This window comes from Anomaloglossus baeobatrachus, chromosome 5 (assembly GCF_048569485.1).
Source record: "Anomaloglossus baeobatrachus isolate aAnoBae1 chromosome 5, aAnoBae1.hap1, whole genome shotgun sequence".
Classification (NCBI taxonomy): domain Eukaryota; kingdom Metazoa; phylum Chordata; class Amphibia; order Anura; family Aromobatidae; genus Anomaloglossus; species Anomaloglossus baeobatrachus.
The window spans coordinates 541,139,515-541,211,603 of record NC_134357.1 but is presented as its reverse complement, the minus strand read 5'-3'; the positions used below and the strand labels follow the sequence as shown (position 1 = coordinate 541,211,603).

At 43.8% G+C, this 72,089-nt stretch overlaps 2 protein-coding genes across 2 annotated transcripts in view; both read left to right on the top strand.

The window, feature by feature from the left end:
* The window catches only part of LOC142312943 (uncharacterized), a 275,262-nt gene extending 266,133 nt beyond the window's left edge, over positions 1-9,129 (top strand). The window contains 1 exon segment of the mRNA XM_075351931.1: positions 5,916-9,129. Coding sequence (XP_075208046.1) covers positions 5,916-7,168 — 1,253 coding nt within the window. The 3' untranslated portion in view covers positions 7,169-9,129.
* Positions 9,130-19,773: 10,644 nt separating this feature from the next.
* LOC142312942 (uncharacterized) lies at positions 19,774-70,450 on the top strand. The gene is made up of 19 exons (XM_075351930.1): positions 19,774-19,830; positions 27,845-27,994; positions 28,124-28,303; positions 28,386-28,509; positions 28,593-28,690; positions 28,864-28,954; positions 29,596-30,770; positions 52,959-53,078; positions 53,208-53,387; positions 53,470-53,593; positions 53,679-53,776; positions 53,973-54,063; positions 55,727-55,884; positions 56,443-56,592; positions 56,722-56,901; positions 56,983-57,100; positions 57,177-57,274; positions 57,456-57,546; positions 67,184-70,450. The coding sequence occupies exons 1-19, from the start codon at positions 19,774-19,776 to the stop codon at positions 68,857-68,859; spliced, it is 4,959 nt and encodes a 1,652-aa protein (XP_075208045.1). The 3' UTR covers positions 68,860-70,450.
* The last annotated feature ends 1,639 nt before the right edge of the window (positions 70,451-72,089 follow it).

The following is a 72,089-nucleotide window of genomic DNA, read 5'->3' as shown; positions in this document are numbered from 1 at the left end:
TGTACTAGACGCCGTGTCGCTGGATCATGGCCACATAGCCTAACAGTGAGAATATTGTTGCTACAGCAACATTTTTGTGAAGTACCTGTGGATTCAAAATGCTTACTATACTCCTGAATAAAATCCTTGAGGGGTCCAGTTTCCAAAATGGGGTCACTTGTGGGGGGTTTCTAATGTATAGGTACCCAAGAGGCCCTGCTAATGTGACATGGTGCGTGCAATATTTTTGAACTTTTCCAAAATTCAAATGCTGCTCCTTCCATTCCAAGCCCACCCATTTATCCAAACAGAGGTTTTTGGCCACATATGGGGTATCCCTGCGCTCGCAAGAAATTGGATAACAACCTGTGGGGTCCACGTTTTGTTCTTGCCTCTTGAAAAAGTGAGAAATGTGATGCTAAAGAAACATTTTTGTGAAAAAAATGAAAATTTTCAATATGGCAACCTAAGCTTATCAAATTCTGTGAAGTATTCGTGGATTCAAAATGCTCAATATACACCTAGATAAAAGCCTTGAGGTGTCTTGTTTCCAGAATGGGGTCACTTGTGGGGGACCTCCACTGTTTAGGCACTTTAGGGGCTTTCCAAATGCGACATAGCGTCCACTAATTATTCCAGCCAAATGTTCAGTCAAATGGCACTTTTTCCCTTTCGAGTCCCTGCTGTGCACCCAAACAGTTGATTTCCACCACACATAAGGTATCAGCATACTCAGGAGAAATTGCACAATAAATTTTATGCTGCTTTTTTTCCTTTTACTCTTGTTAAAAAAAAAGCTATGTGGTTGAAGTAACAATTTTGTGGTAAAAATGTATTTTTTTTATTTTCAAAGCTCAACATTATAAACTTCTGTGAAGCACCTGGGGGTTCAGGGTACTCACCAAACATCTAGATAAATTCCTTGAGGGGTCTATTTTCCAGAATGGGGTCACTTGTGGGGGACCTCCACTGCTTAGGCACCTCAGGGGCTCTCCTAATGCAACATGGTGTCCGCTATTGATTCCAGCCAATTTTGCAGTCAAATTGCACTCCTTCCCTTCCAAGACCTGCCGTGTGCCCAAACAGTTGATTTCCACCACATATAAGATATCACCAAACTCAGGAGAAATTGCACAATAAATAACATGGTGATTTTTTTTACTGTTACCCTTGTGAAAAAAAAGCTACCTGGTTGAAGTAACAATTTTGTGGTTAAATTTTATTTTTTTATTTTCATGGCTCAATGTTATAAACTTCTGTGAAGCACCTGGGGGTTCAGGGTACTCACCAAACATCTAGATAAATTCCTTGAGAGGCCTAGTTTTCAATATTTTCAATATGACAACGTAACGTTATCAAAATCTGTGAAGTGCCTGTGGGTCCAAAATGCTCACTATACCCCTAGATAGAAGCCTTAAGGGGTCTAGTTTCCAAAATGGGGTCACTTGAGGGGGGTTCCTGCTGTTTAGGTACCTTAGGGGATCTGTAAATGCAACATGGTGCCCGCAATCTGTTTCAGCCAACTTTGCTTTCCAAAATTCAAATATTGCTCCTTTCATTCCAAGCTCTCCCATTTACCCAAACAAAGTTTTCTGACCACATGTGGGGTATCGGCGCGCTCATAAGAAAGTGGGTAACAAAGTGTGAGGTCCAATTTTTGGTGTTACCTCTTGAAAAAGTAAGAAAATTAGTGCTAAAGCAACATTTTTAGGTAAAATGTCAATTTTTATTTTTTTTCATTCCACATTACTTTAGTTCCTGTGAAGCACCTGAAGGGTTAATAAACTTCTTGAATGTGGTTTTGAGTACCTTGAGGGGTGCAGGTTTTAGAATGGGGTCACTTTTGGGTATTTTCTGTCACCTAGGCCTCTCAATGTCACTTAAAATGGGATGTGGTCCCTAAAAAATGGTTTTGTAAATTTTGTTGAAAAAATGGGAAATTGCTGATGAACTTTGAACCCTTCTAACTTCCTAACCCCAAAAAATTTTGTTTCAAAAATTGCGCTGATCTAAAGTAGACAAGTGGGAAATGTTATTTATTAACTATTTTGTGTGACATAACTCTTTGGTTTATGGGCATAAAAATTAAAAGTTTGAAAATTGCAAAATTTTTAATTTTTTTTGTCAAATTTCAGATTTTTTCACAAATAAAATAAAAAAATATCATCCTAAATTTACCTCTAACATGAAGCCCAATATGTCATGAAAAAACACTCTCAGAATCACCGGGATCCATTGAAGCGGTCCAGAGTTATAACCTTATAAAGTGACACTGGTCAAAATTGCAAAAAATGGCCTGGGCATTAAGTACAAAACTGGCTTCGTCCTTAAGGGGTTAAATATTGTATTTGTTCCCGTTTGTTTTTTTTACTTTAAAACAAGATATGTGCAGTGTGCATAGGGATTTGTTCATAGTTTTTTTTATAGTCTGGCCTTCCAACGGTCTGGGGGACAATGAACTGGCCCCCTGTGAAAAAAGTTTGGGGACCCCTGCTTTAGGTTATATACGAAAATCCTGGTCATTGGTCCCCTTTAAGGATTATGGAGGCCACTTCACTCTTAGGAACCTTGAGTACTGCAGAAATTATTTTGTAACATTGGCTAGATCTGCGCCTTGCCACAATTCTGTTTCTGAGCTTTTTGTGCAGTTCCTTTTGACCTCAGGATTCTCATTTGATTTCACATGCACTGTGAGCTGTGAAGTCTTAGGGCGCTTTCACACTTGCGTTCAGTGCAATCCGCCGTTATGGAAAATAGTGCAGTCAGTTAACGCACTGAGCTATTCTCCATGCACTTGTATTGACGACGCACTGTAACGCAAGTGTCCACGTTGCATCCGCTAGACGACGCTAAGTCGTTATTTTGACGCAGCGTCGGGCGGAGGGAACGCTGCATGTAGCGTTTTTTTGGGTCGTTAAAATAACGCACATTGACGGATTCCGTTAGAATCCGTCAAGGTGTCTAATGATTGTCTAAGGGGGTGGATTCCGCCGCAATGCACTAAGCAGCGGAATCCGCTGACGGATTCTGTCACGTTCTACTGCGCATGCTCAGCATGTCCAGCAGAACGATCTAAATCATTTAAACTCACTCCTGGTCTCTCTCTCCTCTCTCATACTCACTGATCACCGGCGCCATGCTGCACAGCTGTCACACTGTTCTGGCGGCTTCTCCTGCTTTTGAAAATGCCGGCCACTCATTCCATCTCGTATTCCCTGCTTCCCCCGCCCACCGGCGCCTATGATTGGTTGCAGTCAGACATGCCCCCACGCTGAGTGACAGCTGTCTCACTGCAACCAATCACAGACACTGGTGGGCGGGTCTATGTAGTGCAGTAAAATAAATAAATAATTTAAAAAAAGCCGGCGTGCGGTCCCCCCAATTTTGATACCTGCCAAGATAAAGCCACACGGCTGAAGGCTGGTATTCTCAGGATGGGGAGCCCCACATTATGGGGAGCCCCCCAGCTTAAAAATATCAGCCAGCAGCCGCCCGGAATTGCTGCATCCATGAGATGCAACAGTCCCAGGACTCTAACCGGCTCATCCCGAATTGCCCTGGGGAAGTGGCAATCGGGGTAATAAGGAGTTAAAGGCAGCCCACAGCTGCCACTAAGCTGTAGGTTAATCCTGGCAGGCGTCTATGAGACACATTCCATGATTAATCTGTAGTGAAGGTAAATAAACACATACACCCGAAAAAATCCTTTATTTGGAATAAAAGACAAAAAAACACCCTCTTTCACCACTTTATTAAAACCCCCAAATACCCCTCTAGGTCCGACATGATTCACAGAGGTCCCACAACGCTTTCAGCTCTGCTACATGAAGCTGACAGGAGCGGCAGTAGAACACCGCCGCTCTCTGTGAGCTCCATGCAGCAACTGAAGTGAATCACGCTGTCAGCGGAGACGTCACTGAGGTAGTGCTGGTAGTGCCTGCGTGTGTGCGGTGATGATGGGTGCAGTAGGGCCGGGGTGTGTGTGGTGATGATGGATGCAGTAGTGCCGGGGTGTGTGCGGTGATCATGGGGGCAGTAGTGCTTGCGTGTGTGCAGTGATGATGCGAGCGGTAGTGCCGGTGTGTGCAGTGATAATGATGGGATGATGGGGACGGTAGTGCTGGTGTGTGCAGTGATGATGATGGGGGCGGTAGTGCCGGTGTGTGCAGTGATGATGGAGGCGGCAGTGCCTGCGTGTGCGGTGGTGTTGGGTGCAGTAGTGCTGGGGTGTGTGTGGTGATGATGGGTGCGGTAGTGCCTGCGTGTGTGTGGTGATGATGGGTGCAGTGGTGCCGGGGTGTGTGCGGTGATGTTGGGACGGTAGTGCCTACGTGTGTGCAGTGATGATGGGTGCAATAGTGCCGGGGTGTGTGCGGTGATGATGGGTGCAGTAGTGCCGGGGTGCGTGCGGTGATGATGGGTGCGGTAGTGCCTGCGTGTATGCAGTAATGATGCGAGCGGTAGTGCCGGTGTGTGGAGTGATGATGATGGGGGCGGTAGTGCCGGAGTGTGCAGTGATGATGATGAGGGCGGTAGTGCCAGTGTGTGCGGTGATGATGGGGGCGGTAGTGCCGGTGTGTGCGGTGATGATGGGGGCAGTAGTGTCGGTGTGTGTCTCTCTCGGCTAAAGAAAACTTAACGCAGGAATCCGTTGCCTTTATTATCACACTATTTGTAAGGCATCAGTCACACAACGCATTGTGACGGATGCCGCACAACTCAAGTGTGAAAGCGCCCTTATACAGACAGGTGTGTGCCTTTCTAAATATCAAGCCCTATCAGTTTAATTAAACACAGCTGGACTCTAATGCAGGAGTAGAACTACTGTATCTCAAGGAGGATCACAAGGAAATGGACAACATGTGACTTATATATGAGTGTCTGAGCAAAGGGGCTGAATACTTATGGCCATGTGATATTTCAGTTTTTCTTGTTTAATAAATTTGCAAAAATTTCTACATTTCTGGGGTTTTTTTCTGACAAGGAGTGCAGAGTGTACATTGATGAGAAAAAAATTGAACTTTTTTGCATTTACCAAATGGCTGCAATGAAACAAAGCGTGAAAAATGTAAAGGGGTCTGAATGCTTTCCGTACCCACTGTATTTGCTAAAGGTGCTCAGAAGAAACAGGGAGATTTGACTATAGCACAGTGAATTTTGCTGAATTAGTTTATGGAAGTCATGTTGCTTTTCACGAGCCGTTGAGCTACTACAGTAGTAATGAGAAAACTCTACTTTTCCATGTACAGATAATGGACCTGAGTGGAGACTTTTTTTGATGGATAAGCAGAAGTTATTGGTACAATGTTATACTACAGAACATTATTTTGTGGTTTATTATTCCAGTATTTGGTATGCAGAATGAACAAAGTTCAACATTACGCTCTACTGGTTTGTGCTCAGAGGGCACAGTACTTTTTTTGTTCAGCACAAAAAAGCTGCTTTTTTGTGCTTCTTTTCATGCTTTTTTTCATTCTTTCATGCTTTATTTCAATCTTTTTTTTCATGCTTTTTTTTCTTGCTTCTTTTCATGGTTTCATGCTTCTTTTCATGCTTTTTTCATGCTTCTTCTTATGTATTGAGTTAGGGAAAAAAAAGCAGGAAAAAAAGCAGAAACAATTGACATGTCGCTTCTTTTTTTCAGCAACAAAAAAAGCAAGGAAAAAAGAAGTACTGTGGGCACAGCACGTCACAATTCTCATAGATTTTGCTGGGATGCATTTTCCTTGCTTTTTATTGGTTAAAAAAAAGCAAGGAAAAAAAGCATAAAAATGTCCTGTGGGCACAAGGCCTAGATTGTGAACTATTATCTTGGCAAAAGAAAATATTTTTTTTCATAACATGCAATATTTATATGGTATATATAGAAATGCAAAAAATATATATAATTTTCAAGGATATTTTGTTGAAATATAAAATTGGTTTTATTCTTGCAGATGACTTTACCATGAAATTAGAGGGACACCTGACATCTTTAATTTTTAATTCAGATAAGCTTGAGATCTCACAGGATACAATTGAAGTGAATGACCTTATTCCAGATATGCCATCATCCCTTCACAGCAAAGATCTATCATCTGATCTTTTGAAAGTGGTCCTATCTTCTGATTCATCACAGTCTATTAAGAAAAATGAAACTGACAAAAGGAGTGTTAAAAATGAAACTGTTCTTACAACAAAAAAGCTATTTTCAGGTTCAGAATATGGAAAAGGATTATGTTGTTCCAGGTGTGGGAAATATTTTAACCAGAAATCAAAGCTTGCTAGGCATGAGATTATTCACACAGAGAAGAAGCCATATTCATGTTCAGAATGTGGGAAAGGTTTTGTAGATAAATCACATCTAGTTAGACATCAGAGAATTCACACAGGGGAGAAACCATATTCATGCTTAGAATGTGGGAAAAGTTTTGCAGATAAAACATATCTTACTATACATCACAGAAGTCACACAGGGGAGAAGCCATATTCATGTCCAGAATGTGGGAAATGTTTTTCGGATAAATCACATATTCTTAGACATCAGAGAATTCACACTGGGGAGAAGCCATACTCATGTTCACAATGTGGTAAATGTTTTACTAATAGATCACATCTTGTTAAACACCAGAAATTTCACACAGGGGAGAAGCCTTTTTCATGTTCAGAATGTGGAAAATGTTTTAAAGAAAAATCAATTCTTATTATACATCACAGAATTCACACAGGCGAGAAGCCCTATTCATGTTCAGAATGTGGGAAATATTTTAACCACAAATCATCTCTTGTAGTTCACAATAGAATTCATACTGGAGAGAAGCCTTTTTCATGTTCAGAATGTGGAAAATGTTGCACAGATAAATCAAATCTTATGAAACACAAAAAACTTCACATAGGGGAAAAGCCCTTATTATATTCTGAAAGTAGAACATTTTTAGTAGACAGCACAGATTTCATGGAACACCAGAGAATTCCCACATGGGAGAAGCCATTTTCGTGTTTAGAATATGGGAATTGTTGGGCAGATAAATCAAGTCTTGTGACACATTAGGCAATTCACACATGGAAGAAACTTTTTTCATGCCCAGGATGTGGGAAATATTTTCTACATAAATCACATTTTGTTGGAAAACAGAATTCACCCATGGGAGAAGTTTTTTTCATGTTCAGAATGTGGGAAATGTTTTACCTGAATATTGCCCTTTCTTAGAAATCAAAACTGCCACATGGGTGCCATTTTCCTACATAGAAATATATACTGGAAAATCATATTTTGTTGACCATCCTAAAAAACCTCACACGGAAGAAACCATATATTTTATTGTCAAATTGTATAAGAAAACCTCTAACAGAGACAATAGTATAAGTAAATGAGAAAGGGAAAATAATTTAGATCTTATACTAGGATTAAAAATATATGTACTTACAAGTTTTTTCAATCTCTTAACGCCTTGCTGCGCTTTAGTCCTGTGTTCAAATACTACCAAGGACAACACCTGCAAGGAGTTTATATGTTCTCCTTGTGTTTGCGTGGGTTTCCTCTGGGTTCTCCAGTTTCCTCTAACACTCCAAAGACATACAGATAGGGAATTTAGATTGTGAGTCCCAATGGGGACAGAGTTGCTGATGCATGTAAAGCGCTGTGGAATATGTTGGCACTATATAAAAATAAAGATTATTATTATTATAGGGGTTGAGATGAGAGGACCTGTTGAAGTTCGGTTCAGCTGAACCTCAATGTAATTCACTGTTTGGGCAGCTCAGCCTTAAACAGAGTACATTCGGGGAAGCGAAGGCAGGATTTTTTCATTATTATTTATTTTTTATTTTGTGCACACTACATCTGATAACGCTGTTTTTATCCCCAGTGCGATTCATTCAAACACTTCAAGCAGATGCACTGGTACCAGCACCGGGCGTACCAGAGCACATCAACTTGTCCCACAAATAACAAGCCATTATATGTCTCTTTTGTCAGAAAAAAAAAAAAAAGCTCTCAGAATATGGCAATGCAAAAAAAACCCCAATTTTTTAAAAAAAGAAACTGTTTCAGTGCACAAAGTAGAAAATCATAAAAAGCAGATATAAATTTGGCATTGCTGTAATCGTACGGACCCAAAGAACAAAAAATCTGAATAAAAAGCGGTCAAAAATGTTATGTATTCCAAAGTGGTAAAAATAGAAACTTCAACAAATCGCACAAAGAAGCCCCCACTCAGTTCTGTCATCATACAACAGAAAAATAGTGGGTTTATATGTTAGCCTGGGTTCTGTTTGTATACTGTCCACAATGTCCACAGCAACGGCTTTCATAAACCAATCCTGCAAAAACTGAGCTTCAAAATCCAAATGCTTGCTCTGAGCTCCACAATGCCTAAAGCAAAGTTTGTAAACACATTTATGGCAATGGTGAATAGGTAAGAACCTACTTAAATTATGGGGTGCGATTCTTGTTATGCATGTATAGACCTATTGCTCTACTACATATGTACATATAGACACACACGGTTCTGCTACATGCATATTTACACACACACACACATACACACACTATACATTACTACTAGTGATGGGCAAATAGTAACTATTTGGGTTCGGATTATACAAAACGAATCCAAAAGTACTATTCCGGTATTAGGCATAAGTAACAAACCTAATGCAAATCAATGAGGAACTAGAGCATTTTTCTTATCATGACAAATAGTGGAATAGTACTCCAGATTTGGTAAGCATTGTCCAAACATGAATAGTTATTATTCACCCATCACTAATTACCACATCTTGGCACCTGAATGGAGGCTGCATGAGCTGAGTAGTTGAAGTACCTTCCATACAATTAACTTAAGGATCTTTCAGGTCATGTGATCAGTCACATGACCTGAGTGGTCCTTGAATTAATCAAGTGGGGAAGGTCCTTCAGTTTTCAGCTCATGGAACCTCCGTTCAGATCCCAGTAAGCTTCCTCTCCTACACCAATCACATATAATAATAATAATAATAATATAATAAAGTTTTATTTAATAATAATAAAGTTTTATTTCTATAGCGCCAACATATTCCGCAGCACTTTACAATTCAGAGGGGACATGTGCAGACAATTTGAGACAATACAAAATAACAAAATTAAGATACCAGGAAGAGTGAGGGCCCTGCTCGTAAGCTTACAGTCTATGAGGAAATAGGGGAGGCACAAAAGGTGAATGGGGGGGGGGGAAATCTTGTCATATATGGTCCAGCCATCGATTTAATAGGTTATTCAAAACCAGCTGCATGAACCCGTCATCTGACAGTATTTATACAGGTACAGGGGACAAAAATTGGAAGTAAATTGTTTGTTATGAAGGGCAGAAAAGGACTACATTAGATCAGGGAAGTGAGGTGATAGGCTAGTCTAAAGAAATGCGTTTTTAGGGCACCTTTTTAAAGGTGTGGATGTTGGGAATTAATCGGATTGCTCTTGGTAGTGTGTTCCAGAGCATTGGTGCAGCTCGTGAGAAATCTTGAAGACAGGAGTGGGAGGTTCGAATTGTTGAGGATGTCAGTCTTAGGTCATTAGCACAGCGGAGGGCATGAGTGGGGTGATAGACAGAGAAGAGGGAGGAGATGGAGTGTGGTGCGGAACCGTGAAGAGCTTTGTGAGTGAGAGTAATAAGTTTATGTTGGATTCTGTAGCGAATGGGCAACCAGTGCAATGACTAGCAAAGAGCAGAGGCATCAGTGAAGCGGTTGCAGAGGAAAATGATCCTGGCTGCGGCATTCAGGATGGATTGGAGAGGGGAGAGTTTAGTAACAGGGAGACTAATTAGTAAAGAATTACAATTTTCCAGGCGAGAATGAATGAGAGCGACAGTAAGAGTTTTTGCAGAGTCAACTGTAAGAAAAGGTCGAATTCTAGAGATGTTTTTGAGGTGGAATTGACAAGAATGAGCAAGTGAACGAATGTGGGGAGTGAAGGAGAGATCGGAGTCAAATATAACCCCAAGACAGTGGGCGTGCTGCTGGGGCGTAATGGTAGAGCCACACACAGAAATGGTAATATTGGCTTTCGGAAGGTTAGGAGAGGGAGGAAACAGAAGAAGTTCAGTACATAGATTAGTTTGTGGCAGGAGAAAGAGCAGATCTCTCTGTAATGGGGTAGGGGCGCAGTGTCAGCATTCTCCTCCATCACAAGAAGCTGCCTCTGGACTATAAGAAGACAACTTTTTAGCAAACGTTTTTCTTGTTAAAAACGGCGTCTTCCAGACCAAAAAATATGGTTTTATATATATATATATATATATATATATATATATATATATATATATATACAGTGCCTACAAGTAGTATTCAACACCCTGCAGATTTAGCAGGTTTGATAGGATGCAAATAAGTTAGAGCCTGCAAACTTCAAACAAGAGCAGGATTTATTAACAGATGCATATGTCAGGACCGGGAGGACTGGTAGACCCAGGAGGTGGATCCTCTGGACCGAGCACCCCACCGGGGGGCAGGGCGCACGGCAGCCGGAGCACTGGCGTGGCCGGGACGGGAGCCGTGTCCCACAGGGGACGGGAAGACCAAAGTCACTGGTACAGGTGCCAGGTACCAAAGACAAACAGTAGTCCAGGTAATGGGACACGGCACAAGAGGACCTGAGCACCTAGCTCATAAGACTAAGCTTCAAGACACGTTGATCAGGCGCCGCCCACATGGAAAGGCCAGTCTTATATACCCAGCACAGCCTCATGTCATTTCCTGCTGCAGGTGTGCTGGGCCTATAAGACCAGGAGAGTGGGCGCGGCCTGGTCCTATACAGATCCATGTGGCTAAGACTCAGAGTCAGACTCATAAGACCAGGAGCAGGACACAGGAGAGCGGGAGCGGCAGCCATGACCGGTGGACACGTGGACTGGATCAGTGGTTAAGGAGCAGTGCAATGACGGTGAGGCCGGATCAGTGGGTAAGGAGCGGTGCTGAGGCATCGGGAGCGTGACAGTACCCCCCCCTCTATGCCCCCCCTCCGTGCACAGTACCCCAGGGGCACCCCGGATCGAGTCACCGGACCAGGAACCAAGGCAAAGGCGGGGAAGGACCGCTGACCCCGTGCCGCCTTCTTGGCCGCACGACGCTTAGCCGTCGATCTACCAGTAGTGGCAACGGGGGCAACGGGAAGCAGAGGACAGACAGAAGTAGGACCAGGGTCGTGGACGACCGGATCGGGCGTCTCGGACCGGGTACAGGACAGTGTCTCGTCCTCAGTAGCCGGTGGCATCAAAGTCTCAATTGTCAGGGACGGTGGAACGACGCTGGAGTGCGTCGTCTCTTCTGGTTCCGGTGGCACCACAAGCACAAGTGACAGGAGTTGTGGTACGGCACTGGACTGCGTTGTCACCTCTTCCTCTTCCTGCGGCATAACAGGTTCAGGTGACAGGGGCCGAGGAACGGGCTGTAGGCAGTGGTCATGACACAAGGGCCCCCAGCGAGTAATAGCGCCAGAGCGCCAACTAATGGCAGGGTCATGGAGTTGAAGCCAGGGCAGATCCAGCAGGAGCTCAGGAGCCATTCTTGGGATGACATAGAAGGCAATGGTCTCAGTATGCAAAGTGCCAACCTGAAGTCTCACGGGTTCAGTGGTATACCGGACAGGTTCGTATAGTGGTTTACCATCCACAGAAGCGAACCAGAGGGGCTTGGCAAGCGGGATCACAGGTACCTGGTATCGGTTCACTGCAGACTGGTGTATGAAATTACCCGCTGCCCCAGAATCAATGTGGGCCTCTGCTGTGAACCTGATCTTCTCCGTCGTCACCTGGACAGTCTGCGTAACTGGAACGGAGGGGATTCCGGTGCTAAGGGTGGCGGTTCCCACCATCCCTTGGACCCGGGGTCTACCTGGTCTCTCAGGGCATGAGCGGAGCAGATGTGAACCGCTTCCACAATAGAAACACAGGCCCTGGGCGAGTCGCTCTGCACGGCGTTGCTCAGCTTGGCTCAGTCGGTCAATTTGCATTGGTTCGGGAGTTGAATCACAGGAAGGCAATGGCGGGGGAACGGTAGACCTCTGCAGGACAAAGGCGTGACGGACTGGTTGCTTCTCCCGGGATACTTCCTTGGTCCGTTCCTGAAAACGGAGATCAATCCGGGTGGCTAGGGATATCAAAGCGTCCAACGTACGGGGAACATCACGACCGGCTAATTCGTCCTTAATGCGGCCCGACAGGCCCTCCCAAAAGGCTGCCATCAATGCCTCGTTGTTCCAGCCTAGCTCGGAGGCAAGCGTGCGGAACTGGATGGCGTACTGGCCCACCGTCAGGGTTCCTTGGCGTAGCCGGAGGAGCGAGGAGGTAACCACGGTGTTGCGTCCCGGTTCATCAAAGGTATCACAGAAGGCCTGCAGGAATTCCAGGAGGTCGGTGGTCACTGGGTCCTCATTCTCCCACAAAGGATTCATCCAGGCCAATGCTTCGCCTTCCAGATGGGACATTAGAAAGGCCACCTTAGCTTGGTCTGAAACAAACAAATGGGGAAGCAACTTGAAATGCAGGGAGCACTGGTTCAAGAAGCCTCTGCAGGTCTTGGGATCCCCCGCATAGCGAGGCGGAGCAGCGAGGCGGAGTTGCGAAGCCGAGGGGACAACAGGTTCGGACTTAGACGCTGTCTGCTGCGTCGACGGAGACGAGGCGGCGGTCTGTAATGTGTACAACCGGTGGTCCACAGACGTCAGGAACTTCAATATGCGGTGTAAAGTGTCACGCTGTTGCACCAGTTCCTGGCGTAGTTCAGCCAGCTCAGACGCTTGTGCTCCGGCGGAATCCATGGCCTGATCAATCTGTCAGGACGGGGAGGACTGGTAGACCCAGGAGGTGGATCCTCTGGACCGAGCACCCCACCGGGGGGCAGGGCACACGGCAGCCGGAGCACTGGCGTGGCCGGGACGGGAGCCGCGTCCCACAGGGGACGGGAAGACCAAAGTCACTGGTACAGGTGCCAGGTAGCAAAGACAAACAGTAGTCCAGGTAATGGGACACGGCACAAGAGGACCTGAGCACCTAGCTCATAAGACTAAGCTTCAAGACACGTTGATCAGGCGCCGCCCACATGGAAAGGCCAGTCTTATATACCCAGCACAGCCTCATGTCATTTCCTGCTGCAGGTGTGCTGGGCCTATAAGACCAGGAGAGTGGGCGCGGCCTGGTCCTATACAGATCCATGTGGCTAAGACTCAGAGTCAGACTCATAAGACCAGGAGCAGGACACAGGAGAGCACGAGCGGGAGCGGCAGCCATGACCGGTGGACACGTGGACTGGATCAGTGGTTAAGGAGCAGTGCAATGACGGTGAGGCCGGATCAGTGGGTAAGGAGCGGTGCTGAGGCATCGGGAGCGTGACAGCATAAATCTTACAAACCAACAAGTTATGTTGCTCAGTTAAATTTTAATAAATTTTCAACATAAAAGTGTGGGTCAATTATTATTCAACCCCTAGGTTTAATATTTTGTGGAATAACCCTTGTTTGTAATAATAGCTAATAATCGTCTTTTATAAGACCTAATCAGGCCGGCACAGGTCTCTGGAGTTATCTTGGACCACTCCTCCATGCAGATCTTCTCCAAGTTATCTAGGTTCTTTGGGTGTCTCATGTGGACTTTAATCTTGAGCTCCTTCCACAAGTTTTCAATTGGGTTAAGGTCAGGAGACTGACTAGCCCACTGCAACACCTTGATTTTTTCCCTCTTGAACCAGGCCTTGGTTTTCTTGGCTGTGTGCTTTGGGTCATTGTCTTGTTGGAAGATGAAATGACGACCCATCTTAAGATCCTTGATGGAGGAGCGGAGGTTCTTGGCCAAAATCTCCAGGTAGGCCGTGCTATCCATCTTCCCAAGGATGCGGACCAGATGGCCAGGCCCCTTGGCTGAGAAACAGCCCCACAGCATGATGCTGCCACCACCATGCTTGACTGTAGGGATGGTATTCTTGGGGTCGTATGCAGTGCCATCCAGTCTCCAAACGTCACGTGTGTGGTTGGCACCAAAGATCTCGATCTTGGTCTCATCAGACCAGAGAACCTTGAACCAGTCTGTCTCAGAGTCCTCCAAGTGATCATGAGCAAACTGTAGACGAGCCTTGACATGACGCTTTGAAAGTAAAGGTACCTTACGGGCTCGTCTGGAACGGAGACCATTGCGGTGGAGTACGTTACTTATGGTATTGACTGAAACCAATGTCCCCACTGCCATGAGATCTTCCCGGAGCTCCTTCCTTGTTGTCCTTGGGTTAGCCTTGACTCTTCGGACAAGCCTGGCCTCGGCACGGGAGGAAACTTTCAAAGGCTGTTCAGGCCGTGGAAGGCTAACAGTAGTTCCATAAGCCTTCCACTTCCGGATGATGCTCCCAACAGTGGAGACAGGTAGGCCCAACTCCTTGGAAAGGGTTTTGTACCCCTTGCCAGCCTTGTGACCCTCCATGATCTTGTCTCTGATGGCCTTGGAATGCTCCTTTGTCTTTCCCATGTTGACCATGTATGAGTGCTGTTCACAAGTTTGGGGAGGGTCTTAATTAGTCAGAAAAGGCTGGAAAAAGAGATAATTAATCCAAACATGTGAAGCTCATTGTTCTTTGTGCCTGAAATACCTCTTAATACTTTAGGGGAACCAAACAGAATTCTGGTGGTTTGAGGGGTTGAATAATAAATGACCCTCTGAATAAACTTTTCACAATTTAAAAAAAAAAAAAAAAAAGAAATAGTATTTTTTTTTTGCTGCAGTGCATTTCACACTTCCAGGCTGATCTACAGTCCAAATGTCACAATGACAAGTTAATTCCGAATGTGTAAACCTGCTAAATCTGCAGGGGGTTGAATACTACTTGTAGGCACTGTATATATATATATAATATATATATATAAATATATATATATATATATATATATATATATATATATATATATAATGGATTTGTGCAGAAATGCATGCCATTAGGAGAGCAAGTATTGAGTTGCAATATCCAAATACCTCTGTATTTAACCCTAGAACGCGCAAGCATAACAATCTACCATAGAAAACAAATGACCTAGCAGGCCTGCGAGGCCCCAGGTATGCGTTCTAGGGTTAAGCCAGTCACCACCCTATTTGGGTTTATTAACCTTTTCAATTCACCTCCCCCCCAAAACAAAATAAAAAATGGAAGCTGCAAATGCTTGGTAGTGCCCTATATATGTACAGTTTTCTGTAATATTTCAATATATATAAGCTATATGTTTAGCAATTCTTGATTTTAATTTTTCGTATTATCAAACAATATATTTAAGTCTGCAACATGTCCATTCCGCAATATAAACTATGTGTGGTGTCACAGTTTATAAAGGTTCGAATTCTGTTAATGACTCAACTGTTGTGTAGAAAGTATTTTTGTTCACAAATTGACAGACTTTGCCCTTCCTGCCACCACACTTGAAAAAGCCATGTAGTGTTAAGCAGGTGTTGTTAGATTTGGTAACATTTCAGAAGTCACCACCATTTTTGAAACATATTTAATGCTACATTTCAGTATTTTTTGGGGTGAGTGATCTATCCTGATCAAAAATAGGTAAATATTTTAAAATAACTTTTGTTATAATTTTGTTAAACTGTGTGCTGTAACCTGTGGAAAAAATTGTATTTATTACCCTTATTACTATTTCTCTTATTGTTGCTATTTATTTTTTTTAAAGGGTTATTCGTCAGTGTTTTTGTTTTTTAGCTCAGCATTTTGTAATAAAGATTTATTATAATCCCTATTGTAAAAGTCTGTTCTTGATAATTGTGCTTTGTTCATTGAACAGATGGTCATTAGTAGAGATGAGTGAACCTTTCAAAGTTTGGTTTGCAAGCCTTACCGAACAAACGCTAAGTTCGCCGAACCTTTTAAAAACTCATTAGATTCAATGGGAGGCCAAACCTAAGGCAGAGAATACACCTTAGGGCTCCAACACACATCCGTTAAAACCACGCACGTGTGATACGGGCCGTTTTTCGGGTCCGTTTTCCGTTTTTTAGATCCGTTTTTATGGTATGTGTGGCCTGCGTGTGTATCCCGTATGCTAGCCGTATGTGCGTGTGGAATGTCCGTGTGTGCGTGAGTGAAATAACTGACATGTGTGTGTGTTGTCCGTGTGAAATGTACGTGTGTGATGCAAAATGTCGTTACTACATGTCGGAAGACAGAGTAGCGGGATGAGAATGAACTCGGGTGAACTTCACCCAACTTCATTGTCATGCCGCGGCTCTGTCTGTGCCGTGTACTGATTAGCGGTCACCTGTGAAGGATTCACCGGTGACCGCTAATCCCCCGAGTGACTGGAGTGTCCCCCCCCTCTCTCATACTCACCGATCCCCGATCACCGGCGCTGCACGGCGTTCACACTGCTCCGGCGGCTTTTTCTAATTTGAAAAAGCCGGCCGCCCATTAAACAATCTCGTATTCCCTGCTTTCCCCGCCCACCGGCGCCTATGACTGGTTACAGTGAGACACGCCCCCACGCTGAGTGACAGGTGTCACACTGCACCCAATCACAGCAGCCGGTGGGCGTGTCTATACTGTGCAGTAAAATAAATAAATAAATAATTAAAAAAAACGGCGTGCGGTCCCCCCCATTTTAATACCAGCCAGATAAAGCCATACGGCTGAAGGCTGGTATTCTCAGGATGGGGAGCTCCACGTTATGGGGAGCCCCCCAGCCTAACAATATCAGTCAGCAGCCGCCCAGAATTGCCGCATACATTAGATGCGACAGTTCTGGGACTGTACCCGGCTCTTCCCGATTTGCCCTGGTGCGTTGGCAAATCGGGGTAATAAGGAGTTATTGGCAGCCCATAGCTGCCAATAAGTCCTAGATTAATCATGTCAGGCGCCTCCTCGAGATTCCTTCCATGATTAATCTGTAAGTGACAGTTAAAAAACACACACACACCTGAAAAAATCATTTATTAGAAATAAAAAACACAAACAAATTCCCTCATTACCAATTTATTAACCCCGACAAAGCCCTCCATGTCCGGCGTAATCCACGGACCTCCAGCGTCGCATCCAGCTCTGCTGCATGCAGGTGACATGAGCAGCAGAAGACACCGCCGCTCCTGTCAGCTCCACGCAGCTAATGAGATGAGTAGCGCGATCAGCTGCTGTCAGTCAGGTAACTCCATCGGTAACTCCAACTGGATCCAGCGGTGGCCGCGGGTAACCTCAGTGACAGCTCAGCTGATCGCGATATTCACCGCCGCTCCGGTCAGCTCCACGCAGCAACTGAGGTGAGTAGCGCGATCAGCTGAGCTGTCACTGAGGTTACCCGCGGCCACCGCTGGATCCAGCGGTGGCCGCGAGTTACCTGACTGACAGCAGCTGATCGCGCTATTGCCTTCATTAGCTGCGTGGAGGTGACAGGAGCGGCGGTGTCTTCTGCTGCTCCTGTCACCTGCATATAGCAGAGCTGGAAGCGATGCTGGAGGTCCGTGGATTACGCCGGACATGGAGGGCTTTGTCGGGATTAATAAATTGGTAATGAGGGAATTTGTTTGTGTTTTTTATTTCTAATAAATGATTTTTTCAGGTGTGTGTGTGTTTTTTAACTGTCACTTACAGATTAATCATGGAAGGAATCTCGGGGAGACGCCTGACAAGATTAATCTAGGACTTATTGGCAGCTATGGGCTGCCAATAACTCCTTATTACCCCGATTTGCCAACGCACCAGGGCAAATCTGGAAGAGCCGGGTACAGTCCCAGAACTGTCGCATATAATGTATGCGGCAATTCTGGGCGGCTGCTGACTGATATTGTTAGGGTGGGGGGCTCCCCATAACGTGGAGCTCCCCATCCTGAGAATACCAGCCTTCAGCCGTATGGCTTTATCTGGCTGGTATTAAAATGGGGGGGACCGCACGCCGTTTTTTAAAATTATTTATTTATTTATTTCACTGCACAGTATAGACACGTCCACCGGCTGCTGTGATTGGGTGCAGTGAGACAGCTGTCACTCAGCGTGGTGGGCGTGTCTGACTGCAACCAATCACAGGCGCCGGTGGGCGGGTAAAGCAGGGAATACGAGATTGATTAATGGGCGGCCGGCTTTTTCAAAATAGTAAAAGCCGCCGAAGTTTTTATAACAGCCGTGCAGCGCCGCACAGGAGATCGGGGAACGGTAAGTATGAGAGAGGGGGGGAACTGACCGACAGACAGCTAGAGGGACAGATAAGACAGAGAGATCGACCGACAGACATAGAGACCGACCGACGGACTGAGGGAGAGAACGAAACAGAATAAGAAAAAAGACCGACATCACATGAAAAAAGCACAAAACGTACAGGGAGCAAACATATGCGTCCGTGTCACTCGGACGTGCGCACAGACCCATTGACTTTCATTGGGTCCGTGCTGCGTGTTGCGTGCAGAAAACGGACATGCTGCCGTGCAAAACGCACACAGGTGCGGATCACGGACACGGACAAACGGACATGCAACAAAAACGCACGTGGAGCTTTTATCATACAATAACATTGGTGCACGTTTGGCCGTGTCTCCAGTATACACGGAAACGGACTAAACACGCACGTGTTTCACGGATGTGTGTTTCAGGCCTTAGGGGTAGTTGAAAAGCTTCCAAAAGAGCAAAAATACATTGTAAAGTGCAGCCCCACTGTTTTGGCAAAGCCAAACTATTGACATAAGAAATATAGAGGTGGATGAGGGACAGGTGTAGGGCTGGTCCTGCCAGTATAGACAAGGCACAAATTGGAGACCCATCTTGGAGTCTTGACATTTAAAAACATTTCAGGCAGACAGCAGGACAGTGGCATCAATTGCCCCCCCCACCCCATTTCCCCATAGTGTATTTGTACAGCAGGGAGGTTTGGTCCATGCAACACACAGGATGTGGCCTGGCATTTCCTTTTTTAAAAGTGAGTACATAGCGACCGTTTCTTTTGCAGCAGTACATCCAGGTCGAAATAGTGGCCTAGAAATTTCTGTACAACCAGGTTGAGGACGTGAGCCATGTAAGGCAGATGTGTGATGTTGCCCAGGCATAGTGCCGCCAACAGGTTTTCACCGTTATCGCACACGTACTTCCCTGACTCAAGATTTAGTTAAGACAGCCATTGATCAAACTCAGCCTGGATAGTGGTCCAGAGCTCTGCAGCTGTGTGACTACGTTCTCCAATGCATATTAATTTGAGCACTGCCTGATTGTGTTGACTTACACAAGATGTGGCTTGGAATTTTAATTTTAAAAATCAAGAGGCGCTTGACTGACAGGATTAGGCCTGTTGTTCCTACACACCTGCCTGTACAGACAAGATTCAATTTGGAGACCTTACTTGGAGTCTCCACATTTCCAAAAATTAAGGTCCGACAACAGGAAAGTGGCAATTAGTAGAGACTAAAAATAGTGCAACGCTGCAACATTGATGCATGGGACCAGCCCTGTAACAAGGCCCGAAACAACATTTCTACCTTCACCAGAGACAGTAAGATGACAGACAGGCATAAGCCTCTTGCTCCCAGTACCCAGTTACTACAGACAAAACACAACTTGGAGACCCATCTCAGAGTCTTGAGATTTAAAAACCTTTCAGGCAGTCAGCAGGACAGGGGCATTAATTCCCCCCCATAGTGTCTTTGCACATCAGGGAGGTATTGTCCATGCAACACACAGGATGTGGCCTCAGTGTCTCACATGGGTCAAAACACCAGGCATGGTCACTTCTGTAACAGCTGATGGGATCTCTCTCACCCCTGTAGCGTAGCGGGTAAACAAGTGGAGGTTCTGCAGACGGAGACCTGTGTGAGACTAGTTTTGATGGTGATGCAAGAGGAGGAAGAAGCAGCAGCAAATGCAGTTGATTTAGCAGCCGGTGGTTGGGTAGGTCCAGTAGTCCGCATTTTAGCACAGTAAGATTCCCACAGTAATGCATGTTGGTTGCACATGTACAGTTTCATGGATGTAGCAGTCAAATTATTTGAATTTTTGTCTCTGAGTCATTTATAATGTTGGCAGATAACGAAAGTTGGGTCATCCTTGGCGGTCTCAAAAAAGACCAAGGCTAGGCAACCCTTCCTGCGAACTGCAGACCAGCAACCACTGCTGGCCACAGCCAGAGTTGGGGCTGAGAATGCAGTTCTTCTCATGGTTGCATCACAAGGTGCTTGTGTGGGAATCACCAATGTAACCTCCTCCTCATCTGCTGAGTTACACAGCTGTGTGCCTCTGGGTTCACATCAAGTGGCATCTACAACTTTATCATCAGGCTCAATGTTCCACTCCTCCTCTTCCTGACCTGACATCCCATAACAGTACATGTGCACCTCAGGTATCTGAGTCTCATCATCATCACCTCTACCCCGGGGGTTAACGTCAGTTGACAAGGGTAGGTATCCTGCTTGGACCCTTCTTCGTTTGGGCCAGGATCCAACTCACAAAGATTTTGGGCATGGGTACAGATGCTTTCCTCCTCTTGAGTCTGGGAATCTTTGGAGCAGACCTCTGATGCCCATGGGATAGAATGTGTGAACAGCTCCGCAGACTCACCCATGTGTGGTTCCCCTCAGTTAGTTTGCCGGTTGGAGATTTGTGATGCGGGGGAAAAAAGTGTAATTGGGGTGACACCTCTGAGGAATAAACTGTGTGTGATATTGAGGTGCAGGAAGAGGAGGAGAGGATACTTGATACAGCGCTTGCCAACCATTCTACCACATGCTGGTTATGACCCTCATTTTGAAGTTCAGGCGATGTGCAGCTGCCAAAGAAATTTAGTGGAGTAGGCTGTCTAGTATTGGAAGTTGTTCTCATTTCTCTTGGGATAGTATCAGCCGGTGTTTGCTCACTAAAGCTTTGAGTAACATTAGAACGTCCCACACGTACACCTCGAACACCCCACCTATTAAGCCTTCCACCACAACCTCGTCGTGATTTACCACTCATGGTTGATGTACCCTTTCAAACAGATGCTTCGCAACCCTATGCCCACACCTGTCAGACACCTGACACAAAAAATATATTCTTTATTTCTTGCCTGAGATGCTAATATTGTGAAGGCATTAAAAAGTACCAATAACTAGAAATGTGGTTCAGTGTGTAGTTTGGAGCAGGCACTCAATAATGCCAAGACCTATTTAGCTAGTTCACTAGCAAATTTACAACAAGCACTAATAACTAACAATACCTAGACATGTGTTTCACTTCCTAATTTGGTGCAGGCAGTAATAAGTAGCAATACCTATTTATATCATTCACTGGCAACTCTTTAGCAGACACTCACTAGTAGCTAAACTTATTTCTATCATGAAATGCTGATTTGTAGCACACACCTTTTCCTACACTGCACGTCCCTATTCTACACTATCACTCTCCTATCTATCTCAACTACCCTAGCTAAGCTAACTGTCTAGCAGCATCAGTGGCAGCACCTTCCCTAATGTTTAACATTCACAAAATGGGCAGACGCCACATGTCCACAATTTATATGCAGATAGACATGTGACTTAGGCAGCCAATGACACAAGCCCTTGTGTCTGAACCTTGTGGATGTTTGCTTGGTGATTGGCTGCAGGAACATCCACAAATAGAGTTAAGAAAAAAAAACCTCCGTTCATTAAACACATCCCCCCTTTCGACATACAGCATCACAATCCTATCCAAAACCATAACATTATTAGAAAAGCATTCTTGGAAAACGCGATCGGTGATCGAACAACTTTTGGGGAAAGTGCTCTGGTTGCCAAGCCCAAGCCAAACAGGCTAAAGGGTGCTTTACACGCTGCGACATCGGTAACAATATATCGTCAGGATCACGTCGTTAGTGACGCACATCTGGCACAGTTACCGACATCGCAGCGTGTGACACCAATGAGCAACGATCGCAAAATCGTTCAAAAACAGTGATCGTTGACATGTCGCTCATTTCCTTAATATCGTTGCTGCTGCCGGTACGATGTTGTTCGTCGTTCCTGCGGCACCACACATCGCTATGTGTGAAACAGGAGGAGCGACGAACATCTCCTTACCTGCGTCCACTGGCAATGCGGAAGGAAGGAGGTGGGTGGGATGTTACGTCCCGCTCATCTCCGCCCCTCCGCTTCTATTGGCCGGCCGCTTAGTGATGCCGCAGTGACGTCGCTATGACGCTCAACGCACCTCCCCCTTGAGGGAAGGATTGTTCGGCGGTCACAGCGACGTTGCTGACAAGGTATGTGCGTGTGACGCTGCCGTAACGATAATGTTCGCTACGGCAGCGATCAACACATATCGCACATACGACGGCGGCGGGTGCTATGGCTTGCAACATCGCTAACAATAGCTAGCGATGTCATAGAGTGTAAAGCACCCTTAAGGCTAGTACCAAATCTTAAACTGGCTAACCTTTATCAAACATGTTCGCTCATCTCTAGTCATTTGAGCAAATGCATTTGGCTTTGGCTATTTTGCCATATGGAATAGACTGGATGGTGTGCTTGGGATGACAACTAGTCGTTTCCAAAATGGTGTTACCAGAAATAAAGGGTTGGTCCAAAGTCAAGAAATATTCATTCTAAATTCCTATCTACTATTTATGCCATAATCTAAACTATTTTCTAATATACTTGCATTAAAAATTCTTCCCTCATTACACTATATAACTTCTAATGTATTTTTTTTCCCTACTGATTGTACGGAAAATATTTCTATCGTATTATTTTCCCTCTGAAGACACTTCATTTGAAAATCCCAGTACATGCTGGAATTCTGAAAGGAAGTGTCATGACGGGGTTGGACCTGTGGTCAGTGTCATCAGTGAGAGTCATTTCAGATGCTGATCTTGTCGTGGAGTTGAGCTATGTGTATACAAGGTGTACGAAGCTGTGTATGTACAACATGTATAGAGAGGCGCCATGCGTATACGACATGTACGAAATAGAGCTGTGTGTGTATGACATCTAGGGAGTAGAGCAGAGTGTGTACGACATGTATGGAGCGGAGCCACATGTGTACGTTTACAAAATGGAACAGAACCCTAGGCGTATAACATGTTTGGAGTAGCGCTATGTTTGTGTATGATGCCAAATATTCCCACAGCTCCGCTCTGCACATTATTATCTTGAGTTCTACTCCTCATACATTATATACGCAAGACTCTGCTATATAGAAATCATACACAGCTTCACTCTGTACACATCGTTAGAGGCAAATTATAATGTGGACAAGCTGGGCAACCAGCCGGGGCACGAAGTTCCATGGGGGGCCAATGGCTAGATTGCCCTGTTCATAATGCTGTGTGTGCCAGCATCAGTAATGCAGAACTCCAGGCAAGGAGCTTTCCTGGAGCTTTACTGCTGGCAAATACAGAATGGCAGCGCAACTCCAGAGGAGCATCCATTGCCTCTTTTGTAACGTGCTGATGCGATTACATCATCAGTCAGCGCTATAACATCATTGCGCCAGCTTGGACAGCAAATGGGGCTCCTGAAGCCGAAGAAGAGCGCCAGGGGAACAGGAGCAAGGGGAGCATGTGGTTTTGTTTGTTTTTATTTTTAACTAGCTGTAGCACCTGGCGTTGCTCGAGATAGTAACTGTCTCTGTTTCTCTCCCAGTCTCTGTCTGTCTCTCTCTCTGTCTTTTTCCCAGTCTCTCTATCTCTTTCCCTATTTCCCTGTCTGTCTCTTTTCCTGTGTCTATCTTTGTCTGTCTGTCTCTTTCCCTGGCTGCATTGTGACATGCCAACATTCCATTTAAGGGCGTTGCTGCGCCTTCTTCTGAAGTTCTGGCTGCATTGTGGCTCCCATCTCCATTCACTTTAATGGAGGCAGGTTTTTTTGGCGAATAACTGTAAAGCGCGGGGTTATGATTTCCCCTCAAAACATAGTCTATGACGTTTCCTGAGTCAAATGGGGTGTCTGTGCAAAATTTTGTGATTGTAAATGCGATGGTGTAGATTCCTTTAGCGGACACACACACACACACACACACACACACACACACACTGTAGATACATACATTTAGCTTTATATATTAAATATGTGCATGGGATGTGGGAGGACTCATCCTGTATACAAGCTCGTATATGGAGCAATGTGGGGGCTCAAATTGTATATAGGGAGCTATGTAGGGGATTATATTGAAATAAAGGTGCTATATGGGGCTCTGAGAGCTCACACTGTATCTAGGGAGGCTATGTGTGGGCTCATACTGTATTTGAACACACGCGACTCCGCACACCTCGTACACACAGGGCACCACTCCAAACACATGGCTCCACCTCCCGTACACACATGGCTCCGCTCCGTACACCTCGTACACACACGGCTCTGCTCCGTACACCTCGTACACACACGGCTCTGCTCCGCACACATCGTACACACACGGCTCTGCTCCGCACACATCGTACACACACGGCTCTGCTCCGCACACATCGTACACACACGGCTCCGCTCCGCACACCTCGTACACACACGGCTCCGCTCCGCACACATCGTACACACACGGCTCCGCTCCGCACACATCGTACACACACGGCTCTGCTCCGCACACATCGTACACACACGGCTCTGCTCCGCACACATCGTACACACACGGCTCTGCTCCGCACACATCGTACACACACGGCTCTGCTCCGCACACATCGTACACACACGGCTCCGCTCCGCACACATCGTACACACACGGCTCCGCTCCGCACACATCGTACACACACGGCTCCGCTCCGCACACATCGTACACACACGGCTCTACTTCGTACACCTCGTACACACACGGCTCCGCTCCGAACACCTCATACACACACGGCTCCGCTCCGTACACCTCGTACACACTCGGCTCTGCTCCGTACACCTCGTACACACACGGCTCCGCTCCGCACACCTCGTACACACACGGCTCCGCTCCGCACACCTCGTACACACACGGCTCCGCTCCGCACACCTCGTACACACACGGCTCTGCTCCGTACACACACGGCTCCGCTCCGTACACCTCGTACACACACGGCTCTGCTCCATCCACATTGTAAACCCCTCCTGATCCCACACATAACCCTCCCCTCATCCAGCCCCATGACACCCAGCACAGCAGAGTCCTGCATACACTGAGGAGCTGACCATGTGACCCCTGACTCCTCCCCTTTATGTGACATCATCACAGGTCCTGGAAGCACAGAGCAGCCATATATCTAGTGTGCGGCTCTGCAGGAGGAGGTATGTGGAGATTCCCCATTACTGGGGGCATTAATATTATATAATGCACTGATAACTCTCAGGGTCGGTGCCCATGATGACGCAGCATAGTACAGTCCAAGCACAGTGTATGGGGTTGATAGAAATCTCCTGCCCTTGTGCTTCTTTCTTACACTGTATACACTCACCTCCATTGTTCCAAGCTGCAGCACGTCATCTTATCTTTCAGATACGCTGAGTCTTCTATGCGGGTTTCCCCCATAGATTTGCATTACGTGCGTAGAATCTGCAGGTGAAATAACGCACATGCCATTTTAGTGCACTTTCTCTGCATCAAAAACGCATGTAATCCACACAGAATGATGGCAATACCAGGAAGTTTCAAAAACATTGTAGCTTTACTTAATCCCTTCATGACAATATTCCATTTTTTGCTCCCCTTCTTCCGAGAGCCATACCTTTTTTATTTTTCCGTCAATCTCGATATATGAGGGCTTTTTTTTTTTGCGTGACGAGTTGCACTTTTAAATCAAACCATTAGATTTACCATATAATGTACTGGAAAACTGCAAAAAAAATCCAAGTGTGGAATATTTTCAAAAAATCTGCGATTCCATGATTGTTTTGGGGTATATTATTTACCATGTCCAAGATATGGTAAAACTGATGTGTGGGTATGTTGCCTGAGGTCAGTACGAGTTCGTAGACACCAAACATGTATAGGTTTACTTTTATCTAAGAGGTTAAAAGAAAATCATAAGTTTGTCCAAACAGAGAGGGTCACTTTTTACGCCATTTTCCGCAACTCATAGCGTTCTAATTTTTCGGGATCTATGGCTCAGTGATGGCTATTATTTTGCGTCTCGTGCTGACGTTTTTAATGGTGCCATTTTTACGCAGATGCTACATGTATGTAACCCCCTCATGTACAGCACCATGGAATCAATGGTGCTCTATAAATAAACAATAATAATAATAATAATAATAATCTTGATCACCTGTTATTGCATTTTGCGCAAAATTTACAGCAACCAAAAAAAATAATTTTAGCTTTTGGAATTTTTTTGCCGCTACGGCGTTTACCGAACACATTAACTGATTTTATATTTTGATAGATTGGGCATTTCTGAACGCGGGGATACCAAATGTGTGTGTATTTTTTTATTTTTTTAACCCTTTAATTTTCAATGGGGCGAAAGGGAGGTGATTTGAACTTTTAGGGTTTTTTATTTTTTAAATTTGTAAAACTTTTTTTTTTTATTTTTTGATTTTACTGGTCACTTTAGGGGGCTATAAGGATCAGCAGTCTGATTGCGCATTCATTTCTCCTGATCAGAGCAGCACCGCTCTGATCAAGAGAAATATTCCGTTCTTCTTACAGCTAGTGCTCTGTCAGCTGTAACAGGAACTACATCATGACAGCGACAGAAGTCATGAGATGACCCTGTGCTACCATGACAGTCCTCGCCCCCCCCATGATCACGTGACAGGGCCTCCGATGGCGGCGGGAAAAGGCTTTTTTTCACTTCGGCGCTTTAAGTTGTACGGTCACATTTTGACAGTGCGATTTAAGAGGATAAAGGGTGCTTTACACGCTGCGACATCGCTAACGATATATTGTCGGGGTCACGGTGTTTGTGACGCACATCCGGCGTTGTTAGTGACATCGCAGCGTGTGACAGCTAGGAGCGACGATCAACGATCGCAAAAACGGCAAAAATCGTTGATCGTTGACATGTCGCTCCAAATCATAATGTCGTTGGTGTTTCATTCCGCAGGTTGTTCGTCGTTCCTGCAGGCCCACACATCGCTGTGTGTGACACCGTAGGAACGACGAACATCATCCTACCTGCGTCCATCGGAAAGGAGGAAGGAAGGAGGTGGGCGGCATGTTCCGGCCGCTCATCTTCTCCCCTCCTCTTTTATTGGGCAGCCGTTTTATGACGCCGCTGTGACGCCGAACGCATCTCCCCCTTGAAGGAGGGATTGTTTGGCAGCAACAGCGACGTCGCTGAACAGGTATGTGCGTGTGACGCTGCCGTAGCGATATTGTTCGCTACGGCAGCGATCACCACATGTCGCACGAACGACGGTGGCGGATGCTATCGCTCGCGACATCGCTAGCAATCGTTAGGGATGTCGCAGCGTGTAAAGCACCCTTAACAGGCACGAATGGATCGTGGGGCACACATGCCTGCTGTACAAATCAGCAGACATGTGCGGGAATCACTATCGGCTCACCGCAGCAGCCAGTGATGATCACCCCTTCATGATTTTGGACATACCGTTACGACTTCGATCGTGAAGGGGTTAAAGCATGACACACCAAAACGACAAAAAAAATGCAGTGAAAAAACTAAGGTAAACTAAGATGCAGAAATTCTGCAGCATCAAAAACTCCATACTGATCGTGGGGACTTAGCCTTAATAACACTTTGGATTTATAGTACACAGACAGCCGCTCCCCTATTATTTCTAATATTAAATGTACAATTACGTACAGGGAATATTTCTTGTCAGACTTTTACACAATAATATCAAAGTACTTGGGAAGAAATATGGATTTTATGTCATCAGTCTCCAAATTCCAGAACTTTTTTATTTTTTTCTGTCAATAATCGACGTCCTGCGATCACCTAGTGAGAGGCTGATGGAACGTCTAACCACCCGGATGAGACGGATTATTACATGGATTCTTTATAATGTTACATCTTCATATTCTCCCCATTCAGGTCCCTACAATATCGGATCCTCTCAGTGGAGATTTTCTGTATAAGAGAAGTCTCCTGATTGACCCATCAAGAATGGATAGGGACAAGCACAAAATGGCGGAGAGGATATTACACCTCACCCTAGAGATCCTCTTCCGGCTTACTGGAGAGGTGAGAGATTCTGATGACGTCACATTACATCATTCTTATCTATGGGAATAACAGATGGACAGAACTGGAGAGGTGAGGACTCTGGAAATGTCTGTAGTGAGATTTATTACTGTGTCTCTCCATAACCAGGATTACACAGTAGTGAAGAGGACCTCTAGTGATCGCTGTCAGGACCCTGTGTCTGAGGGATGGGGAAGACCCCTGAGCCCAATCACGGGGCCTTCACCTCACCCCCCGATACATGAGGACATCAATGACCAGAAGATCCTAGAACTCACCTACAAGATGATTGAGCTGCTGACTGGAGAGGTGACACTGCTGGGAATGCTGGGACATTATACAGTAAAGCTATGAAGGGATCGGGGGATGACGGTATCATTGTATGTGTCAGGTTCCTATAAGGTGTCAGGACGTCACCGTCTATTTCTCCATGGAGGAATGGGAGTATTTAGAAGGACACAAAGATTTGTACAAAGACATCATAATGGAGGTTCCCCAGCTCCTCACATCACCAGGTAATAGACAGGACTAAATACACACGGCCTATAATTATCTGTATGTAAAGAATGAATTCAGTCCCTGTATGTGTTTCCTCCAGTTCTATCCAGTAAGAGGACAACACCAGAGAGATGTCCCTGTCCTCTTCTTCCACAGGACTGTAAACAAGAAGATCCCAAGTTTTTACATGATCATCAGGTAGATGGAGAGAAGGTGTCATGATGATGTGTGAAGGTCTTGTGCTCAGTCTTGTTTTATCCACCAGTATTATATGTTTTATACTTGTGTAATGAGAGTGGTGGAGATGGCAGGATTACAGCTGATCATAGATGTGACTTCTCCATCTGTGACTTTTACAATATCTGTTTCAGGGGGAAGATCTGACCCATATTAATATTACAGAGACATATGTGAGGAGTGATGAGTGCTGTAAAGAGGAGATTCCTACATATGGCTATACAGGTGAGTTATAATCAATAAATGCAGAGAAGTCATAGATTCTTCTCTGTCACTGGCTGCTTTTTTGGAGTTGTAGTGTCACCATATCACCATTAAGTGGTGACAATTTGTCCACCACATGCACTTCCACCTCAAACTCTCCCCATTACATTCTGTCCAGATCTCTGAACTGCAAAGTAAAATGAAAGCGTACATAGAATGTATGGGGAAACTACAAATTCTTTAGAAAGATAATATTTGTATAATGGGCCTTTAACAGAAGGTGGAGGGTAATGATGCTGTTGCCTTTCTAGAATTATGACATCTTATTGGATGACTCTCTATTCTCTTTTCAAAACAGGTTGAACATCCTGCTCTACTGATTCGTACTCTAAGGTCTACTGTTAGATTTTTAGCTGTTTTGGAATTTTTCTACTTAGCTTGCAATTTCTCTGAGAATTTTAGAAATGTTTTTTAAAAATGGCTGGATGATTTCCTCAGTACATACAACATTGTTGGTTATAAATGACTTAGTGACCAAATGTAGAACTGGTGGAGGAAGGTTGAACTACATGGACCTAGGTCTTTTTTCAACCAAAGTAACTATGTAACTATAAATTTTTAAGGATATTTTATTAAAAAATAATCATTTTTATCCTTGGCAGATGGCGGTACCAGGAGATCAGAGGGACAATGGACATCTCCAATTTTCAAATCAGAAAACTTTGATAATACACATGATATAAATGAAGCGAATGTCATAATTCCATTAATACCATCATCCATTAACAGTAAAGATCTATCTATAAAACAGGTCCTCTTTTCTGATTTATTACAGACTACTAAGAAAAATAAAAGTGAAAAAAGAGGCGTTAAAAATGGAACTGCTCTTACAGCAAAGAAGTCATTTTCAAGTTCAGAGTATGGAAAAAGCTTTTCCCTTAAAACGTTTTTTGTTACAAATGAAAAGATTCGCACAGAGGAGAAAAGATATTCTTCTTCAGAATGTGGGAAATATTTTAACCAGAAGTCAAAACTATTTACACATGAGAGAGCTCATGAAAGGGAGAAGCCATATTCATGCTCAGAATGTGGTAAATGTTTTGCATACAAATCATATCTTGTTACCCATCACAGAACTCACACAGGGGAAAAGCCGTTCCCATGTTCAGAATGTGGGATATGTTTTGTTCATAAACCACATCTTGTTCGGCACCAGAAAATTCACAAAGGGGAGAAACCATACTTATGTTCAGAATGTGGGAAATATTTTATAAATAAATCAACTCTAATTGCACACCAAAGATTTCACTCAGGGGAAAAGCCATATTCCTGTTCAGAATGTGGGAAATGTTTTGTAATTAAATCACATCTTGCTAGACATCTGAGAACTCACACAGGAGAGAAGCCATATTCATGTTCAGAATGTGGGAAATGTTTTACAGAGAAAACATATCTTGTCACACATCTGAGAACTCACACAGGGGAGAAGCTATTTTCATGTTCAGAATGTGGGAAACCTTTTATCCACAAATCAAAACTTGTTGTACACCAAAGAATTCACACAGGGGAAAAGCCATTCTCATGTTCAGAATGTGGAAAATGTTTTAATCAGAAATCAGGTCTTCTTAAACACCAGAGAACTCATACAGGGGAGAAGCCTTTTTCATGTTTAGAATGTGGAAAATGTTATATAGATAAAACATGTCTTGTTAGACACCAGAAGACTCACACAGGGGAGAAACCATATTCATGTTCAGAATGCGGCAAATATTTTACCCACAAATGGGATCTTACAAAACATCTAATCTCTCTTATGGGTAGAAGCCATTCTCATACCTAGAAGTTGAGAAATGATTTACTTAAAGATCATATTTTGTTTACCACCAAGAAAAACGCAAAGGGGAGAAGCCATATATTTTGACAAACTTTACAAGAAAACACATAAGATATTGAAAGTAACAAAAAGTAAGCAAGAAAGGGAAAGCAATTGAGAATTTACTTTAGAATTAAAATATATACAGTCACTAATAGACATCTGCCATGTAAAAAGCAAATAGAAAGCAATATTCCATGTGCATTGAACATTTCAGATTGTTATATATTTATATAGTCACTATATGAACAAGAGTATTGCAAACTCCCCCCACAAGAAAATAACCATTTCCTCCTCCCTCTTTATGGATTAAAAGTAACTGTAATAATCTCCATGTCTGAAAAAAGTGCAACTTTTCGGTACTAAAATAATAAATGTTTAAATTATAAATTAATATTTACGTCCTTTATTAGAACAAAAATGTTATCCTTTCTTTTAACCACTTTCTATGATAATTTTAGTCGTTTTTTCATCATCATTGGGAGCGAAGTCTTTTCTGCATATCCCAACATACATATTATTGGGTCTAAGGGGACTTTGATTTTACAAAAGACCTTTCACAAATGTTATCATTATAATTGTGAACTCCTACACAGTTGTCAGATTGTAGATGAAAATGTTTCTTTCCCACTTTAATGAGGAGTTACAGGGCATTACATTTTCCCACGATGCTGCTGTCTCTTCTCCTGTTGCTTTATGAATAGTACAGTCATATGAAAAAGTTTGGGCACCCCTATTAATGTTAACCTTTTTTCTTTATAACAATTTGGGTTTTTGCAACAGCTATTTCAGTTTCATATATCTAATAAATGATGGACTCAATAATATTTTTGGATTGAAATGAGGTTTATTGTACTAACAGAAAATGTGCAATCCGCATTTAAACAAAATTTGAACGGTGCAAAAGTATGGGCACCCTTATCAATTTCTTGATTTGAACACTCCTAACTACTTTTTACTGACTTACTAAAGCACTAAATTGGTTTTGTAACCTCATTGAGCTTTGAACGTCATAGACAGTCGCCTGAGGTATGCAAAAGCACATTTGGACAAGCCTGTTACATTTTGGAATAAGTTCCCGTGGACTGATGAAACAAAGATTGAGTTGTTTGGTCATACAAAAAGGCGTTATGCATGGAGGCAAAATAACAGTTTTACAAGAAAAAAACTTGTTACCCACAGTAAAATTTGGTGGAGGTTCCATCATGCTTTTTGGCTGTGTGGCCAATGCCGGCATCGGGAATCTTGTTAAAGTTGAGGGTCACATAGATTCAACTCAGTATCAGCAGATTCTTGACAATAATGTGCAAGAATCAGTGACGAAGTTGAAGTTACGCCGGGAATGAATATTTCAGCAAGACAATGATCCAAAACACCACTCCAAATCTACTCAGGCATTCATGCAGAGGAACAATTACAATGTTCTGGAATGGCCATCCCAGTCCCCAGACCTGAATATCATTGAACATCTGTGGGATGATTTGAAGCATGCTGTCCATGCTCGGCGACCATCAAACTTAACTGAACTGGAATTGTTTTGGAAACAGGAATGGTCAAATATACCTTCATCCAGGATCCAGGAACTCATTAAAAGCTACAGGAAGCGACTAAAGGCTGTTCTTTTTGCAAAAGGAGGATCTTCAATATATTAATTCACTTCTATGTTGAGGTGCCCATACTTTTGCACTGGTCTAATTTTGTTTAAATGCGGATTGCACATTTTCTGTTAGTACAATAAACCTCATTTCAATCCAGAAATATTACTCAGTCCATCAGTTATTAGGTATATGAAACTGAAATAGCTGTTGCAAAAACCCAAATTATAAAAAAAAAAAGGTTAACATTAATAGGGGTGCCCAAACTTTTTCATTTGACTGTATGTGGCTGGAGGGAGGAGGTATCAATCTGACTTTATCTGTCTCACATGATATTGTGCAATCACGACTCCCTCCCTAGTCCCTACAAGAGACTATGCAGGCAGTAGCATCAGAGTTAGGAGCATTGGAGAGGAACTGAGGATGGCAGACCTTCTACAGATAAGTTTTACTGTTGGTGCAATTAAAGGGAACCTCTCACCTGTGGGGCGGTCTGATCCAATGTGCATCGCTGCTCTTGTGTCTGGCGCCTCCTCTATCCTTGGTGTTCTCGGTATGGCGCCTCCTCTCTTCCATCCATTGCTGCCTTCCTTGCTTTGTGTGGATGACGCGTCCAGCAGTGCCCTCCATTGCGCACCTGCAAACGCGCAGTTTGCTCTTCCCTACCGACGGTAGAGCGAAGTACTGTAATGCACAGGAACAGCCGTTCTTTGACCTTTCCCCATGCCTGCCTATTGCAGTACTTTGCTCTGCCCTCAGCAGGGCAAAGTGTGCGTGCGCAGGAGCACAATTCCGGCCTGTGTGGATGATGTAGGGTGCGTCATCAACACGAAGCAATGAGGATGGTGATTGCAAGGATAGAGGAAAACTGCGATACCCATCGGACCTTACCATATCGGACCACCTTGCAGGTGAGAAGGTGACAGGATCCCTTTAAGGCTAGTTTCACACATCCGGCATTTCGCCAGATTGCCGGATCCGGCACACTCCAGTACAGTGTTAATACTGTACAATGGCATCAGGGCACGCTCCAGTCACATGCTCCGGTCACATGACAGCATATGACCGGAGGTTGCCGCGATGCCATTGTACTGTATTACACTGTACTGGAGTGTACCGGATTCGGCAATCCTGCAAAATGCTGGTAGTGTGAAACTAGCCTAAGAAGGCCATGTTAGTGACGTCACATGAGACAGATGAAGTCTCACATGACTGCTGGCACAATTTTGACCATTGTCTATGGGCATTTAATTTGGGTCAGAACTGAGTGTCTGCATTTTGATTCATATGGTGCTGTATGGCTTCAGGCAAAAGAACAGTCAGTCAAGCAGGAGGGGACAGCATTGGGCAGGGAATAAAGCTGGAGTGACAGAGGTTTCAGATCTGACATAGTCATTGGCTTATCAATTCAAAAGCTGATATCTCAGTAACTTAGGAATGGCCTGGTCATGTAGAGGTGTCACTGGACTTGAATTTGAAAGAGCTACATATACATATACATGGTTTGGGGTGTGAAATCCTGCTGACAGATTCCCTATAATTTAGATTAAATTGTTGAACACATGTCACGACACTTAGGACACTCAGGGTCCCTTTTGTTATTCATCTTTGACAATATGTCTGGTGTTAAATCATATGCCTAATAGACAATTTTAAAATTCTATACCCTGCATTTTTAGAACATAAAATCTTAGTATTTTAGACAATTGGTCTTCATTTATTGTCCCTACTTCTTCCTCCCAATTACTTTATGCTGGAGCAGAGGTAGGCCCATCCAGTTCCCTCATTATATGTCATGGTTGTGTCACGTGTGACAGACAGTCATGTGCTTTCTGGCCATAGAAGGTCATAGCATTTGGCCACTCAGAATGCTCTCTGACTTTCCATTGTTCATGCTGTCACTATTCATTGTAATAGCTAGCTTTCCCGCTGGATTCATTTTTCTCCCTTTTGGACCCAGCAGGTGCTCAATTTCCACTCAGCTGCTGATCTTCAGTATTCTCTTGGTGTTTAAATACCTCTTCCTTCCTTTAGACTGTGCTGTTGATATTTTCAGTTCCTTCAAGCCGAGGTTGCAAACAGGTGGTTTGTACTCCTCTGTGGTATCTTTGCTGAAAGCTCTGCTGAACTTCTTCCTGAGTCATCTAATGATAAGTAGTTCATGCTTTTCTCCCGTGTATCCCCCTTTGTGTCTTCCTTTAGCATTTATTGGGGTTGAGGAAGAGCTCATCCCATTCGTTCTCTATTTAGGGCCCAGCATTAGAGATACCTAGTGTCAGGTATCAGGTTCCGCGCCTAGCCGATCTAGGGTGGTGAGGGACGCCATGGACCAGCAGTAGGTTTGATCAGGGGTCACCAGCTTCCCTCTCCCTAGACACAAGGTTTCCCTTCCCTTTCGCCGTGTGCTTGGTATTTCTCCATACCTTGCGTGACATTTATAGCATTATATATAGCCTTTATACAAGTCTTTTATTACTGTAATTGTTAATTAACAAAACTATAACTGCTTGTTTGTTTTTTCAAAAATATATCAGTTTCCCCCTCTTTAAAGGGAACCAAGGATTTTGCTATATGAACTAACGGCAGTGCCATACAGGCAGTAAGATGCTGAACCCAGGCATACCTGTTATTTAATCACCCAAGCATCGGATCTTTCTTCACCGTGTGCAGAATTATTAGGCAAGTTGCATTTTAGAAGATTTTTTTTTTATTATTGATCAACAACTATGTTCTCAATCAACCCAAAAGACTCATAAATATCAAAGCTTAATATTTTTGGAAGTTGGGTGGTTTTTTCTAGATTTGGCTATCTTAGGAGGATATCTATTTGTGCAGGTAACTATTACTGTGCAGAATTATTAGGCAACTTAATAAAAACCAAATATATTCCCATCTCACTTGTTAATTTTCACCAAGTAAACCAATATAACTGCACAAAATTTAGAAATAAACATTTCTGACATGCAAAAACTAAATCCAAAAACATTAGTGACCAATATAGCCACCTTTCTTTATGATGACACTCAACAGCCTATCATCCATCGATTCTGTCAGTTGCTTGATCTGTTTACGATCAACATTGCGTACAGCAGCCACCACAGCCTCCAGACACTGTTCCGAGAAGTGTACTGTTTTCCCTCCCTGTAGATCTTACATTTTATGAGGGACCACAGGTTCTGTATAGGTGAACAGATCAGGTGAACAAGGGGGCCATGTCATTATTTTTCAATCTTTTAGACCTTTACTGGCCAGCCACGCTGTGGAGTAGTTGGATGCATGTGATGGAGCATTGTCCTGCATGAAAATCATGTTTTTCTTGAACGATACCGACTTCTTCCTGTACCACTGCTTGAAGAAGTTGTCTTCAAGAAGCTGGCAGTAGGTCTGGGAGTTGAGCTTCACTCCATCCTCAACCCAAAAACGTTCTCTGTTTTGCTTCTTGCGACCCTGTTGGCTATTTGCCATAAAACGCTTGTTCGTTGATCACGCTTCAAAAGTTTGGCAATTTCAAGACTGCTGCATCCCTCTGCAAGACATCTCACAATTTTGGACTTTTCATAGCCTGTCAAATCTCTCTTCTGACCCATTTTTTCCAAAGGAAAGGAAGTTGCCTAATAATTAAGCACACCTTATATAGGGTGTTGATGTCATTACACCACACACCTCCTCATTACAGAAATGTACATCACCTGATTTACTTAATTGGTAGTTGGCTTTCAAGTCTATACAGTTTGGAGTAGGACAACATGTATAAAAATTATCATGTGATCAAAATACTCATTTGCCTAATAATTCTGCACACAGTGTATTTGTCATTAAGTAGAGAAAATCACACATTACATTCCACATATAAGACAGTCTAGAAAAGGTGGCGAAGGGAAATTGTGTCCGTACTTACCGGTAATGTGTTTTTTCTGAACCCATGACAGCACCAACAGAGAGGGGATCCACCCTTCAAGGACAGGAAACCTGCAGGATAAAAAAGGGCGGTATCTCTCCCGGTATCAGTTTCGTACAGAGCATGAAAGGACCTCCGGTAAAGGAACATTGTTATGACATAAAAACCACAATATCATACAGCCCCTTGAAAAGGAGTGAAAAGACAAAGTACTGGTAATACACCCAGGTGCAGGGAGGGAATGTAAGGGTGCTGTCATGGGTTCAGAAAAAACACATCACCGGTAAGTAATTTCGTATTTTTCCACTACCTATGACAGCACCAAAAAAGAATTCCAGAGACAGGAGAATATTTTTAGGGGGGGAAGGGGGTCTACAGCCTAGAGGACCCTTCTCCCCAAGGTGAGGTCAGTGAAGGCTAACCCAACCCATAGTGCTTGTAGAAAGTGGAAGGTTAAGACCACATGGCCACCTTACAGAACTGCTTGATAGTGACCTCAAATCTATCAGCCTAGGAAGATGCCATTGTGGAGTGAGCTTTCAGACCTGGGGGTACCTCCTTTACTCCTGAGTATGTAACAGAATTGGCCTCTCTGGTCCACCTAGCTAAGGCAGATTTAGAAGTTTTGAGCACCTTTCCCATTACCTTGAAACAATGCGAACAGGGACTTGTCTTTTCTCCAGGCACTAGTGACTAACATATTCCTTAAAGTAACATCTAACATCCAGGCAATGCCACCCTTCCTCCTTCTGAACTTTTGGACTATCATAAAATGATGGAAGAACAATCTCTTGACCGATTAAAACCAGAAACTTCTTTCGGGAGGTAAGCCGGGTCAGGATTTAGGACTACTCTATCCTCAAAAAATCAAGTAAGGGGTTGAGCTATGGATAGGGCTTGGATATCACTAACCCTGTGTGCTGATGTTCATGCTGACAGGATCATAGTTTTCAGGGATAGATTGCAAATGATATGGACTCTAATGCGGGCATCACACGAGACGATCTATCGTGCGATATGTCGTCGGGGTCACGGTTTTCGTGACGCACATCCGGCATAGTTTACGACGTAGTCCCGTGTAACACCTACGAGCGACGCAGAATGTTTGCAAATCGTGTATTGTTGACACATCGTTTATTTTTAAAAAGTCGTTTATTTTTCTTTATGCCGGTTGTTCATCGTTCCTGAGGCAGCACACATCGCTCCGTGTGACACCCCGGGAATGATGAACACAGCTTACCTGCGTCCCGCGGCTCCCACCGGCTATGCGGAAGGAAGGAGGTGGGCGGGATGTTTACGTTCCACTCATCTCCGCCCCTCCGCTTTTATTGGCCGGCCGCTGTGTGACGTCGCTGTGACGCCAAACGTCCCACCCCCTTCAGGAAGTGGATGTTCGCCGCCCACAGCGACGTCGCTCAGCAGGTAAGTACATATGACGGCGGTTTAACGATTTTGTGTGCCACGGGCAACTAATTGCCCGTGACGCACAAACGACGGGGGCGGGTACGATCGCTCGTGCGATCGCACGATAGATTGTACCATGTGACGCCCGCATAAGAGCTCAAACGGGCTTTGTCAGGGCTGACAGTACGAGCGTAAGAACCCGTGCAGGCAACTCTACAGCACTTGGGTCTGGATCTAGAGCATGAACTAATAAACCGGGAAATCCAGTGGTCTGCTCCATACACTGCGTGCACACACTGCTCCGCTCCACACACGTCGTGTACACACGGCTCTGCTCCATACATGCTGCACACAGATGGCTCTGCTGTGTACACGTCTTACACACAGGGCTTCGCACACATGTGGCTTACACACACGGCTCCACTCCGCACACGTTGTACACCCTACACCTGTGGCTCCGTACACCTCGTACACACACGGCTCTGCTTCACACAATTCATACACACATGGCTCTGCCCCATACACACGCGGCTCCGCTCACATTGTACACACACAGCTCTGCTCCGTACACCTCGTACACACACGGCTCCGCTCCGTACACCTCGTACACACGCGGCTCCGCTCCGTACACCTCGTACACACGCGGCTCCGCTCCTTACACCTCGTACACACGCGGCTCCGCTCCTTACACCTCGTACACACGCGGCTCCGCTCCGTACACCTCGTACACACGCGGCTCCGCGCCGTACACCTCGTACACACGCGGCTCTGCTCCGTACACCTCGTACACACACGGCTCCGCTCCGTACACCTCATATATATACACACACACGGCTCCGCTCCATCCACACTGTAAACCCCTCCTGACCCCACACAGAACCTTCCCCTCATCCAGCACCATGACACCCAGCACAGCAGAGTCCTGCATACTAGTGATGGGTAGCTCCTGAACGAGCCGGCTCTAAGAGCCGGCTCTTCATAGTGAATCATATGAGTCGGCTCCTGGCAGGGAGCCAATTGAAATGTAAACGGCTCTTTGCCAGTTCCCTTCCACAGTCAGTCCCCTCTTGCCCCGCCCCTCTCGGCCCCTCTTGCCCCGCCCCTCCCCTCTTGCCCCGCCCCTCTCGGCCCCTCCCTCCCGGCAGTAGTCACTCTGATCTTATCCAGGAGACTGAGAATGCTCCTCCTGCTGCCGCACATAGCACTGACTCACAGCCCCGCCCCCCTCCAATCTGTGACAAGCAGCAGTCAGGCAGTCACAGCCCCGCCCCCCTCCAATCTGTGACAGGCAGCAGTCAGGCAGTCAGGCACTTTATTAAAGGAACACTGACATCTGGATTTAGCCTGATTCTAGTTATTTCCCGCCAGCTTGTAAATCCTCGCTGAGCGAGGGAGAAACAGCGGATGTAAATGTGCGTCCCTTGTTCTCTCCCATTCACTTGAATGGAAGAGAACAAATGATCCGCGATGCTGGATTGAGCATCACTGGATCGCAGGCTCGGGGGCTGCAGCGACTGTGTAAATGCACCATTAGCTAGTGCAACTTGGAATGGTTCTGTTGTTTCTGGTGAATAACCTCCCAGCAGCCCCTGTTACATGATAGCAGTGCCAATCTGAGGGACCACTTCATGCACAGAACTAGTCCTATACAAGGCAGTGCAGCCTCTCACATCACATCCGATTTTGCATACAATTGCCAGTAGTGTTGAGCGAATTGAATTGCACTTGTTTGATTTCTGCATTTTTTTTTTTATCAAACATTGTGTTTGTTAAAGTTATTACAGCAAATAATATAAAATCTGGTTATTCTGGAAACTATTCTGTTTTATGTCATAAATTGGCACGTGTAGATTTTTACTAAAAGGTATACAATCATGGGTTAAAACATACCAGAATTGGGCTTCAAATTTAAAGCCAAAGGTAATAGGAAATGAAGAGCCGTTTTCGGAGCCAAAAGAGCCGACTCTTTTTGGTGAGCCGATCCAAAAGAGCCGGCTCACCAAAAAATCGCATTTTACCCATCACTACTGCATACACTGAGGAGCTGATCATGTGACCCCTGACTCCTCCCCTCCATGTGACATCATCACAGGTCCTGTAAGCACAGAGCAGCCATATATCTAGTGTGCGGCTCTGCAGGAGGAGGTATGGTTGAGTGTAGAATGTATGGGCTGCTTCTAGGATAATGGGTGCGGTCAGCTTGGTTGGTTGGTTCACTATAATTATGTATGGAGAGGCTTCTCCCTCCCCCTGCTCCCCCCATCTGGAGCTCTCACCCCCAGACCCCGCTTCTATTATAAACAACTCCATGGCCACGTGGACGTAAAAAAAATAATGTTTATTCCATCTGGAAACACCAGGCTGCATTTTGAACACGCCCCCTATCACGTGACAGAAATGATGTCATACCTGGAAGGAGCCCGTACAGTGTAGCATCTACCCTGGAGGTGGAGGTATGTGGAGATTCCCCATTACTGGGGCAGGGTGGGATACAGACGATAGATACAGACGACACAACTATGAGAGGCAGGAGGTGATGGAACCCATCTGCCCTCAGTCCTCGGCCCCTTTCTGCCCTCGGTCCTCAGCCCCTTTCCTGCCTTTGGTCCCCGGCCCCTTTCCTGCCCTCGGTCCTCGGCCCCTTTCTGCCCTCGGTCCCCGGCCCCTTTCCTGCCCTCGGTCCCCGGGCCCCTTTCCTGCCCTCGGTCCCCGGGCCCCTTTCCTGCCCTGGGTCCCCGGGCCCCTTTCCTGCCCTGGGTCCCCGGGCCCCTTTCCTGCCCTGGGTCCCCGGGCCCCTTTCCTGCCCTGGGTCCCCGGCCCCTTTCCTGCCCTCGGTCCTCGGCCCCTTTCTGCCCTCAGTCCTCGGTCCCTTTCCTGCCCTCGGTCCCCGGGCCCCTTTCCTGCCCTCAGTCCTCGGCCCCTTTCCTGCCCTGGGTCCCCGGCCCCTTTCCTGCCCTGGGTCCCCGGCCCCTTTCCTGCCCTCGGTCCCCGGCCCCTTTCCTGCCCTCGGTCCCCGGCCCCTTTCCTGCCCTCGGTCCTCGGCCCTATTCTTGCCAAGAAGGTATATAGATATTAGGTGATGGGTCCTCATTCAGTGTTCAGGGGGTTATGTGTGGTGGGGGAGGGGAACATTCAGTTTGTTGTCGACTAAGTCCACGAGCACCCATTCAGTATTTGGTCAGCATCTTTATTTGTTAAAAAACTGCAAGTGGCTTGCACTGAGCTGAACACCGAGCGTACCCGAGTACAGAGATGGCCGCCCGAGTGGTTTGCATATGTAAATCACCCAAACTCTGAACCCTATTTTGTTTTTTGTTTTTTAAAGTCTGTGTTTGGTATGAACACTGAACCTCAGGTTTAATTGTAGCACGCAGGGGATTGTCAGGCACAGGGGATCTCGTACCTGCGTTACTTGTCACCGGGCTGGTGTGATGATCTGGGATGTCACGGTGGCCTGCCCGGCTTCGTGCCCCGAGGTGTACACCAATAAGGAGGGAAGTTGATGGGAGTAGCAGTAAGATGAATCTCGTGACGCCACCTGTGGTATGCGGCCAGGGATTTAGCCGCCGCTACTGTCGTTGTCCTCCGGGGTGGATGATAATAGCAGCCAGAGGTTATATCGCTCCCCACAGGTGAAGCGGGCTCGGGGAAGATGATGAGGGGAGTAGTGATGGCGTTTGGCGCCGAGGCACGGGGCGGCGCCGCCGGTAATCCAGAGTCAATTGCTGCAGTTCCAGGTGTCTTTACTCACTCTTTGAGCCGCTTGTCTGAATAGTTCTGGTCACCCACCGTGATGGGCTCCGTCGAACCCGAATTCCTTCAGAGGTCAGTCCGGTGTGGTGCTCGGTGAGTCCCTTCCTCCTAGTGCCTTGTGTGTTGGATGCCCGTGGCTTAAAGCTACTTGAGGACCCGAGTCCGTCTCGAGTAGTACTCTTTTCCCTATTTGCAGGTACCGCGGCTCCACAATGGGTCCTGGTGCTTTCCAAGGCCCTGGACCCTGTCTGGCACTGTGCTTTCGGGCTCTTTGTGGCCAGGGAAGCTTGAAACCTACCTGTTCCGGCAGATTCTGGAAAACCAACTTGGAGAATGATGTTTCCTAGCATCCTGCAGCAATGAAGCTCTCCCCGTCGGCAACCGCGTGAAGTCCTGTGTCCCACCAGAGCACCGGTGAGGCACGTCTGTTCCTATCCTCTCCTGCTGGAGAACTCTCTGAAACTGTTGTGTTGGCTCCTAACTCCCCCTAAGTGGACGCTCCTCCCCCGTTACTAGTGGGTGGTGCCCCCCATGTTTGAAGGTAGCCTTAAGACCCTACCCTAGCCCGGTCCCCCCCCATTGGGGAGGGCAACCTGGTTGTGTATATGAGTGTGTAAGTGGTGAAACCAGTACCTACCTCCTCCGGATCTGGGTTAAGCACTACACCTTAAATCAGGTGCAGTACTCTGTGGCGACTGAAGCCTCAGGGGCGCCACACAATCATCTCTACCGGTTATGTCTATGTTATTGTTGTGTTTTATTAGAGATTGGTGGCTTGTCAATTTAAGATACACAGTTTGAAGGGGGAAGGGGTTGTAACAGTGTGTCATCCTAGTTGGCCTCCATGGATTCTAATGTAATCAGGTCATCTTCAGTGGGATTTATTGTCCTGCATTTGGTGGTGGTGGGGGTGTGGTGAATCTTTTGCTTTTCTCTGTAGGAGTCTTCTCTAATACACAATCCTACAGAGACTGGGTTTCTGGAACTTACATACTTCTCTGATGAGTACTTCTGCCGATCCTGGGGGCTGATGCTAGAGGAGGTCAAACAATAAGCCAAATGTTTGTTTAGTGAGGAGTTGATGCTGTTATGTGCAGGGGTGAGGATATGTTCCTTCCACCAGGTCCTGGTGCCCATGAATGGATGATAGAAATTGGAGCTGGAAAAACGTGTTATGGTTGTGATATCCATTGTCTGGATTTGAGGAACTATCTTAAGGACTGTTGGTGCTGGCTGTAGCTGGATAAATGTACTACGGTTGTGGTATCCATCGTCTGGAGGAGCATAATGAGTATTGCTGTTGTCTGGAGCTGGATACACTACATGCTACAGTCGTGGAACTACCAATTATGGGTTTAGGATCTTGTGAACTGAGGACACCTCAATTTCACCATCTACCCAGACTTGCTGGAAGACCATGGACAGAAGAAATAAAAATAATTGCATTGTTAACCTGCCTAGGTTATCAATACAACCCACAACCTCAGATCTTCATGGACCCTTATCAAACACCACCGATTTCATCTCTTCAATCTCTTCACGAATGAATGCCCAACATCCTCATACTTGCTGACAGTATTGTTTTTGTTTGTTATAAGCAAGGGGCCCTCAATCAGTTTTAGCCTCTATTGATCAAGAAAGAGAACTTTTCTATATTAGGGAAGCCATAGTTGATTTGGGACTACCCTATCCCCCCCATGCATTCCCCGAGAGCAACTGTAAGTATATATTGACATACAGAAGTTTTGCTATAGATCTTTTTTACCACGTATCTGCAGCAGATTCGACTTGTGCTTTTTGCAGCTCTGCTTATGAATGGTGCACTTACAAGCTTTTTAGTTTTGAGATTCTTGAAAACTTTGGAGGAAAAGTTGTCACTTTTGACATTCAAACGATCCACACATTTCTATTTGTTATGTAATTCATTTGCAATGCTTTTAATCTAACTATTAATTATCTTGTATGCGGTCTCTATTTATAACAGGGAAAAGGGAAACATAAAATGAGTTGTAGCAAGCATTGAAATTACTTATTTTACAATTTTTGACATTTTTTAACAAACAATAGGCTTTAGATATAATTTTAAAGGTAAAATTCAAAACTATTAATTATCTTGTATAAAAGCAATTGTGACCACATCTATAAAAGCAGAAGTTTTGGCAGTTTGCTGATCTCTATTATTCAAGCATATGTTAACAATGCTAAGGAGGTGTTACACACTTGTCCCTTCAGCCCTGTCCCCTGACCTCTGTTGTGCTTCACATTGGGCTTTGAAAGTAGCTCGGCAAGCTCTCATGTGATCTGCCTAGACCTGTATAAGGCCCACCAAGACACACTCTTGACTAGACTAAATAGTTAATGAAACCAAATTGCAAAAAATTTTTGTTACCCCCCCCAAATGCATTTATGTACAAAAAAAAATTGTCCCCAACCCTTTAAGACCTTGGATGTACCAGTACGCCCTATTTCACTGGGACTTCCCAACCTTAGTTGTACCGGTAAATCCTGGTGATCGAGCATGCATAGAAGTTGTGTACGCACAGTAGCTGCTGGGAGCTCTGTTGACATGACAGCCAACCTGCAGCTCTCACAGCCTGGAGCACTGCCTTCTTCGGGCTGTTTAACCCCCTAAATTCCGCTATCGATCGCAGCATTTAGGAGGCTGGCAGAGATGGAGTGCGCTCGCTCCCTCATCTGATTGGAGCCCCTGCAACGTCTTCTCAAGGGCCCGATCATTGCTGTGGTAGCCTGGGTCATTATGACGACACCAGGTCACCCAGCTACGGGTGGGTTCAAGGTTCTCACCAAGCATCTAGATAAACTCCTTTGGGGGGTTTAGTCTTCAAAATGTTTAGGCACATCAGGGGCTCTCCAAATGTGACTTGGCGTCACCTCACATTTTTAGCCAATTTTCAGTTCAAAAAGTCAAATGGCGCTCCTTCCATTCCAAGCCCTGCTATGAACATAGATAGTTTTCCAGCACGTATGGGATATTTGCATACACTGTGTGCAGAATTATTAGGCACGTTGTATTTTAGAGGATTTTTTTTATTATTGATCAACAACTACCGTATTTTTCGGACTATAAGACGCACCGGACCATAAGACGCATAAGCAAAAAAAAGTGGTCATGACACACTGTTATGGGACAAGGATCTGCTGCTGACCGTGTATGGGGGTAATTAAAAAAAACGAAGTGCGGTTCCCCCAATTTTGATAACCAGCCAAGATAAAGTCTCACAGCTGGGGGCTGGTATTCTCAGGTTGGGGAGACTCGCATTATTGGGAGCCCACCAAGCCTAAAAATATTAGCCAGCAGCCGTGCAGAATTGCCGCATCCATTAGATGCGACAGTCCTGGGACTTTTGACAGCTCATCCCGAGTGCCCTGATGCGGTGGCAATCTGGGAAATAAGGAGTTAATGGCAGCAGCCCATAGCTGCCACTAGGTCCTAGCTTAGTGATGGCAGGTGTCTGAGACGCCCCCTCACCACTAAGCTGTCAGTGAAAGTAAATTAAATATAAACACCCCAAAAATCCTTTATTTGAAATAAAAGACAAAAAAACACCATCTTTCACCACTTTATTAACCTCTAAAACGCCCAGGTCCGATGTAATCCACATAATGTCCCACAACGCATCCAGCTCTGCTACATCTGACAATCACAGAGAGCGTCCATAGTACACGACCACTCTCTGTGAGGATCAGGCCGCAAGTGAAGTGAACCGCCGGGATCAGCTGACTGAAGTCACCGCGGATATCGCGGTCACTTCAGCCGTGGCCGGATTTGCGGTAACAGCTGGAGGACTCCTGCTGTATACTCACCTCTCCTCACTCCACGCAGCATCGCTCGCTTCCTGTCTGTGTGCTAGCTGACCTGTATGGAGCCGTGTGTACAGCGATGACGTCATCAGTGTGCTCACCGCTCTCTACACAGATCAGCTGGCACACAGACAGGAGGACACCGTGATGCTGCAGGGGAACAGTGAGTATACCGTACTTATTCACTCCCCCCGCGCTAGATGATGATGCGCGGGGGGGCAGTGAATACAGCCGCACATGAACGCTCCAGGCTGCAGTTGCCTGGGGTGATCACGCGGGCCGGCTCTTTAGTATGCGCACATCCCCTGCCCATCATCCCGCCCACCTGTGAGCGCCGGCTTTAGGGCTGAGAGATGATAGGTGGGATGATGGGCGTGCATATGAAATGAGCAGGCCTTCGTGGTCAGGGTAGTGCTGCTTCAGCCTGCTCTTGCCTCTGATGACCCGCTCCACCACCACTGCACCCGCCTTCACGCGATCCACCACCAACGCACCGCAGCCATCGGACTATAAGATACACCCCCCACTTTCCCCCAAAATTTTGGGGGGAAAAAAGTGCGTCTTATAGTCCGAAAAATATGGTATGTTCTCAATCAACCCAAAAGACTGATAAATATCAAAGCTTAATATTTTTGGAAGTTGGAGTGTTTGTTTTTTTTAGATTTGGCTATCTTAGGAGGATATGTGTTTGTGCAGGTAACTATTACTGTGCAGAATTATTAGGCAACTTAATAAAAAAAACAAATTTATTCCCATCTCACTTGTTTATTTTCACCAGGTAAACCAATATAACTGCACAAAATTTAGAAATAAACATTTCTGACATGCAACAACAAAACCGCAAAAAATTAGTGACCAATATAGCAACCTTTCTTTATGATGACACTCAACAGCCTACCATCCATATAAATAAGAAAGCCGCGGAGACACCATCACGTGTTTCTCAACGCTGGCAAGAAACTAGCCAGGTCTTTCACCGGGAAGGAACAACCACGGGAAGGGCAGTCTCCAGTCAAGGAGACCACCTATACCAAACATGGTATCCATCCACAGACAGCCGTTTCGGGGTATTTGCCCCTCATCAGTGTGGAGTAGGAATCTGGCTAGTGGGGGCAATGCCTAGTATAAGACTACTTAAGCAAGCATTGTTGACCTTAGGGAGATCAACATATCCACTGCGGAGACACCATCACGTGTTTCTCAACGCAGTGATTCTAGAGCATTGCCCCCTGGGAAGTATGCAAATAAGAAAGCCGCGGAGACACCATCACGTGTTTCTCAACGCTGGCAAGAAACTAGCCAGGTCTTTCACCGGGAAGGAACAACCACGGGAAGGGCAGTCTCCAGTCAAGGAGACCACCTATACCAAACATGGTATCCATCCACAGACAGCCGTTTCGGGGTATTTGCCCCTCATCAGTGTGGAGTAGGAATCTGGCTAGTGGGGGCAATGCCTAGTATAAGACTACTTAAGCAAGCATTGTTGACCTTAGGGAGATCAACATATCCACTGCGGAGACACCATCACGTGTTTCTCAACGCAGTGATTCTAGAGCATTGCCCCCTGGGAAGTATGCAAATAAGAAAGCCGCGGAGACACCATCACGTGATGGTGTCTCCGCGGCTTTCTTATTTGCATACTTCCCAGGGGGCAATGCTCTAGAATCACTGCGTTGAGAAACACGTGATGGTGTCTCCGCAGTGGATATGTTGATCTCCCTAAGGTCAACAATGCTTGCTTACCATCCATATATTCTGTCAGTTGCTTGATCTGTTTATTAGTGCCGGATTGTGCTGCATGGGGTTGCGGTCTGTTTTTTGCCGCATGCGGCAGATTTAGCCGATGCGGCGGCCGGATGGAACGTTGCCTGGCACGTTTTTTTGTCCGGCAAAAAAAAAACGCATTGCGCCGCATCCGGCCTATTATTATTATTATTATTATTATTGTTTATTTATAGAGCACCATTGATTCCATGGTGCTGTACATGAGGGGGTTACATACAGAATACATGTACACGTTACAATAGACAGACTAGCACAGGGGGAAGAGGGCCCTGCCCTTGCGGGCTTACATCCTAAAGGATTTTGGGGAGGAGACAGTAGGTGGGGTGTAGGTGGGGCGGCAGCTCCGCACGGTGGTGGGGCGGCAGCTCCGCACGGTGGTGGGGCGGCAGCTCCGCACGGTGGTGGGGCGGCAGCTCCGCACGGTGGTGGGGCGGCAGCTCCGCACGGTGGTGGGGCGGCAGCTCCGCACGGTGGTGGGGCGGCAGCTCCGCACGGTGGTGGGGCGGCAGCTCCGCACGGGGGTGGGGCGGCAGCTCCGCACGGGGGTGAAGCAGTGAGGTCATTGAAGGTTATAGGCATTTCTGAACAGATGAGTCTTTAGGTTCCGTTTGAAGCTATGCGGCGTGACTTGCAATGCATGCCTATGGACGCAGCATGCGGCGTCCTGCGGCAAACACCGCATGCGTTTTTTTTTCCACTGCGCATGCTCAGTAGCGTGCCGCAAACGGCAAAAACCGGACGGGCCGCATGTCAAAAACTTATGTAAAGGATGCGGTTTTGTCGCCGCATCCGTTGCATAGGTTTTAGAGCCGGATTTGCCGGCTCTGCTTAAACCGGAGGTGTGAAAGCAGCCTAAACGTGACATGGTATCTGGTAAGGAATCCAGCCAATTTTGCTTTAAAAATATCAAATGCTCCTTTCCCTTTGAGCCCTGTCGTGCGCTCAAACAGAAGATTTTCACCACATATGGAGTACTCAGGAAAAATTGCACAACAAATTGTATGGTACATGTTTTCCTGTTACCCTTGTAAAAATGAAAAATTTAGGCTAAAATAACATTTTTGTGGGAAAAAGTAAAATTTTAATTTTTTCCTTCCACATTGCTTTACTTCCTGTGAAGCACCTAGAGGATTAATAAACTTCTTGGATGTGGTTTTGAGCAGTTTGAGGGGGTCTAGATTTTAGAATGGTGTCACTTTTGGGTATTTTCTGTCTTAAAGGTCTCTCAAAGTCACTTCAAATATGATGTGGTCCCAAAAAAATGGTTTTGTAAATTTTGTTTGAAAAGTGAGAAATTCCTGATAAACTTTTTTAACTTCCTAACAAAAAAAAATGTTTCGATTGCTCATGTATAGTAAACATGTGGGAAAGGTTGTTTTATTAACTTTTTATTAAACTACACCAGGTCATGCTGTGGAAGGTTGTAGTTACCGAATATTAAGATGTTTTCATAATGAGATGTCTTTATTATATCTCGATAAGTGGGACCATGGAATTCAAAGAGGATGTACTTAATTTTTTTCATGTCTATTGTCAGTGTCACACACATAAACCAGATCCCCATCATCTCTCCACTAGAAAACGCAGTAATACACAATCTATACATACTGTAGCAATAGTGCACATGACTCCATATAGGATATATTCCCTATATTGATCCAGTTCCTTGGAGATACTCTGGATGCAATTCATTCTGTTCCTCAGGTTAAACCCTTTGGGGTTATTGGATCCAAATTCAAAATCCATTAGACATTTTCGTTAGTATATAGTCCTAGTTCTTACAGTTCAAAACTTTCTCTACCTCAAATGCTGATGTCCCTTTAGTGATATCTACATGCGTGTCTATGAAATGCTTTCATAAATGGTGACTCAGGAAGCCCCTCGCCATATTCCTGATATGTTCTCACAGAGGTTTATGTAGTAGCCTTGTACTTGCCTTTTGTCACTCTGATATTCTTTGTGAAACAGCTAATACGCAAGAGCACAAGTATCGCTTGTTAAGCTGTGTGCATACGATCAGAGTGTACTCACTTTTGTTGCTAGAGGTGTAGACATTAATGGCTGTGTGTTGAACTATATAGAAGCAACACCAAATGTACACTTAAATTCAAGCTGCACATTGACTTATTAAGACTGTATCAAAGTGTCAGTTTTATCCCATTAGAACATATAACAAAATATTTACAAAAATGTGAGGGATGTACTCACCTTCATGACATACTGAATCTTTTTCAATGTTTGTTTATATTTCCATGTCAATTTTATTCTCAAAAAGTATACCCTTTCTTCCAAAAACACTGAGTGATATTACCCGAAGATGGTGCAGCTGTTGGGACCAGTTTCAGAGTGAGCTCTATCAGCGTGGGAAGACCGGGGCTACTGACCCTAAAAACAGGCCATATTTGTATATAAAACAGCTGAATTTTCTGGTAATCATCATGAAGCTTTGGCTGTAAGTGTTCATTTAGTCGTAATATGTTGGTTTTTTTTTTGTTTTTAACATAAATTTAGTCTAGTAAATTTTAACACAATCTTGAGGACGAACGGAACACGCTATCAGAGTTGCAAGTCGGCGAAGGACAGGAGGAGGAAGCAGGACCAGGATTCTGTACTGAATCACCATCAGTGGCTTAGCAAGAAGAGCAGGCGGCCAGCAGTAGCCCTACTCTGGCCTTGGACACATCCCCACCCTCTCCCTACTCATCCCCTCAAAGAAGAGAGGCTCTCAACAACAGCAAAATGTGAGGTAGTCGAGTACTCGACCAGCTATCTCGCACCATGAATGATGATGGTGATGGGTCCTTTTGCCATCATCTCCATCAGGTCCCAGCCGAACTCAAAATCAGAACCCAATCGGCTCTGCTCTAGATGTTGGAAGCTGTAACGTCTCCAAATGACCCTCAGGTCGTATTTGATATTTTTAATCAAAGCCATTTAAGACATTGCAGTAACCCACTATTTGTCAGATCTGTGGTCTCCCAGGTACCACCCCCACCACATGCACAACCAGCTTTATACCCATTTGGCTTGCTACAGGACCCTCGTCGCAAATGCCTCTTATCCAATCTCAAGAAGACTGCTACCCAGGGCCACATTACCACCATCACACTGGTGGCCCAAACACACCCTGGAGCCCCAGAGCCTACCCCCATGACCCAACATGCCCAAGTGTCATAGGGACCTATTCCCCTACACAGCCCTCTCAATACCATCCCTCTCATACCCCTTACATCTTTGTCTGTTACACCTCCACATTCACCTACCTACCATCATCCTTCCAAAAGTCTTACCACCCCTGCCAGATGACCCACCTCATATTGTAATTTATGAATTTGTCATTTATTTTGTTTGTGAATTTAACAAACATTGCTTTTCTAAACAGCAAAATGTTGGGGTTCTTTTTGTTTATTTTAGGTTTTGAGTTGGCATAGTGAACAATAAAAAATATGTTTTGAAAAGGAAGTCTCCTTATTGTCTTTTATAGCACACGAGTTTTTTTATACAAATTAAAAAAAAAATGAAAGGGCCAACTAATAATAATAAACATATTTGACACACACACACACACACACACACACACACACACACACACACACAAAGCATGGTACAAAAAATTTAGTTTCTCACCACATGGGGCAGAACCCTCTGGCAACAGAAAATATCTTGTTAACTCAGATGCCCGAAGGCTCGCACTCTTCCAGGAAAGTTAGATACTCAAAGCAATTTTGGACTGTTTAAACTCTCAACATCTGAAGAATCTTGAGAATCATGGATGTGTGTTATGCTTGGATAACACATCAAGATCCTCCATTTAGCGACCATACTGCCAACGACGCGCTCGTCCAAACGATGGGCCTTGGTATACGGGAATTAAAGATCTTCCGTTGTACTATAAAAATCTCTATGGAATGGCCTCATGACATGTCGTGTCAGCATAAATGTTTCATGTTAATAGAATATCATAAGAAATCCTCCTGCTTACCCATTATAACCCTGCACCTGGTCTGTGAGTCACCGACCCCAACGCCGCATTTGGCGTAGGGCTTCCTCGGGGGGAGGAAATGTGGCATTGGGGTCAGTGACTCGCAGACCAGGTGCAGAGTTATAATGGGTAAGCAGGAGGATTTCTTATGATCTTATATTTACCTTGCTGTTTCACTACCCTTAGGTTTGGGTGATCTCTTTGAGCTAGTTTTCCATATTGGGATCATGTGCAGGTGAATAGCATGTCTGTTTGACATTTATACATTGCATGTAAATCTTTTGCCTTTTGCTTCCCTGCCCTGACTATAGCACCTGTATTCTGTGCTTTACCTTAGTGTCCACACTTATACCTCCATATATCTTAAATAACACTTTTTATGTATCTATATATAAAGAATTTTTATAATAATTTTCTATGATCAATAAAAGTTGTATATTTTCATTATGGATTTGAACTCAATTTCTTTTTCGGATTATTAATTGTCTGAGTTCCTCTTTGGCTGATGCCTTTATGATCTGTACTTATGGCGCATATTGATATATTTTTTCAGTCGATATTGATTCTATAGTTACCAATAAATACAAACACACACATGGCCCGCCCAATAAACATTGTCTTTTAATGCCTAATTTATTCTGGTTTCAAAAGCCACTAGTTGGCTTTATTGATTCGGACGAATATGGTTGGATTTTTCGAACACTGTCCTAAACCCTTGGCCAAAAATCTTCAAAAGCCACCCATAAACAAGGTTTCTAACACACATTATACTATATTGGGCCCCTTTTAGGGGAACAATGAGTTATATTTTAATTCTGTAAGGATTTGAGACTTACCTTGGGGTCAACAGGAGTTGCTCTTCAACAGAAATGCATCTCCAAAACTAGGTATTTTTGGCCGTAGAGCTTCCATTGGAAGTCTTAAATCTATATTCGTCACAGGAATGTCAAAAAACATCTCCGGATGCTTCGGTGGCTCCCCATAGAGATATGCAAAATTCCTTTTTGAGGGATGATAGCAGAGGAAAGGATGTACCCGAAATCTTTCACACCTCCTGAATTCGGCAATGACATGGTGAGACCAACCATCAACAATGACCCTCCTCAGGCTCCACAAACAAATAATTATTACTGGTCATATCTGGTTCTGAAGGTCTTACAAATCCTTTGCTTTGGCCCTTTCGTAAGGTGTTTTCATAGGTTTAGCAATAACTCGGCACCTTGAGTTTTATGCATTTTCTATTATAGAAATATGTTGAAAAAATGCATAGCATACGGATTGCATACACATGTCACACGGATGCTAGGTGAGAAAAAAATGAGCACTCGCATGCCAACTTTTCTGGATGAATGTCAGAGATATTTTTTTATACGCAGATGTGAACGAACCTTTAGTTTGCAGCTCCTACATATTAGGTCATTAATGGAGAAGTGAAGTGCTAATGGTGGTTGTCAATTAAATAATTTGTTATACATGTTTGTCACACCCCTTTGGCCAGTGATTAGCGGTAGCATTCATGTGAAGATATAACATGCTCTGTCCTTAGGTATTGCGGAGCTGCTGCTTTATATCTCCTCATACTGTATATAACAAAAGTGAGTACACCCTTCACATTTTTGTAAATATTTTATTATATCTTTTCACAGGACAACACTGAAGATATGACACTTTGATAAAATGTAAATTAGTCAATAAATATTATTCCAGCTCACCATGCCATATACTGTATATGTGGAAGGCTACTTGGGCAGTGCTTATGACAAAAAGTCAGCATAAACTTCATGTAAAGTAGCTAGTATACAGCTTGTATAACAGTGTAAATTTGGTGTGCAGTAATCTTCATTAATTGCATAATTACACAGGATTTTTTTATGAAGTTAAACTTTTTCCCCATTCAGGTCCCTACAACATAGGATCTTCTATGTAAGAGAATTTTACTGATTGACCCATCAAAGATGGTTAAGGACAGGGCCAAGATGGCGGAGAGGATATTACACCTCACCCTAGAGATCCTCTTCCGGCTTACTGGAGAGGTGAGAGATTCTGATGACATCACATTACATCATTCTTCTCTATGGGAATAACAGATGGACAGAACTGGAGAGGTGAGGACTCTGGAAATGTCTGTAGTGAGATTTATTACTGTGTCTCTCCATAACCAGGATTACACAGTAGTGAAGAAGACCTCTAGTGACCGCTGTCAGGACCCTGTGTCTGAGGGATGGGGAAGACCCCTGAACCCAATCACGGGGCCTCCACCTCACCCCCTGATACATGAGGACATCAATGACCAGAAGATCCTAGAACTCACCTACAAGATGATTGAGCTGCTGACTGGAGAGGTGACACTGCTGGGAATGCTGGGACATTATACAGTAATGCTATGAAGGGATCGGGGGATGATGGTATTATGATTTGTGTCAGGTTCCTATAAGGTGTCAGGATGTCACCATCTATTTATCCATGGAGGAGTGGGAGTATTTAGAAGGACACAAAGATCTGTACAAGGACGTCATGATGGAGGTTCCCCAGACCCTCACATCACCAGGTAGTAGACAGGACTAAATACACACGGCCTATAATTATCTGTATGTAAGAAATTAATTCAGTCCCTGTGTATGTTTTTTTTCCAGTGCTATCCAGTAAGAGGACAACACCAGAGAGATGTCCCCGTCCTCTTCTCCCACAGGACTGTAAACAAGAAGATCCCGATGTTCCTCAGGATCATCAGGTAGATGGAGAGAAGGTGACATGAAATCTCCCTATGATGTGTAGACGGCTGTGAAGGTCTTGTGCTCAGTCTTGTTTTATCCTCCAGTATTATATGTTTATACTTGTGTAATGAGAGCGGTGGAGATGGCAGGATTAGAGCTGATCATAGATGTGACTTCTCCATCTGTCTGTGACTTTTACAATCTTTGTTTCAGTGTGAAGATCTGACCCATATTAATACTACAGAGACATATGTGAGGGGGGATGAGTGGTGTAAAGAGGAGACTCCTACATATGGCTACCCAGGTGAGTAGTGACCACTAAATGCAGAGAAGTCAGATTTTACTTCCAAATAGAAGCTACTTTGTCCTAACTTCAGGATCTCCACTATTTAAATCTGAAATTGGAGTGGTAGTTTATCTTGTCAAGTTCAAGTTCTGCTAAAGCCATTTCAACAGAGGAATGTACAGAAACAACCTTAAAAATAAGAAAAACAAAAAAGATAGATAAAGTATGGTTTAGCTGTCTATTTGGACAAAAAGTATATCAAGATCAGATGTGTTAGTAAGATTGATCCCAATGAGATAATAGATGGGACATATCTTCTTGGTTGCACCTTTCCGTTACTGAGTGGTACATCCTCAATGAACCATCAGACAGAAACATTATTCCACTTTGTAATCCAGGTGACCTAATTTTAGGTGTTGACAAAGTTGATGGATAACTGGTATAAAAATGATTATATCATATGATTAGAATTAAATGTACATTGACATATTCTTCTCAATACAGTGACAATCCCACTTCGCTTGGTAGCTGTGACATCTGTATCAGTGCCTGTCCTTCATGCCTCTGCTTGTGCCGCTAGGCGGCGCCACATTCTCGTTGTGAGGGACACTTTCCTAATGCAGGTGACGGGGGACAACAGTTCTAGTTTTGTGTTCTCTGGGACTTTTAGTCCCATCCATACTGAGAGACATACAGTTAACTGCTGAGTGGTTTATCTGGGGCTGTAAGCTATTTAAGATCCTGCCTACTGCCCACTGCCAGTCATATTCTGACCTGCTTCTGTGTAATCCCTAGTGGATAGTCTTGACTTTTGACCTCAACTTGCGTTTTGTCTATTCTTGTTCTTTACGATTTTGTCCCTACACCAACTTACTAATTCCGACCCGGCAACCCGACTATTTTCTTGCTGCTGGATAGTAGCTCTTCCGTAGAAGCAATCTAGTGGAACTCGTTTTAGAGGGTGGTGCCGCTGTTGGAGTCTACAGGATGGCTTTCACAAGGGAATTGCCATGACCAGCATGTGAGTGATCAGCAGAACTCCAGCTGTCATTGGCACCCCATGTTCACGGAATGAAGTGACTTCCTGCTGCTTCCAGAGATTTACAGCAGCATTTAACAAGTTAACAGCTGCGTACAGAGCTCTGCTCCACCTGCGGCTATTGAGAACACATGATGGCTGACTAAATCAACCATACTCTACTGCGAAACACGTGGGCTCAGCGTGTGAGCCTGCATCAGTCAGAGACAATATATGATGTAAAGGGTTAAAGTGCATAAAGTTGTCAAGGAGAGTTTGAGATGACCAGATTGTGTTTATGTTATATTATTCAATAATAAAATGTAAAATTAAAAAAACAAACTTAACTTGTTTTCACCTGAAAACCACTTTATCACCTATTTGTGCAATAGATAAAAGGGATCAGCACTCGCAGATTTTTCTTTCCATTCTTCCATTCTTTATTTTAAATCATAGTGCACAAAACATCCAGTAGTGTGACGTGTTTCGGTCAAATTCTGGTATTCCAGGTAGGAGCGCACACTATTCATGGAATTAAAATTCCTCATTATACTGGTCTCATTGATGGGATTCCCACTGATTAATAAGTTTTCACCTATCCTTTGTAATCATAATTTGTTTTAAGTGGACAACCCTTTTAATAAAGGTTGTGTTTTTTGGCAGATGACTATTCCGAGAAGTTAAAAGGACATCGGATACCTTCAGATTTCAAAGCAGAAGTTGGCGACCTAAAACAACATGCATATGAAGAGCATGCCGTTATTCCAGATATACCCTCAACCTCTCACAGCAAAAATATATCGTCTGAACATTTTAAACAGGTGCTATATATTAAGAAAACAAAAACTAACAAAAAGGGGTAATGAACCACAAAAAGCCAACCATGGAGAGAAACCATATTCATGTTCAGCATGAGGGACATTTTTAGAATTAAATCCTCACTTGTTTATTATCAGAAAAATCTCATGGGGAAAAAACTGATTTACCTGTTTATAATGTGGAAATTCTTTTAACCAGAAATGAAAACATGTTATGCATCAGGGAAGTCACACAGGGGAGATGCCATATTCATATTCACAATGTGGAAGCAGTTTTTAAGCAGAAATCAGTCTCTGTGACCACAGCATCTAAGCCGTTAAATAGCCCCTGCAATCGGCATCGTGTTTGTGAAAGTGGCAAACTGCCTCTGTATTGTGATGTCCAGTTACAGCAAAGTTCAGGAAAGGATTAAATGTTAATTTTCGACCATTGACAAATGATAAATACAAAATCTAACCTTTTTTATCTCCTCATATATATTTCCCCTTGTTATCTCCAGAAATTGTATTACTACATAGGATTTTTATGACGTTACATCAGCTCATCTTTTTCCCATTCAGGTCCCTACAATATCAGATCTTCTCTGTGGATATCTTCTATATAAGAGAAATCTCCTGATTGACCCTTCAAGGATGCATATGCACAGGGACAAGATGGCAGAGAGGATATTACACCTCACCCTAGAGATCCTCTTCCGGCTTACTGGAGAGGTGAGAGATTCTGATGACGTTACATTACATCATTCTTATCTATGGGAATAGCAGATGGACAGAACTGGAGAGGTGAGGACTCTGGAAATGTCTGTAGTGAGATTTATTACTGTGTCTCTCCATAACCAGGATTACACAGTTGTGAAGAAGTCCTCTAGTGAGCGCTGTCAGGACCCTGTGTCTGAGGGATGGGGAAGACCCCTGAGCCCAATCACAGGACCTCCACTTTACCCCCTGATACATGAGGACATCAATGACCAGAAGATCGTAGTACTCACCTACAAGATGATTGAGCTGCTGACTGGAGAGGTGACACTCCTGGGAATGCTGGGACATTATACAGTAACGCTATGAAGGGATCGGGGGATGACATTTCATTGTATGTGTCAGGTTACTATAAGGTGTCAGGATGTCGCCATCTATTTCTCCATGGAGGAGTGGGAGTATTTAGAAGAACACAAAGATCTGTACAAGGACATAATAATGGAGGTTCCTCAGTCCCACACAGGTAATAAACAGGACTGAAAACACACGGCCATCTATATGTAGAGAGTAAATTCAGCCCCTGTGTATGTTTCCTCCAGTTCTATACAGTAAGAGGACAACACCAGAAAGATGTCCCCGTCCTCTTCTTCCACAGGACTGTAAACAAGAAAATCCCAATGTTCCTCAGGATCATCAGGTAGATGGAGAGAAGGTGTCATGAAATCTCCCTATGATGTGTAGACGGCTGTGAAGGTCTTGAATTCAGTCTTGTTTTATCCACCAGTATTATATGTTTTATACTTATGTAATGAGAATGGTGGAGATGGCAGGATTAGAGCTGATCATAGATGTGACTTCTCCATATGTTTGTGACTCAGGGTGAAGATCTGACACATATTAATACTACAGAGACATATGTGAGGGGTGATGAGCGGAGTAAAGCGAAGGGTCCTACAGATAAGAGCCCAGGTGAGTAGTAACCACTAAATGCAAAGAAGTCAGAGATTCAAGTTCCAAATAAAAGTCATTTTGTCTCTCTCGATGTCAAGATTTCCACTTTCCATTTTCTAATTATGACATTGGGGTGGTAGATTATTTAGTTTTTTTTAAAAAATAAAACTCTTGAAATAGGCCTGGACAGAAATGATGGTACCCCTGAAAATAATGTGACAAAAGGGACATGTTAAACAAGGTGTGATCTCTATTTAGCATTACAGGTGTCTACAATCTTGTAATCAGTCAGTGGGCCTGTAGTTAGTGCTACAGATACTCATTGTGCTGTTTGGTGACATGGTGTGTACCACATTCAACATGGACCAGAGTAAGCGAAGGAAAGAGTTGTCTCAGGAGATTAGAAAGAAAATTAGCATGTTAAAGGAAAAAGTTTGTAAGACCATCCCCAAGCAGCTTGATGTTCCTGCGACTGCAGTTGAACATATTATTCAGAAGTTTAAGATCCATCGGACTGTAGCCAACCTCCTTGGACATGGCCGCAGGAGGAAAATTGATGACAAATCAAAGAGATGGATAAAAGAATGGTAACAAAAGAGCCCAGAAAAACTTCTAAAGAGATTAAAGTTGAACTTCAAGCTCAAGGAACCTCAGTGTCAAATCGCACCATTCGTTGTTGTTTGAGCCAAAGTGGACTTCATGGGAGACGACCAAGGACAGCACCACTGTTGAAAAAAAAATCATAAAAAAGCCAGACTGGAATTTACCAAACTACATGTTGACAATCCACAAAGCTTCTGGGAGAATATCCTATGGACAGATGAGACAAAAATGGAACTTTTTGGCAAGGCACATCAGCTCTCTGTTCACAGACAGAAAAATGATGCATATAAAAAAAAAAACACTGTCCCTACTGTGAAACATGGAGGAGGCTCTGTTGTGTTCTGGGGGATGCTTTGCTGCATCTGGACAGGGTGTCTTGAATCTGTGCAGGGTACAATGAAATCTCAAGACTATCAAGGGATTCTAGAGAGAAATGTGCTGCCCAGTTTCAGAAAGCTTGGTCTCAGTCGCAGGTCATGGGTCTTGCAACAGTATAATGACCCAAAACAAACAGCAAAAAACACACAAAAAGGGCTAAGAGGAAAACATTGGACTATTCTTAAGTGGCCTTCTCTGAGCCCTGACCTAAATCCTATTGAGCATCTTTCAAAAGAGCTGAAACATGCCATCTGGAAAAGGCAACCTTCAAACATGAGACAACTGCATCAGTTTGCTCTTGAGGAGTGGGCAAAAATACCTGTCTAGAGGTGCAGAAGTCTCATTGACAGTTACAGGAATCATGTCATTGTCTCAAAAGGTTGTGCAACAAAATACCGTATTTTTCGGACCATAAGACGCACTTTTTTCCCCCCAAATGTTGGGGGAAAGTTGGGGGTGCGTCTTATGGTCTGACTATAGGGCTGCGGCCGGGAACGAGGGTGCTGCGGTGGAGCGGGTCATCTGGGGCACAAGCAGGCAGCAGCAGCGCCTGCCATGACCACGTGGGCCCGCTCATTACATATGCACGCCCATCCTCCCGCCCATCTCTTAGCGCAGAAGCCGGCGCTGACAGGTGGGCGGGAGGACGAGCGGGGACGCGCGCAGAGTAAAGAGCCGGTCCGCATGATCACCCCTGGCAACTACAGCCTGGAGTGATCATGTGCGGCTGTATTCACTGCCCCCCGCGCGTCATCATCAGCGCGGGGTGCAGTGAATCAGTACACTCACCCGTCCCCGTGAGTGGAGCCGTCCCCCTGCTGCACGCGATGTCTTCCTGTCTGTGCCGGTCAGCTGATCTGTGCTGGTCAGCTGATCGGCACAGACAGGAAGACATTGCGTGCTGCAGGGGAACGGCTCCACACTCACAGATCAGTGTGCCAGAGAGGAAGATGTGATCGGTGCTGCAGGGAGTGAGGAAAAGGTGAGTATAAATGTTTATTTTTTTGCTCTGTGCTATAGGATACAGGCCATATACCAGGATGGTATATGAGCACGATGGGGGCATATAGCAGGATGGGAGTATATGAACAGGATGGGGGTATATGGACAGGATGGGGGGTATATGAACAGGATGGGAGTATATGAGCAGGATGGATGGAGGTAGGTATATGAACAGGATGGGGGTATATGAACAGGATGGGGGTATATGAACAGGATGGGAGTATATGAGCAGGATGGGAGTATATGAACAGGATGGGGGTATATGGACAGGATGGGGGGTATATGAACAGGATGGGAGTATATGAGCAGGATGGATGGGGGGTATATGAACAGGATGGGGGTATATGAACAGGATGGCAGTATATGAGCAGGATGGATGGGGGGTATATGAACAGGATGGGGGTATATGAACAGGATGGGGGTATATGAACAGGATGGCAGTATATGAGCAGGATGGATGGAGGTATATGAACAGGATGGGGGTATATGAACAGGATGGGGGTATATGAACAGGATGGATGGGGGTATATGAACACGATGGGGGTATATGAACACGATGGGGGTATATGAACAGGATGGGGGTATATGAACAGGATGGGAGTATATGAGCAGGATGGATGGGGGTATATGAACAGGATGGGGGTATATGAACAGGATGGGAGTATATGAGCAGGATGGATGGGGGGTATATGAACAGGATGGGGGTATATGAACAGGATGGGGGTATATGAACAGGATGGGGGTATATGAGCAGGATGGATGGGGGGTATATGAACAGGATGGGGTATATGAACAGGATAGGAGTATATGATCAGGATGGATGGGGGGTATATGAACAGGATGGGGGTATATGAACAGGATGGGGGTATATGAGCAGGATGGGGGAATATGAGCAGGATGGGGGAATATGAGCAGGATGGGGGAATATGAGCAGGATGGATGGGGGAATATGAGCAGGATAGGGGTATATGAGCAGGATGGGGGTTTATAGCAGGATCATATACAAGGCAGGAGGATCATTACCAGGATGGGGTACCTTAGTAGAGAATTTGGGGACATTACCCCCATAACAGTATCAGCAGCAGATCTCGCCCCATAACAGTGTGTCATGACCACATTTTTTTGCTTAAAGTTTTATTTTCCTCCTCTAAAACCAGGGTGCGTCTTATAGTCCGAAAAATACGGTATTAAGCTAAGGAACCATCATTTCTGTCCAGGACTATTTCATCTGTTTTTTATTTATTTTTTTAAACTCTGTGGAAGCAGAAAAGCAATGTCTGACTTTCATTTGTTTATTTTCATAGATTTTTTATTTGTCAGATTCAAGTTATTTCTGTGACCATTGTGTGTTTTTCTTTCAACAAACAAGGGGTACCAACAATTTTGACCGCGTGTGTATGTTTTAGCTTTCTGCCTTTCTACTGGTTCAAAAAAATATCAACTTTAGGAAAATATTCAAATCTTTTAGTAACATTGATCCCAATGAGATAATAGGTGAAATATCTTCTTGGTTGCACCTTTCTGTAACTGAGCGTTACATCCTGAGAGAGCCATCAGACTGTTACATTCTTCCACTTCGTAAAGCAGTCAGGGTGTAATACTATTGTATGTACTGAGGATTTCGATTGAGTTAGGGCAATGACAACCAGAGACGAGTTCTTGGTGCAAAAGATGTTTTATAATTTGTAACCGCAATATGTGCACAGAACAGGATATACACAATAAGATGTAACCGCAATATGTAAACAGAACAAAATATACACAGTAATATGTAACTGCAATATGTACACAGAACAAAATATACACAGTGGAACATAAACACAGTAAATACCTGCTGGGTTCAGAGCAAAGGGGAATTCCCGGGGCCGCGCACTGGACTCCCCCAGGGAGACCGCCAGAAGCGAACCCCTATACAGGGGCTGTCCGGCAATCACCCCAGAAGGCCCAAATGTACAGCAGCCGGGACACAAAAGGGCAACAGATATAGTCCAAAAAATGTCCGTACGTGATGTGAGTCCTAGGGTGGATATGAATGGAAGGGACCGGGCAGAAGTGCCGACCAGAGACGGCAGACAGAGTCCGAGCACAGTTGGATGAGAGGTGAAGTCCAGAGCTGGTGTCAGGTGTTTCAACCGGATCCAAACAGCAATCAGGAGATGAGAGCAGCAGGGCAGGAGTACACAGAAAGCAGTATACTCAGGCAACTAGACTAAGCTTAGGGGCGGGCTTTTAAACAGATGAACAGGAAGTAGGGCAACAGAACAGAAAACTCCATGTTAACAAAGGGCAAGATCCTTCAAAAGAAAACTGGAAATCCCGGAACTCTGACACAGGGGCTCAAGATCAAGACCCGTCCTCCTTAGGTGATTTTGTCTGTAAGGTTGGTAAATTAATGTGTAGTTGCAAATACATAAAGCTGTCAGATCATTGCAATTTGGGATCTTCTCACAATTGAAAAATACATCACAGAAACAGAAACATGCAATACCAATACCAGGAAAGATTACCAATGCACTAGAAGATACTAGAAGATCAGGCGGTTGGCTCTGCACTATATAAGTGCACCCTGCTGGACAGACACCTCAGTTCACCTCCATCAACAGTTGCATGCATCCTGCATAAAAATCCCAAAACGTCCAATAAAAACATGCAAGTTATGTATAAACTACATGAGGTATTGGTCCATTTTTTGGCCAAAATACACAAGCTTGTAACCCACGTCAAGGGTCCTCACACTTGCGTCCTTAGACTAAAATCAACCCTTATGTGTGTGCATGCCTAGTACTAGCAGCCACCTCCTCTATGAATTTGTAAGTTGTGAGTGGTTGTTTCATGTGGATTTTGCACTAGTGCCGCCCCATCTTTCTCATGTGCGCCTGCTGCATTGTGCTAGTGCATTGATATTCTAACCTTGTATTGGTAATGGATACTTATTTTTCTGTGTTTTTTTTCTTTTAATTAATGTCCTTTTTCTGTGGTCTGTCTTCTCACAATTCTCACAATTTTAGGTCTTGACAAAGTTGATGGATTACTGGTTTGAAAATTATTATATAATATAATTAGTTTTGGATGCAGTTTGGAATATTATTTACAATATAATGACAATGCAACTTCTCTTAGCAGCAAATTCACAGAACTAACCCCGCCCCCCATACACATTACATACCTGATGTAGGCCAAATGAGAAAAGACTCCCACCATACTCCCTTGTTCACCAAAGTATTCATTTTAAAAAATTCTCGAAGTTCCGACGTAATTCAATAATGTGATGTCCCACGATGTACATCGAATCTTATGGATCCTCCTTCTCAGAACGAGGCTCCATAGGTAACTCATTGTCTGTGGCAATGGTTATGAAGAAGAAAACGGCACTTCCTTCGTATATATTTTCAAAAGATGTTGGGGTGCACTTCAGGTTCCAAAGCCATACAACAAGAAGTAACAAGGCACTCCCAAAGTGTGATCATATTATCACATCCTACACCCCTGATGACTATATACATATGCTATCAATCTGTCTCTCCCTGCCACCACACTCATTCACTGTTAAAGACATTTATCACACATCCTCTTTCCATTAACCCTATACAAACCAACTTCTTTTCCCTTTGGCTCCTCTTCTCTTTCTCCATTTTTACTCCTTTTCTCTTCATTTCATGTTTTATCTTCAAAAAAAGTCTGAGTCAATATGAAATTTATTTATCACAGAATAATGTATAAATTGTCACATATATGAAATGAATATATGTATGAGATTTTTTCTATCAAAGAATATGAATTTGAATATTGCAATGTACACTGCACATGTAACTATTTTGTTTGCCCTCAGTGTTATATACACCGTTTGTATCTGTTATTTATTTTTTGTATTTTATTTTTATGCTTAGTGCTACTGAGGAAGGTCCAATTTGGACCGAAAACGTTCTTCAAGCACAATAAATACACTTTTTCATCACACTTTGGGAGTGCCTTGTTACTTCTTATTGTCTGTGGCAGGCACAGAATTTCTCTCGAGCTTGGAAAATTCCTTGCCTGTCTTTGACTACAAATGACCTATGGAGCCTCAGTCTGAGAATATTCTGAGAACATTGCTCCATAGGTCACTCACGGTCAGCGCCAGACATGGAATTTTTTCAGAAGCGTGAGAAATTCCATGCCTGTCGTTGACTGTGAATGATCTATGAAGCCTCGTTCTGAGAATGAGGCTGCATAGGATATGATGGACATTGTGGGACATTATACCATTGGATTACGCCGTAACTTCTTGGATTTTTTAAAATTAATAAATTGTTCAATGAGGGAGTGTGCAGGAGTCTTTTTTTTCAGATAAACTATTTTTCCTGTGTGTTTGTTTGTTTTTTAACTTACTGGGTTAGTAATTGGGGGTGTTTAATAGATACCTATCCATTACTGACCCGTGGTCATGATGCTGTCAATTCAAAGCTGACATCAACCCCAAAAATATGACTCCGATTGCCACCACGGCAGGTCAATTAGGCAAAGGGCTAGAATTGGTGCATCTGGGGTGGCTGCAGGCTGCTATTTTTAGGCTAGGAAAGGCAAAATAACCATGGGCGTTGTCAGCCTGATAATACCAGCCACCAGCTGTCTGCTATACCTTTGCTGGTTATCATTATCAAAAATAGGGTGGACCCCACGTCATTTTTTTAAAAAATTATTTATTTATAAATAAATAAAAAAAAAATGGCATGGGATCCCCTCTATATTTGCCAGCCAAGCGAAAGCAGACAGCTGAGGGCTGCAGCCAGCAGCTATCTGCTTTAAATGCATTGGTTATCAAAAAAAAGGGGGGATCCCACATCTTTTTTTTGTTCCCATCAGCATCCAGGCATTTTTTCCATTCTGAAAAGCTTGTTGATTGGTTGCCCTGCAGCCTTTTCAACAAGCTTTATTCAACATCTGAACATCATCCGAACTTTGACATGGACTTCCATGAGAAGTTCGGGTTCAAGCATTGGACACTTGGTGTCCAGTACGAACCACAAACTTTAGAGTTTGGGTTTGATCATCCTTACTGATGACAGCTTCAAGATGCCTCCTGTATGGTGAATCTAGTGGCATGCATTGCTCGGGTCTAATTTTGACCCATTCTTCCACATAAACAATCTTCAAATCCTCCTTCTATGATCACTGAGCTTTAGTTCCTTCAATACGTTTTCTATTGGATTCAGGTCAGGTGATAGGTTGGGCCTTTCCGGCAGCTTTATTTTTCTGAAATCAACTGATAGTTTCCTTGGCTGTGTGTTTGGAATCATTGTCTTATTGAAATGTCCACCCTTGTTTCATCTTCATCATCCTTGTTGATGGCAGCAGATCTTTATCAATAATGTCTTGGTACTTGGTCCATTCATGCTTCTTTCAATTATAGGAAGTTTGCCAGTGCTGTATGCTGAAAAACAGCCCCACACCAGGCTTGTCTAAATTTTGTTGAGCAAACTTTAAATGCGCTAGGACATGCTTTTTGTTCAGCAATGGAGTCTTGCGTAATGAGCATGAACACAGGCTATGAGGTTTGAGTGCATTACTTATTGTTTTCTTAGAAACAATTGTACCTCCTGATTCCACGTCTTTCTGTAGCTCTTCACAAGGTGGTCCTTTTCTCATGGACAACTTTTATGATATTTTCACCCCTATGTCTGAAATCTTGCTGGGAGCACCTGACTATGGCTGGATTATGGTTAAATTATGTTCTTTCCACTACTGGATTATAACCCCAACAGTGCTCACTGGAACCTTGAGTAGTTTAGGAATTGGTCTGTAACCAATACCATCAATATGTTTTTCAACAATAAGGTTGCAAAGATTTTGAGACCGCTCACTGGTTTTACTCATCATGAAATGTTTCTTGTGTGCCACCTTGGTAATGAAACACCTTTTTATAGGCCATCAGTCTAACCAGCTGATATTCTATATTAACTAAACGGCATTCTAATTACTGTAAGATTTCATTTGTTGTCATGACTTTCTGTGCCTTTTTACACCTCTTTCTAAATATATGTTCAATACTTTTTCCTGTGTTATTTCTTATTACACAATTTAATTTATTGACCTCTATGGTTTGATTTCTTTGCCTGTGTGGATAGGAAGGATTGTTAGCGACATCTGTTGAGGAATTCATGTCAATAGCACCTTTAGAAATATATTTACCTAGAAAATACATGTTCAATACTTATTTCATCTGCTGTATATACTCCCTGCTGTATACATACAGATATAAGGGAGTGGTGTATCTGCACCAGCATGCACAGTAGCAGTGTAAGCTTTACTGAATGAAGCCCTGCCTACCCGTCAGTTTTCAGAAGCCCGAATTGAGGCCGATCTTAATGTAACTTCACAGGAACCAGGAGAATCTCAGCCAGAAACCATATGACCAGAAGAGCAGCTCAGGTTACAGAATGATTTGGAAAAGCAAAATAGTGAAGTGCTTATCTTTAACTATGGCAGTTAGTTCACATGAAAGTGAGTTGTAAAATAGTGGCCAATCCCTTTTAAGGCTGGATTAGAAATACACTATTATCAAATGATAATGCCTAAGCATTACTTTCTATGATGAATGAAACTAATTTGGAGTCCTGTAACTATTCCAGCGTTCTTTTTTTCAGCACTGGGGTGGCGCTTTAAATGTAAGCCCACTGCCCCTGGTATTATACTCACCTGCCGTCGTCGTCCTTTTCGGCTCCAGTCCTGCGTCGTCATCTTGTACCTGTAACTTCTGACTGGCTGGAAGTCAGAAGTTACATCACAAGTGTTCAATGTAACTATGAGAGCTAGAACGAGGCTCCTCAGAGTTACATTGATTTGTGACCTCCGGAGCGCTCTATGAAACACTGGAGCTACATGCAAGTCACAAATCGCAAGAAACTGACAGAAGTGCCGCTGGGAAAAGATGAAAATGGCTGCAGGTGAGTATAATACAGGGGGCAGGGTATTTACATTTAAAGCACCAATCCAGTGGTGCAATAAAAAGAAAAATGCTGGAGTGGTGCTCTAGAATATAGAAAGTCCACCATGGGAAATATAGGTCAAGTGGGTTGACAATATTGGGAAGTCCTTGCCCATATGCTTTTGGATCAGTACCTAAAAATATCCCCAACAGCATTTCAGGGTTCATTAATTGCAATAGAAAACCCACTTTAAAGTATACGAATAAAAGTGAGGTTAGAGTCACATCATTTTTTGGCTTTTTCATTACATGAACATCCTGCCTGATCTGCTTACAGCTGACAAGGAGAGTGAGAGATAAACAGTTCCTAATAATCTTCTATTATTAACAATAATACAATGTAAAATAAAACAAACCTAACTTGTTTTCACCCAATAACCCCTTTATCACCTATTCATGGAATAGGTGATAACTTGTTGATCAGTGGTGGTCCTGCTCCTGAGAACCAACCCTCTATTTATTCACTATGGGAGTTCACTCAGCTTTTTTGGCAGCCCCATAAAGAATAAATGGAGCGGTGGTTGGTGATCTGATAGACAACAACATTTTGAACTGGGATAAAAGTGCCCCATTGGGGATAAAAAATCCTCATTCTGCCAATCGACACAGGTTCCAACGGTTGTACTCCAACTCATCAATAGGTTTGCTTTTATCTTTTTGATAACTTGTTTAACTGAACAACCCTTTTAATAAAGGTTGTATTTTCAGCAGATGACTGTTCTAGGAAGTTAAAAGAACATCAGATATCTTCAGATTTCAAAGCAGCAGTTGGTGGCCTAAAACAACATACATTTGAAGAGCATCCTGAAATTCCAGATACATCCTCAACTCTTCACAGCAAAGATCTATCATCTGAACATATTAAACAGGTGCTATATGTTAAGGAAACTAAAACTTACAAAAGGGATAAAGAACCACAAAGAGCCCACCCTGGAAACAAACCATATTCATGTTCAGAATGCAGGAAAAGTTATAACCGGAAATCAGACCTTGTAAGACATCAGAAAATTCACACAGGGGAGAAGCCATTTTCATGCCTGGAATGTGGGAAATGTTTTCATTATAAATCAGCTCTTATAAGACATCAGATAAGTCACACAGGGAAGAAACCATTTTCATGTTCAGAATGTGGGAAATGTTTTAACCAGAAATCACATCTTGTTACACATCAGAGAATTCACACAGGTGAAAACCCTTTTTTATGTTCAGAATGTGGAAAATCTTTTTGCACTAAATTCTCTCTTGTTTATCATCAGAAAAATCACACAGGGAATAAGCAATTTGCCTGTTTAGAATGTGGAAATTCTTTTCACCGGGAAATAACACTTATTTTACATCAAAGAACTCACACAGGGGAGAAGCCTTATTCATGTTCAGAATGTGGTAAATGTTTTGCAAATAAGTCGCGTCTAGTTGACCATACAAGAAGTCACACAGGGGAGAAACCATATTTATGTTCACAATGTGGTAATTGTTTTGAACAGAAATATAAACTCATTGTACATCAGGCAACTCACACAGGGCAGAAGCCTTTTTTGTGTTCAGAATGTGGGAAATGTTTTAGTATTAAATCTTCTTTGATTTCTCATCTGAAAAGTCACACCGGGGAAAAGAAATTTAACTGTTTAGAATGTGGAACTTCTTTTCACGAGAAATCAAAACTTCTTACACATCAGAGAAGTCACACAGGGGAGAAGCCTTTTTTATGTTCACAATGTGGTAAATGTTTTGCACACAAATCAAGTCTTGTTACACATAGGAGAATTCACTCAGGGGAGAAGCCATTTTCATGTTCACAATGTAGGAAATGTTTTGCATATAAATCAAGTTTTATTATACATAAGAGAAGTCACACAGGTGAAAAGCCATATTCATGTTCACAATGTGGGAAACGTTTCAGTGTTAAGGGATATCTTGATGCACATCAGAGAATTCACACAGGGGAGAAACCATTTTCATGTTCAGAATGTGGGAAATGTTGTAACACTCTATCAAATCTTGTTATGCATAGAAGAATTCATCATGGGATGAAGCCTTTTTCATGTTCAGAATGTGATAAAAGTTATAACCAGAAATCACATCTTGTTACACATCAGAGAACTCACACAGGGGAGAAACCATATCCATGTTCAGAATGTGGGAAATGTTTCAGTGTTCAGGCATATCTTGATGCACATCAGAGAATCCACACAGGGGAGAAACCATTTTCATGTTCAGAATGTGGAAAATCTTTTAAACGAAAAAGTAACCTGGTTACACATCAGAGAATTCACACAGGTGAAAAGCCTTTTTTATGTTCAGAATGTGGTAAATCTTTTATCACTAAAGCCTCTCTTGTTTATCATCTGAAAAATCACACAAGGAAAAGCAATTTACCTGTTTAGAATGTGGGACTTCTTTTCACCAGAAATCAGTTCTTGTTATTCATCAGAGAAGTCACACAGGGGAGTAGCAATATTCATGTTCTGAATGTGGTAAATATTTTTCACTTAAATCAAATCTTATTGATTATGAGAGAAATTCACTCTGTTCTGCATTCCAAACTTCAAATATTGAAATATATTTAGAGATTTCAAGGAAATCAATACAGCACAGCCTTGTATGGTGTACTCGACAAGACTTCTTTATTAACAGAGGTAGGCACTTTATATAGTATATCATATCTCTAGCAGGGGCACACTGTGTACCTGCTAGAGATATGTTTATGGTTTTGATACAATAGGCACTTTAAATAGTGTCACAGACAAAGGAAAAGTTCCCTCCACACTATGAGCCAATAGGAACTTTAGGGATGTTATCAGACATTTTTTAATCACCATGACACAAGAATTATAAGACAAAATGGATTCCACAGGAACAAAATGAATCAGTTTCTCTCACATTGACCATAAGAGAAGTCACACAGGACAGAAACCAATTTCATGTTTGCAGGGAAAAGTTCCCATTTTGGAAAGTGAAGTATTCTTTATGAATACTCGTCCCAACAGTGTGAAGTTCTCCACTCACCTCTACTACATGTGACCTTCAAATATAATATTCTATGCGCCCTTCCTTTTTTTGCAATTTCATTGCACTTGGATTTTTTTCACGCTTTCCAGTGCATCACATGAAAAAAATGAATAATGTCATTCAAAAGTACAACCCATCCCGCAAATGACAAGCCTTCATACGGCTATGTGAACGGAAAAAAAACAAACGTTATAGCTCTTGGAAAAAGGGGAGGAAAAAACTAAAATGCAATAATGGAAAATCAAAAGGTCGCGAAGCGTTTAAGCCCCACACACGTATGATTGTGGCTTATGGCCACTCCATTGATTAATATAGATTTTTTTACCTCTTGCTTGTCACCTCTTTTCCCGTAGACGAATAGATCCATGCATATGGAACATGAGTGGACAATTCATTTTCTCCCCAAATGCTTACAATTTTTCCATTACTTGATTAACTGGCAATACGTAATACGATAAAGTTTATTGTAAAATGCAATATTAGGCTACGTTCACAAGGTCGAATTTTCAGTCCAGTCCCAGTATAAAATGGCATTACATGAAATGGCAGTAGGATTAGGTTATGTTATTGGGCTGATCAGATGACCAATTGTCTCAGTGAAAAAAAAAAATATCGCAGCATGCACTATTCTCTTGAGTGTGTAAAAAAAAAAAAAAAAAAAAATTTGGGTCCCATACAGATCATCCATGTAGCATTCGATTTTTCGGATACATTCAACTTATTACCATAAGAAAGAGTATTTGGTCTTACAAATTTAATTCACTGCTAATGTATCAAAAGGAAAAATCCTCTATTTTTTCCTGGATGAAAATTGGCCAATTTTTTTTTTATTCTCATGTGAACCTAGCCTTACCAGTATCTGCTAATCCAAACCATATAACTTAAGTTTTATAAAGTGATAAAGTTAACATTGTACTGAATTAAAGAGGTGGTTCACTACTCTGCAGTAGTGACCACATCTCTGTGAAACTAATAGCGAAAGCTTTTTCTCAATACCTTGTTTTGAAATTCAGCCTCTGAGCAGCGCTATTGCGGTCCGCTCTTCCCTATCGCGTGACACCCCCCCCCCCGGCTCTGTGACCTTTGTAATCTGGTAATGTCAGGTCAACTTTCAGTTGACCTGACACCACCGCGGCTGGTTCCAGTCTTCCTGAGTGACTAGGCTGTGCGTGATGTTTCACCACACGTCACAGCCCAGCATCTCACGCGCACTTTTCTTCATTGCGGAGCGCAGCAAGCAGCAGAGATGGTCTGTGACTAGCGGTGAACCGCCACCCACAGCCGAGTCACTCAGGAAGACTAGGGCCAGCCGCGGTGATGTCACGTCAACTGGAAGTTGAAATTGGAATTTGACGTGACCTCACCGGATCCCAGAGGTCACAAAGTTCATGGGGTCACACGATGGGGAAGAGCGGACCGTGATAGCGCTGCTCAGAAGCTGAATTGGCAACACAAGATATTTAGAAAAAGCCTTCCCTATCCGTTTTACAGATATGTAGTCACTACTGCAGAGTAATAAACAACCCCTTTAAGTTTAGCCAGTTGGTTCGGCCCTCCACTTCAGTCCTATTTTCTCATGTGGCACACCCCAAGTTTGGAACACTAAATGATGATAATTAAATGTCTGCACTAACCAATAATCATCTTATCCAGAAAAATTGAATATTTCATGTTAACTTAAATAATAGTGTGTAAAAACATGTCAAAAAATAAATATTTATTTTAAACTTCTATGCTTGGGCTTGGTCTTTCTTTATCATTTTTATGTTGACTTCCACAGGAGAAGGTGAGCAATGCTCATGACTTTCCAATTGTACATGAATGCTGGGACACGTTTCTTAGAAAAGGACTTGTCCGATTGTAGTTTCGTGACTTTGGTTTTGAAACTGTTCTATTCATAATCATGTTAACCACATTACACTACTGAGCCATCTTTAGGAGTTTCCTATCCAAATAGGAGGAATTGGTCCTATCGGTGATAGTATTTCCAAGAGTCCAGGTGTCATGACAGCATATAAAGATCATCTTTCTTGTCCTCTATAGGGGCCGGAAAACACACGAGAAGTTAAAAGACCTCCACACCCATAAGTGTCTTTTCCAAGTACCACACTGGGATGAATGCAACTCATTTTATTGAATTTCCTTATACAGATTTTAATTCGCATAAGTAGAAAGAATTCAAGGGAGGGAATGTAATAGTGCTGTCATGATGGATTCCTGAAAATACAATTAGGACTAATTTCTCCTTCCCAAAACGTCCCTCCTAATAGCGCATAGAATAACAAAGTCGCTGTCATGTGACTAGTCCATAACTGTCCCTCCACTCACCCTGAATAATGCCAAGACAGGTGAGTGCACTAAACTTCACCACTGCAGTAATCAGACACAGGGGAAGGAAGACAGATGGGGATATAGACAATAATGATATACACCAACTCCACTATTGCAGCTAAACTCCAGGGCTGCAGGGAACACAACTTCAGCAACTTCAAGACACTGATTCTTCCACTGTGTTCAGTTCAGAATGATGAGGTTCTAAAACCAGCATCATGTGATGGAACATGTGACTATTTAAAGAAGACAGTGGTCACAAACCGGCTGTACC

What these genes read in the sequence shown, in the direction of transcription:
- LOC142312942 (XM_075351930.1), top strand. Translation starts at nt 19,774, where the DNA reads ATGCAAGAGGAGGAAGAAGCAGCAGCAAATGCAGTTGATTTAGCAGCC. An exon ending in TCCTACATATGGCTATACAG is followed by an intron (nt 28,955 to 29,595) that starts GTGAGTTATAAT and finishes TATCCTTGGCAG; the next exon opens with ATGGCGGTACCAGGAGATCA. An exon ending in TCCTACAGATAAGAGCCCAG is followed by an intron (nt 57,547 to 67,183) that starts GTGAGTAGTAAC and finishes TTGTATTTTCAG; the next exon opens with CAGATGACTGTTCTAGGAAG.